This window comes from Staurois parvus, unplaced genomic scaffold, assembly GCF_062004578.1.
Source record: "Staurois parvus isolate SC_StPar_1 unplaced genomic scaffold, SC_StPar_1.0 ptg000716l, whole genome shotgun sequence".
Taxonomy (NCBI): Eukaryota; Metazoa; Chordata; class Amphibia; order Anura; family Ranidae; genus Staurois; species Staurois parvus.
The window spans coordinates 1-72,089 of record NW_028318512.1 but is presented as its reverse complement, the minus strand read 5'-3'; the positions used below and the strand labels follow the sequence as shown (position 1 = coordinate 72,089).

The 72,089-nt window shown below is 41.4% G+C and overlaps 2 protein-coding genes across 2 annotated transcripts in view; one reads left to right on the top strand and one right to left on the bottom strand.

Annotated features, from left to right (window-relative positions):
- Positions 1-2,268, top strand: part of NXPH2 (neurexophilin 2) — a 206,065-nt gene extending 203,797 nt beyond the window's left edge. Inside the window, exon 3 of the mRNA XM_089653622.1 lies at positions 784-2,268. Coding sequence (XP_089509748.1) covers positions 784-1,524 — 741 coding nt within the window. The 3' untranslated portion in view covers positions 1,525-2,268. The remainder of the gene's footprint in view (positions 1-783) is intronic.
- Positions 2,269-55,940: 53,672 nt separating this feature from the next.
- LOC149445596 (speckle-type POZ protein-like) lies at positions 55,941-71,746 on the bottom strand (the record flags this gene model as incomplete). The annotated part of the gene is made up of 4 exons (XM_089653624.1): positions 55,941-57,130; positions 61,638-61,691; positions 67,965-68,107; positions 71,624-71,746. Coding segments are annotated over 4 exons (465 nt in total), but the record flags the coding sequence as incomplete, so codon positions are not given.
- Positions 71,747-72,089: the final 343 nt, after the last annotated feature.

Below are 72,089 nucleotides of genomic sequence, written 5' to 3'. Positions count from 1 at the left end.
GTTGCAAATGCACTAATACGGCTACAATCACCTCAAGCACATTTTACAATTAATTTATGATAGAGTGGAAGCATGCACCACACAGATTTATAGTTTTATAGATTTATCCTTGTGATCTGTCCTGGTGACTATTAACATGAAGAGAGGAAGCGATGGAAAAGTTAAGCATTTTTAGAGCTTTTACCAGAACAAGAGGTGAGGGTAATTCATCAGTGGGGACAAATTCTATTTTATACAGAGTTCCTCCTATTTCTTGTTGAATTTCCAGTACAGGAAGTCTTCCCCAACAGAACATGGCAACAAAAGATAAGCTGACAGGGTATTTAAGCCTTCATTTCACTATACCAAATAAAAAAAAAAAAAAAAGTTTGTGCCAGGGGAGGACTGACAACTCATGGGGCCCGTGTGTCCTCGCCCACACTCAAACCACACCCAAAAAAGCCTATGAAAAGGTACCAGGGGCATCTCATGGGGCCCCCTACTGACCCTGGGCCGTCGGGCAGTGCCTGAGTGCCCGAATGGTCAGTCCGCCCCTGGTTTGTGCTATACCTATGCCTACCCTGTGGTGCATAGGAAAAATTAAGTCAGTTGCCTTCTCTGGCCTGTGAACCTATCGCCAACTTGGAATGTGATTCAATGTGGAAATAAAAACTCAGCCAATGTTTGCATGAACATACATATAACCCTATAGCTTCACTTGTCTTCCTACATACATGCTACAACATGGTGATTCAAGCTGGAATTTCATTTTAATGTTTTTTTTTTTTGTTATTCTATTATTAGATTCTTTGTGACAAAGAAATACTGCAAGCAACAGATGCACTAAAGTGGTCAGAGAAGGACACTTCCGAGAATCTGGCGAACAATGTGGTCCACAGCAGGGTCCACAGCCCTTTACGTCTGTTTGTCAAGCAGTCAGCTCTACAAAGGCAAGGTCAGCTCTCCTATTTTGACACCACAGAGCACTTCTGGAACTGGCTCGCCAACATCACCGACACCCAAGAGTCTCTAGTACGAACTAAACGGCGGCCTATTGTTAAAACCGGAAAGTTTAAAAAAATGTTCGGCTGGGGGGATTTTCATTCCAACATTAAAACTGTCAAGTTGAACCTACTCATCACGGGCAAAATCGTAGACCATGGAAATGGCACCTTCAGTGTTTACTTTCGCCATAACTCCACAGGGCTTGGGAATGTTTCTGTGAGTCTCGTTCCACCCTCCAAAGTGGTGGAGTTTGAACCTTCTGCTCAGTCTACCCTAGAGAACAAAGACACCAAATCCTTCAACTGCCGGATTGAGTATGAGAAAACAGACAGAGCCAAGAAGACTGCTTTGTGCAACTTTGATCCTTCTAAAATCTGTTACCAAGAACAAACCCAGAGCCATGTATCCTGGTTGTGTTCCAAACCCTTTAAAGTTATTTGCATATATATTGCTTTCTTCAGCATTGACTATAAACTTGTGCAAAAAGTTTGTCCTGATTATAATTACCATAGTGAGACACCCTATTTGTCATCTGGTTGAAGAACTTTTGTTGATAAAACTAGAGTACCCTATCAACAATTGTCAGGGAAGACTTTATGTATAAAACAAACTTTGTGCTTCAACAAATATTCTTTCTTTTCCCAGTGGCAACAGAGTCCATGTAACCCGTGTTAGAATTGCATCATACATTTTGGTTTAGTAACGTTGAATTGTTTTGGTAGTTTTGATGTAGGAAACACAATCCAGTGCAGAGTGCAGAGGCTTCTACAAAAACCACAGTGGTCAATCTTTTGGTGGTAGTCAATCTTTTGGAAGATGGCAAATAATGGCTCATCAATGTCTGCAATATATTTAGTTAATGTTGCCATTTTTTCCAAGACCCCACATGTGTTAGTTAAGGGTATTGCAAATCTGGCACCCAAAACAACAGATTGTGGGACCCTGATTGTGGTACCGACCCATCGATTGAGCACTTGTGGTTGACGTTGTGATAGAGTTTACAGAAATATTTGATATGATGATTAAAACACAGACAATGATCACTTGCCTGATGCAAATGGAAATTCCTTTATACTTTGGTGTTCTAATGAAAGTATCTCTTATCTAATATAATCAATGGTTAATGTTTAAAATTAGTCTTACTTATTTATACTAATTGCTTTTAGGGGACATAATAGTTTTGAAAGCTAGACAGTAAAAATGATTTAGGTGAAAAAAACTTATTGAATGATCAGCAGATAGCTTAAACTAAACAAATAAAAGCTGTGGTACACATTGACATTGGATATTGGTCATTTTACATTCTTCTATAACTGGTGTCTCCAAATTTTTAGTATGAGGGCCACATTAAATGTTTTAAAAATATTAAGTTTTACAAATGAATGATTACTTTGTACTTGGAGCTTTTTTGCATTCAATATGGTAGGATTTAGAACAACAGAAAATAACTGAAAGCACTTCAGTAAAAAAAAGCAAAAAAATTGCAAATAAATTTGAGTCTTTTATAAAGGTCGAAAAAAAAAATCATCAGAGTCCCCCTTACATCAGTGTCCTCATAAGAGTCCCCCCTTACATCAGGGTCCCCATCAGTGTACCCCCTTACATCAGAGCTCCCATCTGAGTCCACTGAGACTGTACACATCAGTTGGCGCCAGAAAAAATCTTGTAGCAAGCCATAGTATGGAGACAACTGTTGTTTAAGGATAAAACAAACTAAGTTTTCAATTTCCTCAAATTCCTATGAATTTCAGTGAAATTGTTCAATTTTCATGAAGTGCTTTGGAGTCTTAGGCTGGCCATACACTATACAATTTTCTGTCCAAATTCTGCCCGATTTCCTTCAGACTTACCTTCAACTATGTAGTGCAAGGGCGTGCCTAATTCGATACAATTGAAAGTTTTGTTAGGTTTGAACTCCTATTATATGGTTTTTGGTAAATTTAAACAAAGATTCAAAAATCTCAGGAAAATTGTAAAATGTATGGCCAGCCTAAGGGGAAGACAAAATTGGAACCATACACACCTCTCCTCCAGGGATGCAATGTCTGCAAGCAACCTTGCTTGCGCCATCTTCACCTAGTCATCTTCTGAGTTTTTTCATTCCAATAGATGCAAAAATTGTACACTGAGCTGCACATCTGTAACTCAATATGTACCTTGCAGAAAGATTTAAATTAGTTAGAAATGAGGACTGATGGGAAGTCACTTGGGCACCTGATCTCCAGTTGAGGATCCAGGAAAAGCCTTATTACATCTTATTTTCAAGGTGCTAGTGATGCAAAACACATTCAAATATTTAAACGATACCTTATTGCTACATGTACTGTATCATTCATTATAATCCATCATTTTAAAAGAACTGCACAGTATGACCTGTATCATTTGACTTAACAATTCTGCAAATAGACTCACCGGCAACTCTACTAGGTACACCTTGCTAGTGCCGAGAAAATCTCCCCCACACCATTACACCACCAGCCTGAACCGTTGATACAAGGCAGGATGGATCCATGCTTTCATGTTGTTTATGCCAAATTTTAGCCCTTCTATCTGAATGTCTCAGCTGAAATCAAGACTCATCAGACCAGGCAACGTTTTTCCAATCTTCAGAGCAGGCAAATTTTTTTTGGTGAGTCTGTGCAAATTGTAGCCTCCGTTTTCTGTTCTTAGCTGACAGGAGTGGCACCTGGTGTTGTCTTCTGCTGCTGTAGCTGTCTGCTTCAAGGTTTGACATGTTGTGCATTCAGAGATGGTATTCTGCATACCTTGCTTGCAACAAATGGTTATTTGAGTTACTGTTGCCTATCATCTCAATACAGTCTGCCCATTCTCCTCTGACCTCAACAAGGCATTTTCATCCACACAACTGCCACTCACTGGATATTTTCTCTTTTTTGGAACATTCTCTGTAAACCCTAGAGATGGTTGTGCGTGAACATCCCAGTAGATTAGCAGTTTTTGAAATACTCAGACCAGCCTGTCTGGCACCAACAACCATGTCACGTTCAAAATCACTTAAATCCCCTTTCTTCCCCATCTTGATGCTTGGTTTGAACTTGTCTTCACCAGGTCTAGATGCCTAAATGTATTGAGTTGCTGCTATGTGATTGGCTAATTAACAATTTGTGTTACCAAGCAATTGAACAGGTGTACCTAATGAAGTGGCCGGTGAGTGTATTTTCCATAAATGAAGCTAGTTGTGCACAGACACTGGCAAACAGTTTCTTTAACATGTTTGGTGATAGCTTCATTGGGAAGATGTTCTATGTAATATAGATGTGTTGCACCCACCCAGAGGGGGCCACTAGTGGATATCAGGAGGGGACAATAGGGGCGATACACTGATTTTTAAAAAAAACAATATGGGGGGGCATGGAATGAATTGCCAAGGAGGGCACCTGCACAATCATCAACAACTGCTACAATGGCATGTCCACCAACTCCAACTATATATATATATATATATATATATATATATATATATATATATATATATATATATATAAAATGTGGGGAGTAATTGATATTTTATGATGATGGATTTTATTGAATGATACATATGATACATGTAGCAAGAAAGTATCTTTTATGTATTTTGCATTGCTGGCACCTTTAAAGTCCCATTATCTGTAACAAGGCTTGTTCTGTATTGTTACAAAGATTGCAAGCAGGCAGATAAGAATCTTTTACTGCAGAAGAGACCTAGGGGTTTATATACTAAACTGGAGCGTGCAAAAACTGGTGCAGCTCTGCAGAGAAACCAATCAACTCCCTGATTTTATTGTCATAGCCTAATTGAACAAGTTGAAGTAAGAAGCTGATTGGCTCCCATGCACAGCTGCACCAGATTTTATACTCTCCAGTTTTAGTAAATTAACCCCAAAGTATGTGCTCACATCTAGTCTTTTATAGAAAGTGCTGTCTGTGTGTTTTGCTCTTTGTGTCCTGTTGGGGAAATTTTCCTTTATTTTACTTCTGAGATACTAAAGGAAGTGAAAAATAAATTGGAGTGGAGGATTTTTCCCTCTTAGACAGTTGTCACCAGAACAGATGACCCCACTGAAAGATCCCATTGAAAGATTTCCCCCACGTCAAATCCATCTCTACGCTATCCAAAACTTAATTCACCTCGGGATACTTCATTCCCATGAAAGGTTGGCTTCTGCTGTTGGACATTTTTGTCAGTTTACCATTGTCTGACAAAATTGTTTTCAGAGGCAGTGCTCTTATTTCATGATATTATGAGAACATAGGCTGGCAATGCCAAGCTGCACGGACAATCGGCAGTAGTAGTCAATTAGCCAAAGTTTCCCAGCACTCCAGTGGTGTTGTATCTGTCTGAAGGTTCTTTCTTGATGCCTTGTATTGTCTACACATGTCCTTTGACCATACACCCTTCAGCTGGTCTTGACTCATCTCTAAGATTTGATTTGGCTTGGATAAGTTATGGTACCCTTATCAGGTTTTACAGCTATCCAAGGCTCAGTTAGAAAGCTTTCCCTTCACTGTCTGCTTTCACCAGATAGGAAGTGAGGGAAAATCTTCCAAAAATTACACAGTAGTAAAAACTTCTTAACCGTTTCAATACTGTGCAATTTTACACCTTCCTGCCCAGGCCATTTTTCAGGTTTCAGCGCTCTCACACTTTGAATGACAATTGCGCGGTCATACAACACTGTACCCAAACTAAAATTTTATCATTTTCTTCACACAACTAGAGCTTTCTTTTGGTGGTATTTTATCACCGCTAGGGTTTTTATTTTTTGCTAAATTAACAAAAAAAGACCAAAAATTTTGAAAAAAAAACACATTTTTCTTTGTTTCTGTTATAAAAGTTTACAAATAAATAATTGTTCTTCATAAATTTAGGCCGAGATGTATTCTGCTACATGTCTTTGGTGAAAATAACCCAAATTAGGATGTATTATTTAGTTTGTAGGAAAGTTATAGAGTTCACAAACTATGGTATATATCTGAATATTGATCAATCCTGAACTACTGACGGCCAATCTAATTTCTTGAGGTCCAAGAATGTCAGGACAGTACAGATATCCCCAAATGACCCCTTTTTGCAAAGTAGACAGTCCGACGTACTTCATAAGAGGCATGGCGAGTTTTTTTAAGTTGTATTTTTTTGTCATAATTTTTTGGAAAATGAAAAAATTTAAAAAATAATTTTCACTATTTTTTTTTTTTTACATACTGTCACCAGTGCAGTACAGCGTCATCATACAACTGGCATGGCGGTGAATAGGGACACTGAATGGTGACAGTATGAAAAAAATATATATATATAATTTTATTTATTTTTTTTATTATATTTAATTTTTTATTACATTTTTTTTATTTTTTTAAAGATTTTTTTCATATTTTACTATGACCAAAGTAGTACAATGTTACCATAGTAACATTGTACTACTTTGGGGAAGTGATCAGTATTTTTTTTTTTTTTTACACAATTTGCTTATAGTAAAGAATTACTTTGCTATAAGCAAGCATTTACCTGAATGAAATCGATTCATTCAGCTTTTTTTTTTTTTTTTTTTTTTTTTTTTTTTGTGCTTAGCTGTGATTTGGTCACAGCTAATCACATGACATGTGCATGTGATTAGCTGTGACCATTCACAGCTAGGCACTAGTATACAATGGATGGCATGAATGAAGCCATCCATTGTATACAACTGTCATGTGACCTGCTGTGATTGGTCACAGCAGGTCACATGGTACCAGCAACGGGAGCCGGTACTCGGATCTGTCATCGGCCGTGTCCGAGGTGCACGGCCGGTGACAGATCGCGCTGCTGCGCCACTCTGCATTAGCGCAAACTGCGCATGTGCGGGAGCACGCCAAATGGCGTGCACCCGGAATGCAGGAACACTTTTGAAGCCGCCAAACGGCCATTGGCCGGGCGGCTAATGGTTAAGAAAATGGAATAATAGTGGACTACCACCAAAAGTATGGCGGTGGCAAAGATTTAGAGATTTTGCATACTGGGCTGGCAGCTCCGGCACACCAAAGCATTTCCTCAATCACCTCGGGTTGTGATAGGGATGAGCAAACCTAGAAGGGAAGTGTCACTTCAAGACCAGGTACAACTTTATTCCCTAAGTTAAAACCAGCTTTGGAAGCTTGGATGTTTGGAAACCTACAACACGGTCATAACATTACACTGAAAAAAAAATTTCTGATAAAGAATAAAAAATAAAATAAATAATCAGCTTCTAATTTCAGCTTGTTCTATTACGTTTTGACAATAAAACCTGGAAGCTGATTGGTTTCTATGCAGAGCTGCACTAGATTTTGCACTCTGCAGTTTTAGTAAATCACCTCTTTTACCATTAAGTCTGTATACAGTGGGGTTGATTTATTAAAGGCAAATAGACTGTGCACTCAGCAAGTTGCTCCAGAGCTTAGTAAATGAAGAAGAACTCTGCAGACTTCCACCATTCCACCAATCCTCTGCAAGCAAAAATGCTGTTTTTTATTTTCCTTGCTTGTGATTGGGTATTCTTTACAAAGTGAAGCTTCATCTCATCTATTAAGCTCTGGAACAACTGGACTTGCAGAATGCACAGTCTATTTGTCTTTAGCAAATCAACTCCAATGTTTCATTGTGTCATTTTTTTTTTTAAGTCCGGATGAAATAGTAGAGCTATAGACCCTGAACTCATTGCAATATTACTTAAATTCCAGATTCACTCATCCCAATAATAAAAAAACTGACAAAAGTTCTAGCCTTCCCCTACTTCTGTAAAAAAAAAAAAAAAATATTCTGCCTTATTGGAGATTAAACCTCACTCTGACAGCAGTTCTAACTTTTCCCCATCCTGTTCAGAAATAGAAAAAACGTTTCGGCTGAGGAAGCTAGAGGCATATTTTAAAACAGTGGATCTGACATAGGCCAAACATGTGTAAATCTTCAAGGTGCAAGTGTTTTAATCAGATTACTCACCACCCCTGAATTTTTGGTAAAAGTCACACTCATTGCTTTAGAAATATGCCCCTTAAAGTGGTTGTAAACCCGCACATACTGGCCTCAAGCAATATACAGAGATGAAACAAATTCTCCTACATATGTTGTACCTATTTATCTGTATTCTTCCCATCTATACATCCATCCAAAGTCCAGAATTTATACAGCTTCCAGAAAATAAAGGGCAGAGAGCTGAAATTACACACTGCAAAGCTCAGTGACTAGACTCTGAGATCTAGCAAAATATAAAGTGCAGCGCTAGAAGTTATATGGTCAAAAGTCCCGTATTAGATAAACATATAAAAAACGTATAATAATATATAGCCAATAATGTATAAATTAAAGGTAGCAGTCTGTATAGTAATAGGTGTTCATCTTTAGATCCGTGGTAGTGCTCCAAGTATTATAGAGAGATTGTGCACTCACCAGATGCACAAAGTATATGTGCATTAAGAAAAATCCACAGAAGCCTCCTTTAAGGGTCTGGTCCATCCAGACTGAAAGATGGCCGCCTGGCCTCCACGTGGCTCCGGTGGCGTGACGTAATGGCGTCTTGGCCCCTTCTGACGTGTTTTGTGCGTTTCATGCACACGCACTTCTTCTGAGGTGGGGAAACACCTCAAAACACGAAACACAAAACACGTCAGGAGGGGCCAAGACGCCGTTACATCACGCCGCCAGAGCCACGTGGAGGCCAGGCGGCCATCTTTCAGTCTGGACGGTTAGTCCAATGCACATCGCTGCTATACTCTGCAATACCTTTTGCTGCATTTTAACTCTCCATATCTTCATTTGAACCCTGGAATTTGCAAATTCTTATTATACCACTAATAAATTATATTCTAATTACTACACAATGAGTGTTCTCTATACTCCCCCTGGTGGAGGTATTTATTCATAGAGCCTGCCAGATCCAGCCATCTATAGGATTCCAGAGAAGGGAGATCCTGTATTCAGGCACCTGCAGCTATCCATCCCTTAAAGAGACCTCTGGCCATCTGGATTTCCATGCTATCCTGTGTGTTCCTGATACTAACATCCACCTAGAGGGAGGATTATCTCCGTGTGTTCCTGACCAGATTAACTATCCTGAGAGAGGATTTTCCCCCATGCCATCCCAGACCCTTAAAGGAGGCTTCTGCGGATTTTTCTTAATGCACATATACTTTGTGCATCTGGTGAGTGCACAATCTCTCTATAATACTTGGAGCACTACCACGGATCTAAAGAGGAACACCTATTACTATACAGACTGCTACCTTTAATTTATATATTATTGGCTATATATTATTATACGTTTATTATATGTTTATCTAATACAGGACTTTTGACCATATAACTTCTAGCGCTGCACTTTATATTTTGCTGGTTATTAGAAGGTTTTATTTAGGCTACCTTGAGTGCCATAGCTGCTTTTATAAGAGCGCTCGCTTATTTTACTTCATTTTATTGTAGACTCTGAGATCTGTTTGGAGGGAAGGGATACACCCCCCTTCACACAGCACACAGGAGCAGAGCTGAGACTGTCAATCACAAGCTGTGTGTTGGAGATCCCTCTCTGTAACCTTTTTTCTCTTGATGTCAGGAAAACTTGTCAGAAGTGACATGTGCCAATAGCAGAGGAATGAGGCAGCAGAAAGAAATGACACTTACTCCTCTGGATAGAGACAAGTACGCACTATAGAGAGATGTGCTTTGTTCATATTTCATGTCTGAGGTTTACAACCACTTTAAGCTATATGTAAACCTAATCACTATAATCTCATATAAGCATTAGCATGTTAATATGATTTTAAAAGTATTTTTTAAATATTTTTAAATCTGCAGCTTTTAAAATACTACCTGATGGTCCTGCTATAAAGGTCCATATTTAGGTGCCTCCTCTCATATGGGGACAACACTCTATCCTGTCTGTTAATTGCTTCCCTGTATTGTCAGCCTGTCACCCTCTCCCAATGGAGATCAAAAGTAGTCCTGCCAAAAAGGGTAAATACATAATTAGCTGTTACTGGATAAAGTGCCTCCCCATTAGTAGGTTGCCCCTCTATTCTTATGTTGGTTAAAACTAAAAATATGGGGTTTTCCATCACTTCCAACCCCAGTGACAATGGCCACCTGGACAAACAGAGACTGTAAATTTCCACACACAGACAGCAAAAAAAACCCTTACTGGGGTTGCAGAACCTCCTCAACTGTATGGAAAGTTAAATAAAAATAATCATTTTAGGTGCCATTTAAACAATCTTGGCAGGTGATGGAACATTTACATTTTTTTTTGGTAAGAGACAGTGATTATCCAATGTCTATGAGTACCTGTTTGATAACAAAAAGCTAAGTTCTGATTGGTTGGTATATGCACATCTGCACTTTTAGAGTAACAAATCCAGAATAAATTCATCAGCAGATAAAAGTGAGGAAACATTTCTGAGAAGCACTCCAAGCTCTGCGCCTATATGCCTACAGAGCCGTTTTCTTTTCCTTTTTATTTCTCTGTATGTCCCTGTATTGTTTAGCTGTTTGTTCACTTGTCTTCATCACTGTACAGCTTCAAGAAATATATGCAGAAGAAATTATAATAATTATATAAACTCAGAGACTGTAATGTCTAATTATGAAGGGTGATTAAATTATTATTATTATTATTACATTTATTATTTTCAGAAACAAAAGAAAAAGTAAATAAAGAAAAGTGTAAAAGGGATGCACACAGGGCATTCCTCTCCTGAACGCCTTTTACTCCTGACAGGAAAAAGCAGCTTAACCCCTGCCCACCAGCGCCTCACGGCCCTTTAAGAGCTTCAGTAGCCAGGAGGCGGGACGGGGTTTAGGGATCATGTGACCGCTGTGACGCGTCGGCATGGCGGTCACATGTTCGGGAAAGGTCCCGATCGAAAGAGCAGACCAGGACCTTTCCGTGAGTACCGGACATGTGTGCTGGGAGTGCGCAGGGCGCGTGCTCTCAGCACATATGTTTTTTCTTACCTGCAAAAGTGCGGCTGGGAGGCGTCTAGGCCCAGATGCTGGGAGGCCGCACATTTGTAAAGGGGTTAAACATTGAGCCTAAAGCTGTGTATTGCACATGTGCTTTGGCGCATCAAGCATTTGAGCGTTTATAGATTCCATTGGCCAGAATATTAATCCCTTCGCGCCTAAGGGTAAAACAAATGTTAATGCCTAAGCACAATTTAGCAACTTTGAAATGTGTTAGTAAACTGTACATATCATCATAACTAGCTTGTGCATCCAGGTGGGTTATACTTTGTTTCAGGGCAAATTGGTATTTCATTTGGTTGTAAATGGTAATGGATATCTCCTGATTTTTCTTTTATTATCAAAGGGAAACTGGACCAAAAATCTTTTTTTTTTTTGCTGTATATTTCTTGCTACTACCACAACCTACCAACAAGAACAACCCCCAAATAATTCTACTGCTCCTGAGTATCGCAGCAATACCTTATACATTATATTGCCAAAAGTATTGGGACCCCCCTCCCAATCATTGGATTCAGGTGTTCCAATCACCTCCATGGCCACAGGTGTATAAAATTAAGCACCTAGGCATGCAGACTGCTTCTACAAACATTTGTGAAAGAATGGGTCGCTCTCAGGAGCTCAGTGAATTCAAGCGTGCTACTGTGATAGGTTGCCACCTGTGCAATAAGTCCATCCGTGACATTTCCAGGCTACTAAATATTCCACGGTCAACTGTTAGTGGGATTGTAACAAAGTGGAAGCAACTGGGAACAACAGCAACTCAGCCAAGAAATGGTGGGCCTTGTGAAATTACAGAGCGGGATCAGCGCATGCTAAAGCATACAGTGTGCAGAAGTCGCCAACTGTCTACAGAGTCAATAGCTAAAGACCTCCAAACTTTGTGTGGCCTTCAGATTAGCACAACAACTGTGCATAGAGAGCTTCATAAAATGGGTTTCCATGGCCAATCAGCTGCATCCAAGCCTTACATCACCAAGTGCAATGCAAAGCGTCAGATGCAGTGGTGTAACGTACACAATCACTGCACTCTAGAGCAGTGGAGACATGTTCTCTGGAGTGATGAATCATGCTTCTCTATCTGGCAATCCAATGGACATGTCTGGGTTTGGCGGTTGACAGGAGAATGGTACTTGCCTGACTGCATTGTGCCAAGTGTAAAGTTTGGTGGAGGGGGGAATATGGTTTGGGGTTGTTCTTCAGGGGTTGGGCTTGGCCCCTTAGTCCCAGTGAAGGAAACTCTTAAGGTGTCAGCCTACCAAAACATTTTGGACAATTCCATGCTCCTAACTTTGTGGGAACAGTTTGGGGATGGCCCCTTCCTGTTCCAACATGACTGAGCACCAGTGCACAAAGCAAGGTCCATAAAGACATGGATGAGCGAGTTTGGGGTGGAGGAACTTGACTGGCCCGCACAGAGTCCTGACCTCAACCCAATAGAACACCTTTGGAATGAATTAGAGCGAAGACTGCAAGCCAGGCCTTCTCGTCCGACATCAGTGCCTGACCTCACAAATGCACTTCTAGAAGAATGGTCAAACCTTCCCATAGACACACTCCTAAACCTTGTGGACAGCCATCCCAGAAGAGTTAAAGCGGTTATAGTTGCAAAGGGTGGGCCAACTCAATATTGAACCCTACGGGATGCCATTAAAGTTCATGTGTGTTTAAAGGCAGGCCGACCAATACTTTGGGCAATATAGTGTACAAGGGCCAATTTAGAGAGGAGCCACTTAAACTACCAGCATGTCTTTAGGGTGTTGGAGGAAAACGGAGAACCGAAGCAGGCACAGGGAAAACATACAAACTCCAGACAGGTAGTACCACGGTTGGGATTCAAACTGACAACTCTAGTGCTGCCAGGCGGAAATGCCAACCAGTTAGCCACTGTAAACGTAACTGAATACTGTAGCAGAGCTGTCCATAATTGATAAAATTTTCACTTTTGAGCTTAAAATTGTCACAAAGTAACATCCACTGGATGCAATGAATTCTTCAAGGGTCTGTACAAGCCTTTGGAAAATAAATTGTTTTATTCAACTAAGTCATTCAACTTCTTGGGGTGGTGGTGAGTTTTTTGTGCATGCCTCCTCAGGTCTGCACATCTGCTGTCATTGATACAGATGGGCCTCCTTTGGATTTTTATTGTGATTTATGAAGAATGCAACAGAGGCGGGTAGAGCTCAATATGGGCAGGAATACATAACCCCCAAAAAAGAATAAGAATTATGGCAGAAGTTGCACCACTGAGGAACCCAAAGGGTTGTAATGACCCTTTAAATATAATAAACACCACGCTTTTGATTCTCCATCATTCTAGGCTGCTGACTGACCATTCATCCGCTTTGATTTGAACTGCGGCTGTAATATATTTTAACAAAAAAAGGTCTGTCAGCTCATGATAGCGGTAAATGATGTGTGATAATATGATATGGTGTTAAAGTCAATGAGAAGATGGAATCCATATTAACTGCATGTTTAATGACTGAGTTATGTTCATTTCTGGAGATTTGCGTAGCTCAGCAGATGCCATTTCAGAGCAGATTATGTAGCATGGATAGCCGGCATGTCCTGAACTACAAGAACAATCACTGTGCGTGGCGCCCTCCAGTCCTGGCAGGGGTAACAATCACTATTTAGGTGACAGCAATAAAAACAGTAGTAAGAACGAGTTTTCTACAATAAAACTACAGATGGTGGAAATTACTTCTTGACATCTGAAGACCACAGCACACTTCCTACGGCTCCTCAAATACATTCCAGCTTTTGATTGAATGTCAAAGCTCCAACCTTCAGTTGGGTGTCAGCTGTGCTAACAAATCAGATAGTTTCTTTCACTTTAGTCACTCCTGGCTGCCATTATGACCTTCGCCATGTAGAAATTGATTGCCATGCTGATTTCCTTCTGAAAATGCCACTTTCCTTGTGCATCTGGCTTCAAGTAGTTCTAAAGGCTAAGCATTCCCTGCATTAAGGTAAAAAATGTGCCAGGATTTGTCCCCCCCCCCCCCACAAATACTTACCTCACTTGATCCAGTGCTGTGCCAGTCTGTAGTGGCTCTCTCCTCTCCCCCTGCATTTATAGGAGAGAGGGGCAACAATGGGAGCCATTGGTCCTGCTGCTGGCAATCAAATTCTGTTAGTAGAGATTGGGGGGGGGGTTGGCTGTGTTGTATGGATGCACATAGCCTGGCTTGGGAGTATGCACCCCCCATAGAGATTGGCTTCCTATAATGGCGCATGTAGAGGAGGAGGAGCCAAAAGCGCCAGCAGGGGACCCTATAAGAGGAGGATCAGGGCCATTCTGTTCAATCAGCTTGCACAGAGGGGGTAAGTATAACATGTTTGTTATTTTTATTTTAAAAATAGCCTTTGCAATCTCTTTCAGTTGGATTGAAGCCAGAACTCTTGCATTCTTATTTCGGGCCAGAGCCTGAGAAAGTATTGAAACCAATGGATCATCATGACAAACGGCATCATTTTTTGAAAGGAAAGCACAAAAATGACAATTTCTATGTTCTCTCAGTATAGTATTTTTTAAAAAAACAGCCTGATCCCCGCTGTTTGTTTAAAGTCTTACTAAACCCAGGACCCTGTATTCACTATATCTGGTCTCCCCAGACCCTGTATTCACTATATCTGGTCTCCCCAGACCCTGCATTCACTATATCTGGTCTCCCCAGACCCTGCGTTCACTATATCTGGTCTCCCACAGTACACAGAACATGGAAGTGAAATTACTTTAGTAAATATAAACTGCTAAATACCTTTTCTCATCAACAGTTAGAGCAGTCTTGTGACTTCTATCAGTGTTCAGCAGAGCACTGGTTAAAGCTTGTAGGAGAAGTTTTATTTCTGCTCTAGGAGGATGTGAAACCCCTGACCTCTTTGTGGACAGTGCCGATTGGCCCTGTGCTGATCACATGCACTCTCCCAAGAAAAAAAAAAAAAAAGATTTTAGTGATTGGGTTTACATATTATTTAAAATGGCTATTTTCAGTACAAAAGTGTTAACAATAAGGCCTCTGCAAAGAAAACTCATCTATCCTGCTTCCCGTGCCATTGATTGCTGCTTTATGTAAGTGAAAACATCCCTTGAAGATAGTTCTGAATGTGACACTTTCAGGAATGATGATCTCCTAGTCCAGGGGTCTCCAAACTGCACCCCTTTGCTTGCCTTTATCTGTCCCAATTATACAAGGAATAATTCCTCCTAATGACACCAACAATGGGGCAGAATACCTGCCACTGACACCAAAACTGGGGCACTATTCTTACTATTGACACCAACAAAGGGGCGCTTTTCCTTTCACTGACACTAAAAATGAGGTACTATTTCTCCCACTGACACCAATGATAGGGCACTATCCCTCCCACTGACACCAACAAAGGGGCACTGTTCCTTCCACTGACACCAAAAATGGGGTACTATTACTCCCACTGACAACAAAGGGACACTATTCTTTCCGCTCACACCAAAAATGGGGTACTATTCCTGCCACTGAAACCAGCAATAGGGCACTCTTCCTGCCACTGACACCAACAATAGGGCACTCTTCCTGCCACTGACACCAAAAATAGGGCACTCTTCCTGCCACTGACACCAATAGGGCACTCTTCCTGCCACTGACACCAACAATAGGGCACTCTTCCTGTCACTGATAGCAACAATATGGCACTATTCCTCCAATTGACACCAATAATGGTGCTCTTGTGTTGGTGTCAGTAGGAGGAATAGTACCCCATTTTCCTGCCACTGACACCAAAATTGGGCACTATTCCTCTCACTGACACCAATGATAGGAAATTATTCCTCTCCACTGACATCAACAAAGAGACACTATTCCTTCCACTGACATAAAACATGGAGTACCATTCCTCCTACTGACACCAACAACAGGGCATAATTCCTGCCCCTGACACCAGCAATGGGATACTATTCCTCCCACTAATACCAAAGATTTGGCATGATTTACCTCTATTGACAACAGGATATTTTCTACTCCCACTGGCCACAGTCAGGCCCTCCTAAAGTCTAAAAAGGACACTAAACTGGCCCTTTGTTTAGAAAATTTGAAGATGTTTGTCCATGTCCTATTGCATGCTATGGTTCCTCCTGCCAACTCTTGGATCACTGCAGAAGATCCCGGAATATAAATCATATAAGTCTATGCTAGTATGAAATAACATCTGTAACAATCTACACTGGTCAAATAAATCATTCGAGTCCATAGGCAGTGCTATGTTTAAGGAGAACATACAGTAGATTTGTTTCCTTTATTTTGCATGGTCACACTTTTTCATATTTTTAGTCATGTAAATAGGAAATATAGCACATTAATATCCTGTGTTATCTTTAATGCAAAGTAAAGTTTCTCATATAAAGATACAAACTGCACCAATCTAGTGTAATAAATCACTTATAATAATAATTATCACTAATAGCTTTATTATGGGTGATTTATTGCACTAAATTTTTCATTTTTTATCTTTATTCAGAAAATTGGTGGTAGTTTCCAGGCCGTCTCTAGAAAGCTGCAAGATCTACGTCATGCTTTAAGTGGATCTTTTTTTCCTTGGAACCACATCTGCCACTGTTCGATTTTAATTAAAGTTGAAATTGTTTTTGACCACATGACACTTTACTTTGGAGAGGTTTTTATATGGTCATCTTTTTGTCACTAAAATCTTGTTTATAGAGATTGGTAGCTTAAAGTGTAATTCCACTTTCAAGAAAAAATATCAAATAAAAAAAAAATGTATAGCACATACAATTGCGAGACAAGCCATTTTGTAATTGAATGACATTTAAAAATTATATTTCCTTTTCAATCTGCAGCAGTAGTAATGTTTTGTAAAATGCAATACAATATGGCAACATGCAAGTCTTCTGTACACAGTGGGTGTAGAGAACCTGCCCAGAAATATCATTTCCTGCTTGTGTGATTGGCTCACTGATTTACCTAAAAGTCCGTACTAAGATACAAGTCAGATTTGAACCACTTCCTGTCCGGACACTTTTACCCCCTTCCTGTCCAGGGCAATTTTCAGATTTCAGCACTATCACACTTTGAATGACAATTGCGCAGTCATGCAACACTGTACCCATATGAATTTTTTACCATTTTTTTGAGACAGATAAAGCTTTATTTTGGTGGTATTTATTCACCGCTGGGATTTTTATTTTTTTTTGCTATGTAAATGAAAAAGTCCAAACATTTTGAAAAAAAGTGTTTTTCTTATAACATTTTGCAAATAAATAATCTTTCATCATAAATCTTGGCCAAAATGTATTCCGTTATCTTTTTAGTAACAAAAAAAATAAGCCAAATTAGTTTATAACCAAAAATTCTAAAACTTTTTTTTACATTTTTATATTATGTTTTGTTTTTTTTTAGTGAAGGGGTTAGTTGGAACCACATGGTGCTCTCACCACCATCTGATACTCCAGCAAATGCTGCCACATCACTTCCAATAAACGTCACTTCCGGTCAGGCACACCGTCACACCCGGATGCGTTTCGTCATATCCTGACTTAATCATAGGGATGTAAATTGAGCCAGAATAAGTCAAGAGACAGCTTCTCTTTAAAACCCACCTCCAAGCCTCATATTTACCATCCCCCCCTGCTCTGTCAGAGCCACCATGAAATACTTGGTGCTTCTGAATTTGGGGGAACATGTCGCCTCCTCTTCCATTTTTTAATGCTAATAGAAGGGATGAACCTTTCATTCATCTACCCGTCCACCATTCATAGAGCCATTTTCATTGATGTAATATATATAAAACCAAATCAGTGCAAATAATACCCTAATAATTAAAGAAGTTGCAAGCTGAACACTTATAGATTTCACAATACCACAAACAACATTGAAAAAATGTCATGCATCACACACAACTAGATATCTTATGCAGTCCACATACAGCAAAGACAAATGGAGGCAATGTTCAAACTGTGAGTGAGAAGCTTGACATGCATATACTTCTAGGTGTAAACGGTGTACACTCCCCGCCACCAAACAAATGAGTGGCCGGTCACCTCAAGGGAATGACCTCTGAATTAATAGATAGGTCATATGTCGCATTTCCCCACCAGGGTGTCTATAGACTGGGCGCTCTGCCAATCACTGATGATGTAACCTCATATTAATCCAAATGTGATCAGAAGGAGACAAATAGCGCTTTCTGTTTGCTAACTTTAATCTGTAAAAGGATAAAATCACACTTATAAATCCGACACTGCAATAAGTGCATAAACGAGCTCTCGTATTTATAATATGTGTATCGAAAATAGACGCGGATGACGTCAGAAGCATGGCTCCTCCCCCATATGCATTACGTCACGGGCAGAACTTTGTCAGCGGGAACAGAGCCACGCCATCACCCTCACCATTGATAAAGCTCTACCACTGCCATGGAGACAGCGGAAAAACATAAAAAGATAATGCGCTGCTGCTGTATTACTAGCTATAACGTGGCATCAGAGAGCTAAACTGCCTTAAAAATGCATATGGCTACATATGAAAAATTAAACAAAAAATACATAAATCGAATTTCCAATATAAACAAGAGCCATATCCGATGTCCTCTGTATATAAAACTATGCCTACCAGTATACTGGTGACACCAAAATAAAACATAAAATTTCAAAAGAAGAATTAATTTAAAAATATAAAAATGAAAGATATATTAAAAATATATTTTAAAAATGACCCACGGCTATCTTTTACAAAGAATGCAAAATAATTAAAATTAATCATATTAATGAGAAATATAACAATTTAAAGCGGAGCTCCATGTGAATTAAAAGAAAAAAAAATAAGTCAGCAGCTACAAAACTGTAGCTGCTGACTTTTAAAATACACTTACCTGTCCCTCTCTCCAGCGGTGTCCTCACCATGGCTGGTTTCACCAGCCATCTTCTCTCCCCGGTGCCAGCATTTTCAGTGTGGGCGCCCGGCTGTGACAGCTTGCGGCTTCACAGCCGGGTGCCCACTGCGCATGTGCATGTAGTGCTGCGCTTTGACCTGTCACGTGTCCCAGAAGACTATGGGGAGGGAGGGGGGGTGGGAGGACAACGTCCGCTTCCAATCACCTAAGGCAGGGGTGGGCAACTGTAGCCCTCCAGCTGTTGTAGAACTACCAGTCCCATGAGGCATTGCAAAACTAACAGTTACAAGTAGGGGCGGACTGACCATTTGGAAACTCGGGCACTGCACGAAGGCCCGGGGTCAGTAGGGGGCCCCATGAGATGCCCCTGGTACCTTTTTCATTGGCTTTTTTGAGTTTGGCCAAGGACACAGGGGCTTCATGATCCCCTATTGCCCGGGGGCCCCATGAGTTGTCAGTCCGCCCCTGGTTACAAGCATGACTCCCAAAGGCAGAGGCATGATGGGACTTGTAGTTCACCAACAGCTGGAGGGCCACAGTTGCCCACCCCTGACCTAAGGCAATTGCACCAGAAGTGGGTACCTGTCACATTCGGGTACCCGCTCCACCAAGGTGCCAATCCTTAACGGGGAGCGGGGGAGAAGGCCTTAAAGCGGAACATCTCCTTTTGGGTGGAGCTCCGCTTTAGATCAAATTCAGCATTCAATCCTGTAGGAGTCAGGACTTTAGTCCCATAAATCCAAAAGGATTCTCTACAGCTCAATTGACGAATAAAATTACACCCCCCCCCCCTCCAATGACGACACACTTTTTCAATGGCCCACAACGTTAAAACTTTTCAAACACGGCTATGACACAGTCTAAAATTCTTAGATTTTCATTGATGGAAGTTATAGTACAGCTTCTATGTATGGAGGAAGGGGGCGGAAAGGGCAACTGCCTGTGACAGATCCAGTGGCCGTTGTAAAGTTCAGGGTGTGGCTACAGTGATAGTGCTTCGGGAACACATGCAAAGCCATTTCTCATAAACATGAAAATTAGTTATTACAGGTACTTACTGTATATAGCAGTCAATTTAAGCAGTGCTCCAGCAACAAACGTAACTGGCTTAACCTCAGCAACATGAAGTCCACTTATCTTCGGCACAAATGGAACATAACACAGTATTAGCAGGGTTGGTGCAAGACCATTTTGTGCCCGAGGCAAGACCAGCCACTTGCACCTTCTCCCCCGCCCCCCAAAAAATAAAACTTCAAAATAAAAAAAATCCACACGGAACAATCCTTGCCAACATTAGCTTCGTGTGGAGACTGACTGGGGAGCTGGGAGGTGAAGTTGCGCACAGCATCTCATTGGCTGGATTCCTCTTCTTCATGGCTTGGCTGAAGTTTGCAGGAGAAGGCTTCACCTCCAGCTAACATCATCCAATCCTGTCTGGGAACATCAGGACCTAGAAGTGATGTTTTACACATTGCTTCCGGGTCGTTAACAGGAAGGGAAGATCAGTGAACAGGTGTTCGCTGATCTCCCTCCCTTCTACTGGTGGCACCCGCCATGCAGGTCCCAGGTCCACTGAGGGGAACGTGGAGCCTGGGAAGTATGGCAGGGCACTTGGGGAGCGTGGAAGCGATCTGGAGGCTCCACAGCTATTGGATCATTCACCCCTGACAGTCTGCCTGTCAGATTTACACACTCAGTGAGATGCTTCCTGTTCGTTCTTATTTATACTTGTGTTTGAGGGACATTAAAAATGTGTGGCTGAGCCACACTTTTACCATCCCCCAACCACTCCCCATTATGCTGCAATGGCACTGCTGCAGTAGTAGGGCAGTGGGGGATTTTAATTAACACCCTGCCACTATTGCTATACTACAGTGGCAGTGCCTTTGCAGCATAATGGGGAGTGGTTGGGGGACAGTAAAAGTGTTTGTTATGTACATCTAACAAAAGTGTAAATAAGAATGAACCGGTAGAATCTCACTGTGCTTGTGATCATTATCATGATGCTGATCACACAGTACAGTACAGCTGTGGCTATATCTCTGCCTGTGTCTAAGCAAACAGAATTTGTGGGCTTGCCTGTGCACCTGGCTGCCCGTGGCCACCTCGCTGTTGAATCACCTCCCAAAGCCAGCTACAGCCTTGCCTTCCACCCTCTGTAGCAGAGGAAGGGATAATCAACCCTGCCAGTGAAAGAATCAGTCCACCAGTGAAAGGCTGTGAGCAGCCGCGGCTGGCCGCCAATGATCAGTAAAACACGATGCAGCTTTAGCCATCTACACCTGAAATGAAAAAAAAGAATTCCTCTCTGCTCCTCTCCTCCTGGACCCCTCTGATGAACTGGTGGGGCTCAGGGAAAATATAATTAGTGTTAAAGCAGGGCCGGCTGTGGCTGCACCCTAGTTTCCCTTGTGGTAGCCCCAGTCCTGGATATTAGTCAAAGTGATTTACCCCCTGGTCACATCATGCCCAACTTTGAAATAGTGCGACTTACAGTGAGGTCGCATGATTTAAAAGTCAGGTGAGATACCGATTTGCAAGACATCTCACATAGATGTCTATACAAATCGCACCAAAAGTAGCACATGTACTACTTAAGAAATCAGTGCGGTTCCAACCAAGTCGGAACTGCACCGATATGACCGCTGTAATTGCAGACAAAAGGGTGCAACTAGGCATATGATTTGCAAATTGCATGCCAAGTCGCACCCGATGTGACCAGCGGCATATTTACCACAAGGCAAACAAGGCACTTGTCTAGGGTGGCATTTTTCAGGGGGGCAGCACCTCCCCCCAGAAGAAGGGATGAAAGAAGGGACATGATGGGAACCAGGTGGGGTTCAAGAGAAGCTGCGGGATGGTGTATGTAGAGCTCGGCTCTCGTTCCTGTGGATGTCCGGAGATGTAAAGATGAGTTTCTATCACTGGGGAAGGGGGGGGGGGTAGTGGTAGTGGAAGGCTCTCTCGGGTGGGGGGCAGGGGTGTTGTTGGTCAGTGTCAGGCTCTCTCCGCGGGAGGGGGAAGGGGGGCTGGGTTGGTCGGTGTCTGTGGGGCAAATAGGGCAGCACAAAACCTAAATACACCACTGGATGTGACCGCGGTGTTACCCACAGTTAGGAAAGTCCATACTTGTACAGCACTCAGACAGGTGTCTCCTCTACAAACACCTACTACTCCACACCTGCACTAGGACCTTGCTGCCTTTTTAGTGCTATTTCCTGGAGGCTGCCTAGCCCTCTTGGGACCAGAGTCCCCATAATTAGAAATGGAGGTTCTCTTCCACCCGATTATCTCTCACAACTTCCAGAATCACGAGTCCCAAATAGGAAACTATCAGTGCAGACGACTGTAAGTCAGTCCTCTCCTCTATAATGGACTGCCCCGGAACCTCTCACCCTACATGGGTGAGAAGCCCTGAGTGCACCAACCATTTCCCTTAAAGGGACCACAAACCAAATTAAGGCAAGAAATAGCACACGCTTCTTTCACATCCTGTACACTGAAATTACACCCACAGCACTGGAAGATTACAGTTGCGAGGGTGTCGGGGAAAGGGGGCAGAGGATTTAAAATTTTGAGAAAACAGTCAGCACCACAACACTAAGCTGCACCCCTATGAGTACGAGCTTTTGCTCGAAACGCGTCAGAGAAAGCTACAGTAGGTTGGACGCCTCGCCGCCACGAGGGGCCCCGGCGGCCATCTTTGTTTTGCATCTGGGTCAGTATATTTTCTATTTCATTGGATTGTTTCTGCCATCCTGTGCCTGTATATTAAATAAATACTTTAAGGATATCACACTATGTGGCCCTCTCTGTTTATTTGAGCTCTGGTGAAAACCAGCCAGATCTACAGAGCAGCCGCATCTATCCGAGTGCCAGGCAGCGAAAGTTATGCTGACCAGATCAGTCTGATGACACCAGAGGTCCAGTGACAGTATATACAAATGCGCATAAAGATTGCGTATCTGGTGAGTGCGCAATCTTTACATTACTTATCACCCTGCGGTTCCAATCATTGGACGTCTAAGGATCATCTCGGATCTTAAGAGCACCCCTTCATTGGACTCTTATTTATTTTGCACTCTTTTCACTTTATAGCCACCATCCAGTGGCTTTATTTTATTAGCACTCAGTCACTGTCTATTATATGTATTTGATTCTTGATTTCATTATTGTCTGTTAGTTTATATAGCGCTGCACCTCCCCCTCCTTTGTATATCTAAGAAATAGCACATGCTTCTTTCACATCCTGTACACTGAAATTACACTCACAGCACTGGAAGATTACAGTTGCGAGGGTGTGTGGGAAAGGGGGCAGAGGATTTAAAATTTTGAGAAAACAGTCAGCACCACAACACTTCACATTGGATATAAATACTGTCTCTTGTGCCGAAATTTCTAAAAAAAACCCCATTTAACTAAACTTAGGCATAAATGTTTAAGGCTAGGCTCACACTGTTGCAGGTGGTGCGAAATTCGCAGCTGTTCCCGCACCCGCAACAACCCGCGGCTCTGTAGAGACACGCGGGGCTCCCATTCATTCCTAATGGCATCCCCATGCATCTAAACCCCAAGCACATTTGTGGGTGCAGGAACCGTAGGGAAATCGCATGGTGAAAAAGCACCATGGGATATCCCTGCGACTGCATTTTGAGAACCTTTTTATTTTGTGGGAAACACATGCAAATGAATGGTCTGCCATACCTGCACCAACACAGACTGCAAACCTGCTAGTGTGAACCTAGCCTAATAGTGTCTGAATGGTTAGCAATCCTTACGAACAGCTTTGGGTCCTAGGTTTAAATCCTATCTGGACAACTATCCAAGTGGAGTGTGTATGTTTGCAGTTTTTCCCCATAAAACATAGAGGTAATGTAATTGCTACTTGTGTTTTTTAAGGGATTTAGATTGTGCGTTCCTGAAAAAGATAGGAGCTGATGTGACAAGTATTATGTGCTACATATATCATCTTTATACGAGTAAAAAACCATTTGTTTTTAAACATTTTATACTACCCATAAGCCATTTTTTGAGAGACTACAATGCTCTTTGCATGCTTCATTAAAAATGTATTCATATTTCTAGTCTAAAAAGGCTGATTTTTTTTTTCCACAAAAATGTATGCAAATACTGAGACCATTTATGAAGATAATTGAAAGTATGACTATCATCAATGTTTAATGAGCGTTTAATGCTAACTCAATATTTTGGTACAGTTAATGTGACATCTTGCTTTATGTCCTGCACAGATTTAAGACCCAAGGGTTGTTTAATAGGTCGGACAAGTGCATTATACCACATGTTAACATGGCTGCCGGGCCCTGCTCAGCTCTTCACTATGAATGACTTTTAATAAGCAAGCAACACATGGAACGGCTGCCTAAGAGCAGGGGTATGAAAGGCTAGATCAGTGCTTGTTACATGATAAAACACATTTGTCACCCCCAGAAACAGTTACCCAGCCCATGTAGCATTTGACAAGAAATGGCTCAATAAACGATGCTGCATCTGAAGTAATACAATGCATCACAAAGCAGAGCAAGTCTGAAGGAGCCTCTGAACTTTCCTCTACCCTACTGCCTTTAACATGAACACTTGGCCCACAGTCTTCCATATTGGAAAACCAGGCATTCAGAAATTATCACTACCTAGGGATGAAATGTGTGGGCAATCACTGCATATAAAACATCATGTCATGATGAAAATTAGAGCCAGTTAGGGTGATGGATGTGTTTTGTGAAGTTAAAGTGATCCCCTAAAAAACTGTCCCTGCAAAAGAAGAGTTAAAGTGTATATTGCCCCATCATTTCCCATGTCTGGTATGTTTCTGTGTTGTCATGTACTTATATTAAAAAACATCCTGTTCTCTTTGCATTGCTTCCTTTGTGTGAAATATCTGGTGATCCTGACAGTGCTTTCCTATTTCAAACAGACCACGCCAGGACATGGGAACATGCCCATCCCAATGTGGTCAGTTTACTTCTTTGCATTCTACCTGGGAGCACAGCCTGCCTGTACCTCATTAGTCAGACTTGTGCTGACATGCCCCCTTCCACCGCTCTTCAATGGGAAGATCGGTGTACTACTAGTTCGCTGCCTCCTGCTGACATGCCACCCTGCCCAGCTTCGCAGGGCGTTTCTGTCTCGCATTTTACACTGGACTGCGCCTGCGCTCTTTTCAACCTGCAGCTGCCAACCCCTCATCGTCACAAGGAGTCTTCACCCCTACAGCTCTAAGCCTTTTTATGCAGCTGAGAACAGAGGTCATGTTGTCACTTTAAAAAAGGGAAAAAAAGGTGTTTGCATATATTCAGTCATGGCAAAAAATATTGGCACCCCTGCATTTCTGTCAGATAATGCACCACTTCTCCCAGAAAATTGCTCCAATTACAAATGTTTAGTCGTTCTCATGTTTATTCCTTTTGTTTGCATTGGTATGACACACAAGTGAAAAGTGGAGAAACAAAAAGCCAAATCTGACACATTCCACTCAAAACTCCAAAATTGGACTGGACAAAATTATTGCCACCCTCAATTTAATATTTGGTACCACACCCCTTGGAAAAAATAACTAAAATCAATTGCTTCCTGTAACTATCAATGAGTTTCTTATACCTCTCCACTGGAATTTTGGACCACTCTTCTTTCGCCAAGTGCTCCAGGTCTCTCAGATTGGAAAGGTTCCTTTTCCCAACTGCTGTTTTGAGATCTCTCCACAGGTGCTCTATGGGATTGATATCTGGACTCATTGCTGGCCAGTTCAGTATTCTCCTGGGCTTTGTCTTAAACCATTTCTTGGTGCTTTTTGATGTGTGCTTTGGGTCATTGTCCTGCTGTAAGACCCATGACCTCTGACAGAGAATCAACTTTCTGACACTGGGCCCTACATTGCACCCCATAATTCTTTGGTAGTCTGCAGATTTCATAATACCACACACACGGTCAAGACATCCAGTGACTGAAGCATCAAAGCAACCTCAAAACATCAGTGAACCTCCACCATGTTTGACTGTAGGGACTGTATTATTTTCTTTAAGGAGCTTTTTCTGAAAACTGTAGAATGGTGGGCTGTTTCGTTCTCCCAAAAGGATTTTGGCTTTCTCAGGTATGTTTTGGCAAACTCCATTATGGCTTTTTTTATGTTTCTATGTCAGCAGTGGGGTCCTCCTGGGTCTCCTACCATAGTGTCCCTTTTCTTTTAGATGGCGATGTATAGTGCGAGCTGACAGTTGTACCCTGTGTCTGAAGGTCAGCTTGAATTTGGAAGTTGATCAATGTTCTTTAGCATCCATTCGAACAATCCTTTGTTGCAATCTTTGATCAATTTTTCTCTTTCCTTCACGTTCAGGGAGACTATCTACAGTGCCATGGGCTGTAACCTTCTTGACAATGTTGTGCACAGTGGACATAGGAACATTAAGTACATGGAACAGGAACATCGCTGGAGATGGACTTGTGACCTCAAGTTTGTCCATGCTTTTCCGCAATTTTTGTTCTAAAATCCTCAGACAATTCTTCGCTGCTCTTTCTGTTCTCCATGAGGCACACAGACACACAACAGAAAGGTTGAGTTAATTTTTCACCACTTTAACTGGTTGCCGGTATAAATTTCTATATTGTCAGCACCTGCTAATTGATACAGGTGAGTTTAATTACAAATTACAGGTGAATCGCAAACTTGGAATGCAATTATTTGTTACAATTTTGAGAACGTGCTAATAATTTTTTCCAGTCCATTTTTGGAGTTTTGCGTGGAATGTGGTTCAGATTTGGCTTTTTGTTTCTCCATTGTTTTGTGTCATACCAATACATAAAAAAGAAAACATGAGTATGCCTAAACATTTGTAATTGCAACAATTTTCTGGGTGAAGTGGTGCATTATCTGACAGAAATGCAGCGTGCCAATATTTTTGTCCATGACTATATGTGATGTGACTGGTTACTGCCATCTTTGAAAAAAAAAAAAACATCAGTTAAGTGCAGAAATTGTACTAGTGGTGTGGATAATTCTTGTTTGAATATAAATGCTAATGTGACAATATGGTGGAGGTAGAGAGCTACAAGCAGGCAGGTTGTTGTTCTATCAAGAAGCAGGGTCAACACACAGCCAATCGGAAGCCCCCTTACAAACGGAGCAGCAACAAAGCAGAATGTTTAAATTTACTTTCATTATACAAGGACAGCTTTTTGGGAATCTTTTTTTTGTCACAGGGTTGCTTTTAACAGTGAATTGGGGCACTTACAAAAGCTAACACAGTCGCATACCATGCAAAACAGAAGGTGCTTTGATAGGAATTACAGTGTTTTAAATGTTAACTGTAATTTCATATGTACCCCAATCCCCCCCATTTTTATTTAAATAAATCAAATTATACATAAAGATCAGTACAGTACAATTAAGGCACAGGGTTTTTTTCTCTTCTCTTGTGGCAGTGGGTGATCTTTATCCCTACACTGAATAGCATAATGGTGTTTTAGTGCTGTAACAGTACTCTGAGCCTAGACTGGCATGGTGACCCACATCCAAGGGTTATGTCCATGACAGCCTAGCTAAGTGAAAGTGGCCTTAATAAACAATGCCCATCATTCAGTTAAAAAAACCGACCACAATGTAACGTGTATACATGGTCAAGAGAATCAGTTGTTTGAATAAACATTAAAACTGGAAAGTTGCAAGAAGCAGCTTTGGCCATGGAATGATTTTCGGATCTCAGAAACTGCTGGTCTCCTGGGATTTTCACAAGTGTACAGGGATTGATATAAAAACCACCCAATGAGTGGCAGGAACATGAGGTTACACTCTATTTTAATTAAATTGATTTATGTGTGAATATACACTATATTGCCAAAAGTATTGGGATGCCTGTCTTTACACTCACATGAACTTTAGGCGATCTTTGAAAACTCACTTATTCAGGAAAGTCTACCCTACCTCCACCCAAGAAATGTACTTGAGCCACCTCAATCAGATCATCACCTACAGCTATCACCTTTTGTACCAACCTCCCCCTTCCTTTAGATTGTAAACTCCATGAGCAGGGCCCTTCTATTCCTTCTGTACTGAAATATATTGTAATTGTACTGTCGCCCTTTAAAGCGCTGCGCAAACTGTTGGCACAATATCAATCCTGTATAATAATAATGTCTTAGTCTGTAGGGTTCAATACTGAGTTGGCCCACCCTTTGCAGCTATAGCAGCTTCAACTCTTCTGGGAAGGACGTCCTCAAGGTTTAGCAGTGCGTCTATGGGAATGTCTGACCATTCTTCCAGAAGCACATTTGTGAGGCCAGGCACTGATGTCAGGCAAGAAGGCCTGGCTCGCAGTTTCCACTCTAATTCATCCCAAAGGTGTTCTATCAGGTTGAGGTCAGGACTTTCAGCAGGCCAGTCAAGTTCCTCCACCCCAAACTCGCTCATCCATGTCTTTATGGACCTTGCTTTGTGCACTGGTGCTCAGTCATGTTGGAACAGAAAGGGGTCATCCTCACTGTTCCCACAAAGTAGGAAACATGAAATTGTCCAAAATGTCTTGGTATGCTGACACCTTAAGAGTTCACTTAAGTTCCCTGGAACTAAGGGGCCAAGCCCAACCCCTGAAAAACAACCCCACACCATAATCCCCCCTCCACCAAACTTTAAACTTGGCATAATGCAATCAGGCAAGTACCCTTCTCCTGGCAACCGCCAAACTCAGACATGTCCATCAGATTGCCAGAAAGAGAAGGGTGATTCATCTCTCCAGAGAACATGTCTCCACTGCTCGAGTCCAGTGGCGGCGTGCTTTACATCACTGCATCTGACACTTTGCATTGCACTTGGTGATGTAAGGCTTGGACGCAGCTGCTCGGCCATGGAAACCCATTCCATGAAGCTCTCTACACACTGTTGTTGTGCTAATCTGAAGACCACATGAAGTTTGGAGGTCTTTAGCTATTGACTCTGCAGACAGCTAACGACTTCTGAAACTGTGCGCTTCAGCATGTGCTGACACCACTGTCATTTCACATGGCCTACCACTTGGTGGCTGAGTTTATGTTGTTCGCAGTTGCTTTCACTTTGTTATAATACCAATAACAGTTGCCAGTGGAATATTTAGTTGCAAGGAAATGTTACAGATGGACTTATTGCACAGGTGGCAATCTATCATGGTTTCATGCTTGAATTCACTGAGCTCCGGAGCTCAGCCCATTCTCTCACAAATGTTTGTAGAAGCAGTCTGCATGCCTAAGTGCTTGATTTTATACACCAGTGGCCAGGGAGGTGATTGGAACACCTGAATCCAGTGATTTGGGGAGGAGTATCCCAATACTTTTGGCAATATAGTGTATATACAGAGGTTAGACAATAAAATGGAAACACTACATGATTTGCAAGTGTTAAAGCGACATCATTTGTATTGAAAGTAGAAGTGATGTAACATTCTTTTGCTTCCGCTGTGAGAGGCGACACTTAGCTAACAGGTGTCACTTCACTTTCATCATTCACTGCCTGTGCTGCTAAAAAAAAAAGTCACACTAGACCTTACTGAGCTTCAAAGAGGGAAAATAGTTGGTGCCCACATACCTGGTGCCTCTGTGACTGAAGATGTTGATTTATTTGCCAGGTCACGAGGTATAGTATTAAAGGATATGACCGCATTTACGGTTTCTGGGAAACCGTCATCTGAAAGGCATAAGCGCGGTCGAACTGGAGAGGCTCCTCCCAATGCATTTCATCAGCATGTCATCAGGAGTGGTCTCTCATGACATCACGCTGATGAAACGCATTGTGCAAAGCCTCTTTCGTCCTCACTTCTGGTCCATGCAACACAGGAGTGCCCCACACCCAATTCAGAGCTGTTGCTTGTAAATTCATGCAAACATGTTTTTATTGGGTGTTTTCTTACATTGGCGTGTTTTATAAAAGTAAACAGTATACTATTGGAGACTGCTCTTTTCATACATAACCCTGGAATGGAGGAGAAAGCAGCAAGAGAGAGTCCAATGCCAGAGTAAAGAGAGCACAATTACTAAGAGGAGGAGGAGACGGACACACACACTTACCTAGGTGAATGTCCCCCCCCCCCTGCCTCTAAGACCAAGAACTGAGTTATCAAAGTCCGCTCATCGCTCAGTTCTCAGTCTTCACCGGCTCTCTGCTCTGCCTCTCCAACAATCAATGGAGTGTCGGTCTGTGGAGGGGGTGGGAAAGGCTGGCTCAGATGCATGTGGAGAGGCTGAGTCAGCTGCCAATCCAGGCGTCAGGACTGGCATCATGGTCAGGATCCTTGCAGAGCATGGACCAGCTCTGTAACAATAGCTAATAGTGGGTTTTATCCTATGGCGGCTGAAAACAGGTCAAAGCAGTGAACTTCCTCCATAGAAGTAATAATAGCTTTGGCCATTCTTTACCTTTAGGGTTGTTGTTTGTTTGTTTTTTTTAATCAAAAATAATATTTTCATAAGCATTTGAGCACCTATGGTACCTGCAGAAAGAAGAGATCATTCTTTTAATTCCACATATCCTACATTTTCAGAAAATATATTGTTTGCAGGGGATCATTCAATAGGGTTCAAGTCTGCAATATGTATGGCAAAAATAGTAAAAATGGTAGGCTAAGGAGGAAAATGGGAGCCAGCACCTGGCAGTAAAGGGTTAAACATTTCCATACAGTCCTGCTTCATGATACATAATTAACCAAAATAAGGAACTCTGTGACCTGTGATGATACTTCATTAATTTATATAGTTGGCCTACAAGCTCAGGAAGCTCTCATGTTCAGCACTTGTACTCATACTGGGGTCACTATGGTGCTCCTGTGTCCACTTGAAAAGCGTTAATGAGATCTGCTGAATTAACAAGTTCACAGTTTTCAAGTTATACAAGGTCATTAAAATATGGAACAGGACAAAAGTTGAAAAGGGTCAGGAAGCCTCGTAATCACTGTTTTCAGTATTAACCCCTTTATGAACATTCACAGTAAAATGGATATTTAACTGTGGAGATGAATAAATACAGTCAAACTCAAGCCAAAATGTTTTTTATTCATTGATTTCATCCCTGGTGGGGATATTTTCCTATACTGTTGGTTTGCTCACCAGGACCGCAATCAAACAGGCTTCTATTAGACTGGGGAAGAGTGAGAATCTGTCAGAATATTTTGTATACGTCCTTGGTGACCATACAGGAAAGAATGGCAAATTTCCACACCTGCAATCCAATCTCAGATAGAAATAAAACCTGACAGCAAACTTCACATTCTCCTATCTACTAACAATGGGCTTGTAAATCTACTTAAAGCAGAAGATCCACCCAAAAGTAGAAGCTTTGCTTATCTGCACCCTGACACGCGCGCCCCCCCCCCGCTGCCATATTTGCCACCTTTTTGGGGGGAGCAGGTAGCTGGAATTTACAAGTACCCACTACTACTTCCAGCTCAGTTTTTCGCAGCCCTAGTAATACCGCCCCCCCCTCCTTACCCCCACAGCCCTCTGGGACATTTTACAGGTTCCAGAGGACTGCAGCTCATTCACAAAGTGCAGCACAATTCGTACATGTGCAGTAGGAAACCAGCTGTGAAGGCTCAAGACTTGTCAAGATGGCGGCACAAGCACCCGACAGCCAATTGAAGAACCAGCTCAGAGTGAGGACACCGCTGGATCCCTAGATAGGTAAGTGCGCTAATAATAAAAGGCAGCAGCTACAGTATCTGTAGCTGCCTCCTTTTAATTTGTGGGAGGGATCAGAACTCCTCTACTTGCTCTCCAGAGGATTTACCCCCCCCCCCCCCACCTCCTGACCAGACCATTTTTTGCGATACGGCGCTGCATTACTTGGAACTCTTAAACATTTTGTAGTTGTTGCAATTTTTTATATCATACTGTTTTTGCACAGCGGTTTCTCAAATGCATTTTTGGGAAAATAAAAACACTCTAAATAAAAAAAACAAAACAATATATACCCCAATTTTTTTGTCAGAGGTCTAGGGCTAGAATTATTGCTCTTGCTCTGAAGTTTGCGATGATATCTCAGTGTGGTGTGAACACAGTTTACATAAGTCGGCATGACATACGTATGCCTTCACCACTGTGCTCAAGCACAGGGGGGGCAGGGGCGCTTTACATTTTTTGATTACACTGTCCCTTTAAATTTTTTTTTGATAACTTATTGCTATGGCAAAAAATGTAAACATCCCTTGCAATAAAAATACAGCATGGAAGGTCCTCTTTATATAGATAGATCTGGGTTCTACAAGACCCCAAATCTCTCCTCTACCTTTAAAAGCAAAAGAAAAAAAAAAGTTTGAACTTCTGCTTAAAAAAAAAAAATAAAGGCCTTGTTTACATTGAGCCAGTTGGGCTGCAAGTGATGTCATGTCGTCGCTCTGGTCCTCACAGACATACAAATGAGTGGAAACCATCTTTCCTTCACTCATCTCTGTCACAAGCAGCCACCAGAACCAGCTCGGTTCCCAGACCTACTGGAGCTACCATTTAGCCAGGAAACCACTGGACAGTGGAGGGAGGGCAATCCCTCCCACCGCTTCTAAAAGTGATCAACTGTGAATCCACCACTCGGATCACTTAACAGAAAGAGGGTAAATGAATACTAGGGTTATAGAATCTAGGTGTAGCCATAACCCTGGTATTAACATGTCAAACACATGACATATTTTTGCAGTCAGATGGTCGGAAAGTGGATATATTTGGCTGTGTCCTCTTTGCAGAGGTTCCTCCTCACTTCATGTCCCAATGATCACACACAGAGTTTCAACAAATACATTGAAGAACACCAAAAACTGCAATTAAAAACAGGTTCAGAGATTCCAAGTGATACTATAATGATTTGGATAAGCAGCAACCACAGACTGCAGAGCAGGTCACAGAGGAAAGCGAATATGGCAGAAGTGGTTACCTTTGCATCAGCACTGGAGACCGATGCCACACTAGGTTCACATCTGTGCAGGTGGTGCCACTGAGAATCCGCACCACCCGCACAGATAAACGCAGAACCACGGGCAGGTGCCATTAATTCTAATGGCACGCCGCCCGCACTGGAAAGTACAACCATACTGGGAACAGAGGTCCCCGTGCAGGCTGCGTTTTCCAAAGAAGTGCAGGGACTTCTTCCCTGCGTGTCACGACCATGGGAGTCCAAGTGAATGGGCTCTTGTGCCCTTGCAAAACGTGGCCTCCACAGCCGCATATATGTGAACCGGGGGTAAAAGTGGAAGTTCAGATAAAACCTAAGACTCTACCTACTCACCCCCATTCTAAGCCTATTCTATCTAACCCTGTAAAGAAAAGATCTGTATACTTATGTGTAGGTATGAATGTGAGATTGGAACCTTAGATTGTAAGCTCCTTGAGGACCAAGGACTGATGTAAAAATACCTTGATGGGTGGATGTCAGTCTGGATGAGTGGGCATTCCTAGGCAGGTTGCATTTGCCAGTAGGCCACCCAGAGGTAACACCCACGAGACGCTCATTGTGATTTAAAGAAGTAAAAATACAGGCCAGGGATTGTAAGACTGGAGAAGGTGGCTCTATAGGACTTGCCTGCAGATCTAATGCACATTGTGAGAAACTCACACTGTGCAGTGAAATCAGAATAAATAAATAATTTCAGTCCAGGAAAGGAACCTGTCCAACTGAGAAATACTAAAGTAAATGCTGGATTTCAGCCTTAAAGTCTTTGCACTATCTAGCACCAGCTTACAGAATGGAGCTCAGCTTTAATTAACGTTTAGAAGGTTTCAATTATCTTGTGACAGCCTTACAAAAGCAGCCAGCACTTGGCTCTGCTGGTAAACACATCCTCTAATATCCCCAGCAAATGAAATCTAATTTGTTTTTAAATTAAAGACGTGTGATGATATAGAAACGTACTGCAAAATGAAGATGCACTATACTGCAGTGAAAGCTTTAATTAACATAAAAAAAAAAAAAAAAAAAGGTACAACACTCAGGTTAACACCCACCTAATCTGTTTTTTTTTCTTTTTATACACAAAAAAAAAGGACCGAAAAACTCGTGAGAAGCTGCCGTCATATGATCTCTGACAGCCAATGGGCAGTGTCCACGTCACCAGTAAGCAGTATGAATACTACAGACCAAAAGAAAGGCTTGAGACTCTGCTTGTCATGTAACTGGAGTTTCATGTAAGTCATTGGGGTTCTGGATAGATTTTTATTATTCTAAAATATAAAATCAGATGCAGGGGATTGAAGAGGGAAAGGTCATTTTTCTATTCATCCCTGAAGATCAGCTTTAAGATCTCTGAGAAACTAAAGAGCCTCTCTTGAACATATTCAACAAAGTTAGACAAATGGTATAGTGTCCAATAATCAAGAAAGTTAAAGCTTAACCCTTGGAAATCCGAAAATGATGCCTTGCAGTGGGGCTGAGCCAGCACTGTAAGAGGTAACTGCTCATTGAGTCTAGGGGAGAGGAGAAGCACTTTAACCTACCTGATCCTCCACTCAAGCAGCAGATAGCACTCCTCCACACTCCAGTGGTGGGCTTTCCTTCGGTATTAACATGTCCAGTGCAGTGTCCTGAGGTACAGTATGAAAGGTTATGGCAGAATATTCAGTTTCTAGGAAAATGTCATCTTGTAATCATAAGCGCATTGACATTGTCAACTGACCGAAAAAAAAAAAAAAAAAGGACATTGCACAGGATTATGACCCGGATTTTTGTATGAAGAATGGTATCAGATTCCATTATCCTCCTATCCATGACCTATATTTGTCAATTCCCAGGAGAATTCAGGCCGTCTTGAATACCAAAGGCAGTCCAGTACCATAATAGGTAACAATTTAATTCCTTTACCATACTTGTTTCCATAATTTTGTCCAACCCCTGTGCTTCACCTTTAATTTACTAGTAGGTAAAGGCATTTCTTTAGCCAGATATATCCTACTTGTATTGTAGGCTGCTGTACAGAAAGTGAATGAAAGCAGTTACTTGCACTGGTATAATGAAGAGCTAGGAGTGCCTAGCAGGTGATTCAGCACACAGGTTTCCACACAAAAATAGGCAACACTAAAGAGAAATGTTATATTGTAGTCATAAAAACCATGTTTTAACATTCATTAAAGCGGAGTTCCACTCACTCTGTAAAAAAAAAAATAAAAAAAGTCAGCAGCTACAAAAACTGTAGCTGCTGATTTTTTAAAAAAACAGCCACTCGCCTGTCCCACGATCCTGCAGTGCCCCCGCCGCAGCCCGTTTCACCAGCGGTCCTGTATTCCAGGTGCCGGCATCTTCAATGTGGACACCCATCTGTGAAAGCTTGTGGCTTCACAGCTGGGTGCCTACTGCGCATGCACGAGTAGCACTGCGCTTCCTGAATAGCCCCATTGTCTTCTGGAACCTCTCACGTGTCCCACAAGACTACAGGGAAGGAGGGTAGGAGGACAACTTCCGCTTCCGATCGCCTAGGCAATCGCAGCGCAATTGGGAACGGGTACCTGTCAATTTCGGGTACCCGCCTCTGCGCCCCCCCCAAAGGTGCCAATCCCAATCCTTAATGGGAAGCAGGTGACCAATCTTTAAAGCAGAACTTCCCCTTTTGGGTAAAACTCCGCTTTAATTTGACTTTAATAAAAAGGTAAGAACATTTTGGTAACTGAATATTGTTAAAGTCTTTCTGTAAGCATGATCCAAATTTACCTCCAATCCTCTACCTGCAGCTCATGGTCCAACATTTTATTCTTTTACCTGGTTGCTGAAGAGAGAAACTTCTTCCAGTGGCAACTTTTTGGAGGAGGAACCTGCAGGATGGCCTAGGTCAGTTTTATTGACACAGGCACACCACTGAAACTGTATCTCTCAAGAGACGTTTTTCTACACACAAGGGGGTTGATTTACTAAAGGCAAATAGACTGTGCACTGAGAGTGCAGTTGCTCTAGACCTGAGGGGAACAAAAACAGACAAGGGCGCACTCTCATCGTGCATTACCGTGGAGACACACGTATTTATTAAATAAAATCTACTCACAAACCAACGAGAATAAAAAAACAAACGTTGGTTTGTGAGTATATTTTATTTCATTTAATAAATACGTGGGTCTCCACGGTAATGCACGATGAGAGTGCGCCCTTGTCTGTTTTTGTTCACCAGTATTCCGATTTCCCAGTCTTTGAAGGGCAGCACCTCTTCGTTTTGGCATTCTCAATTCCCTGGTCTGCATGAAGATTTGAGCGCTAGTTTCATTTGTTTGTCTATTAGACCTGAGGGGAACATGCAAGGAAAAATTAAAAAAAAAAAACAGCATTTTTGCTTGCCCGATTGGATGAAAGAAATCAGCAGAGGTTCGCCTCATTTAAGAGCTTCAACTTGGATATAAAGCAACTGCACTTGCAGTGTACAGTATATTTACCTTTAGTTAATCAAGCCCAATGTGTTTGAGGCAGCACTACAATTCATAGTTTCAAACAGAATATCTGAAATAACTGATGGGTTAGATGGGGGGGGGGGGGATATCTCTTCATCTTTCCTTTTTGTACCTGAAGGTGGCTGCATATGACCCAGGGTTAGGGAATAATATAGGATTTAGCCCCCATTCACAGCTGAGTGTTTTTGAGTATACTTAGGAGTTTGTGGGCCCCACAGTCTTTAATGGTAACATCTGAAAACACACAACACCTTTGAAAAACTGCCCAGCCCAGGAAACAAACACCTAAAGCTTGGTACACATGTAAAAAGACTTGTACAAAGCTTGTAGAAACACCCCAATCACTTTAGAATGATCAGAAATAGATACTGCTCAGGTGCAGGCTAAGAAAAAAAATGTTACAATGCATGCCAAAGAACACTTGCATATAGATCCTGAACACAGCAATGTTTTTTGCTGAACTTTTAACCACCTCAATACCGCCATATGTATATATACAGCCTTGTATTGAGGTGGCTATACCAGGATCATTGTTGCAACTGCAATCATAATCCTGGTACCGGAGGAGGTAATTTCTTAGGAGGTAATTCTCTTTCTGGCCATACAGCCGTTCCATCACTTTTACAGCTGCAGGAAACCTCTGAGCAAATATTGTGACAAATTGCAACAACCACCATTTTATTCCCCAGGGCCTCTAGAGAGTTTTATAATAATGTAGGTATTTTTCTAGCAAACAAATGCAGATTTTTACATGTATGTCAGAAACAGCTGAGTTTTGAAGTGGTTCAAGTAAGCAGAGATCTCTAATTAAGAAGAGAATTTTCATATGTTGACATTAGACAAAGGGCCCACCTACAGTCAGGTCCATAAATATTGGGACATCGACACAATTCTAACATTTTTGGCGCTATACACCACCACAATGGATTTGAAATGAAACAAACAAGATGTGCTTTAACTGCAGACTATCAGCTTTAATTTGAGGGTATTTAGATCCAAATCAGGTGAACGGTGTAGGAATTACAACAGTTTGCATATGTGCCTCCCACTTGTTAAGGGACCAAAAGTAATGGGACAGAATAATATTAAATAAATCAAACTTTCACTTTTTAATACTTGGTTGCAAATCCTTTGCAGTCAATTACAGCCTGAAGTCTGGAATGCATAGACATCACCAGACGCTGGGTTTCATCCCTGATGATGCTCTGCCAGGCCTCTACTGCAACTGTCTTCAGCTCCTGCTTGTTCTTGGGTCATTTTCCCTTCAGTTTTGTCTTCAGCAAGTGAAATACATGCTCAATCGGATTCAGGTCAGGAGATTGACTTGGCCATTGCATAACATTCCACTTCTTTCCCTTAAAAAACTCTTTGGTTGCTTTTGCAGTATGCTTTGGGTCATTGTCCATCTGCCCTGTGAAGCGGCGTCCAATGAGTTCTGAAGCATTTGGCTGAATATTAGCAGATAATATTGCCCGAAACACTTCAGAATTCATCCTGCTGCTTTTGTCAGCAGTCACATCATCAATAAATACAAGAGAACCAGTTCCATTGGCATCCATACATGCCCACGCCATGACACTACCACCACCATGCTTCACTGATGAGGTGGTATGCTTAGGATCATGAGCAGTTCCTTTCCTTCTCCATACTCTTCTCTTCCCATCACTCTGGTACAAGTTGATCTTGGTCTCATCTGTCCATAGGATGTTGTTCCAGAACTGTGAAGGCTTTATTAGATGTCATTTGGCAAACTCTAATCTGCCCTTCCTGTTTTTGAGGCTCACTAATGGTTTACATCTTGTGGTGAACCCTCTGTATTCACTCTGGTGAAGTCTTCTCTTGATTGTTGACTTTGACACACATACACCTACCTCCTGGAGCGTGTTCTTGATCTGGCCAACTGTTGTGAAGGGTGTTTTCTTCACCAGGGAAAGAATTCTTTGGTCATCCACCACAGTTGTTTTCCGTGGTCTTCCAGGTCTTTTGGTGTTGTTGAGCTCACCGGTGTGTTCCTTCTTTTTAAGAATGTTCCAAACAGTTGTTTTGGCCACGCCTAATGTTTTTGCTATCTCTCTGATGGGTTTGTTTTGTTTTTTCAGCCTAATGATGGCTTGCTTCACTGATAGTGACAGCTCTTTGGATCTCATCTTGAGAGTTGACAGCAAGAGATTCCAAATGCAAATAGCACACTTGAAATGAACTCTGGACCTTTTATCTGCTCATTGTAATTGGGATAATGAGGGAATAACACACACCTGGCCATGGAACAGCTGAGAAGCCAATTGTCCCATTACTTTTGGTCACTTAACAAGTGGGAGACACATATGCAAACTGTTGTAATTCCTACACCGTTCATCTGATTTGTATGTAAATACCCTCAAATTAAAGCTGACAGTCTGCAGTTAAACCACATCTTGTTTGTTTCATTTCAAATCCATTGTGGTGGTGTATAGAGCCAAAAATGTTAGAATTGTGTCGATGTCCCAATATTTATGGACCTGACTGTATATGAGCGCCGAGAAACATTTTAAAAAACGGATTACAATTTTGAAAACCGTGAGACAATATTCAATGTTAAAGCTGAAGTTAGTCTGCTTATATTTTGCCTTCCCTGGTTCCCCCTTTCCAACCAATCAACGTGCTAATTAAAGTGGCTGCAAACCCTTACCTATATCAACTGAAGTGACCAACCTCAGGTGATACACAGAGATGAAACATAATTCCACATACATTGTACCTGAATTTCCTCAGCATTTCTCACCTCCAACAGGCAACGATCTGATGTCACACACTGCACAGGATACAACAGGAATTCACGTGTAACTACCCAGTCTCATAGGGAGACATGCACAGCTGAGGCTGTCAATCACCTGCCCAGGATTGCTTGGTATCAGCACAAACTGTCAGAAGTGACTCATACAAAGCATAGAGGACAGAGTAGGAACAACACTAAGTGCTTTGGACTGAAGAGAAAGTACCACTATAGAAGTATATGCTTTGTTCACTGTTCATTTCAGGGGTATACAACCATTTTAAATTTGTAAACCAAAGGGGCTCACTAGATTTTAGACAGCGGGATAAAATGGATCCAAGCATATTAAAATGTTAATGTAAATGTGCAGGTGTACTACATATGCCCCCCCGACACATATTATGCATACAAATGTAATATCGGACATAAAATCTGACTGCCTCCCCTCCACATTCCAACTTCCCTCATAAATAACAAGGGGTACCCAGCCATAAAATTACTTTTTCTAGTGGACTTTAGTTTGATCAAAAAAAAAAATCAAACATTATTCCATCATATTTTACCTGAAGTGCCAAGTGGTGTAGTAAGCAAATGTGAAACCTAGGATGGAGAATTGTGACAACACGATCCCAGCAACCTGGGTATTTCAGATTTTGTGGAAAGTCCCTTTAAATGCATTCTGCTGAGTATACATTGTAAATATGGCTTCGGCTTTAGCTTTAATGCCGCACGACTGATGTTAATAAAAATGCTTTCCCATTAAATTACAGCTTTCATTTTGAAACAAAAATAACAGCTTTAACGGGGAAACGAATGAACGACAGTACAAACAGGTCAAAGGACAACAACAACAAATTTACATTTTTCAAACAGTCAACAGAAGACTTCAAATGGTATTTTACAAGTAAATAATATTTTTGCATTTCATAAATGTAGCAGACCTCTATAATTATACATTTACATACAACACAGTGTTTGACATTTTTTATTTTTTTTTTTTTATAATTTTTGCTACAAAATGCGCTTTCAAGTCAAGAATAAAAGACGATGAAAATATAGTTTTTAACCACGTTTCAAGTATTTCTCAGCAATATGAAATAGAATGATGATTGTGAATCTTCATTTTTAGTTCTTTTATTACTGCAGGCTTACTGAAAGGGAAGGGTGCTAAACCACCTTTACAATAAAGGTAAATCACAATTAGAATTAGGTCAGTGGCAAACAGCAAAAGCATTTCCCTTGTCAAATTTTATCTTTAGGCAGCTTTGATGTTACAAAAATCTCTTGGAGGCTAGGTGCACTTTAAGCCATTTACAACCATTCCAGCAGCTTCTATTTGTACTACCCCTCTGTGTCTGTTTTTTTTTTTCTACTCAGTTTGATTTTCCTAAATAGCCCTAATGACAGGTGAGCTCTACCCTGGAAATGTGTCGGCACATAACCATAGTCTTCTTGTCAAAATAAAGTTGTCCTATGATTTTTCGTGAACTAAAGTTTGGACCTCTAAAGATCAGGTCTTGGATTCAGCCTCTTTTCACCGATGTGTATGTTATTCAAACATTTAAAGCTGAACTTAGGCCAGCAAAACTAAAACACCAGGTTTCCCCCGCCAACTGCTCCCAAGCAATCTATAGCTTCTGTAAATAAACTTTTAAGTTTTTTTTAAAACCTTGGGACCAGCGTGACAGTCCTCTTACCTTCACCATTCTGGGAAGGTACTTCAGGTAGTGCCCAAGCCCCAATCCTGATGACATAGATGCTGCTCTTTCCTTGGCAAACAGCCATTCAAACAGTTCACAGCAAGGATTGCAGAGCAAGCATGATGACATCAATGTGAGGGGTATTAAAAAGATTCATTAAATAAAACTGGTGCAGTGGAAGATCATGAGAGTGTGGATTCAACAATATTTAAAAAATAAATAAAAAAATCTCTAAAATTCATAATGAATTATACTACTATTTAAAACACATGATTCTGTGCTCACTTTAAAATCATTTTCTTTGAATCTACTAAGGGACACAAGAAGACTTAAACCTAAGGGTTATATTGTCTCCTACAGGAGGACTGGAGACTGGCAAACAAAAGAAAAGTGTAGGCCAGCCCTGAGAGAACCTGCTAAAACCAGCATGCCTCTAACATAAAACAGTAGCAAGGGCATGATCATAAAGAACATGGGGTGGGTCTCTTAAGCCTCAAACACACCAAGTTTTTTTTTTTGTTCAGCACAGCGGGGTGTTAGTACAGTAATCTCCTCCTGTGTGTGTCTGCCCCCCTGCCAGAACACACTGGTCAGCAGCAGATCGGCAGACCTTTTTCAGTCATGCCCCTTCGACAGAAGCCAGACTGGCTGCCATACACACAGAGAATATTAGCAGATTACTGTTAAATTGGCCAACACCAGCCGATATTCAGCCCCTGTGTACAGGGCTTTAAACATACTCCAAAAAAAGTTATTTTCTGTGAGTACAAGGATCCTAAAGATCTTTCTTGTCTTAAGACTTACTGAAGAAGACCTGAAGGTTTAAGACTTTAGGTCATCCAAAACCAGTACAACTGAGGGTTGGGCAACACATGAGACAAGAATTAACCGACTAGAGATAAGACTCTCAGAGACGCCCTTGTAAATCAGAACTTGAGCTTTAACGGCTATGCTGTTAGAGCCAGAAACAGAAAAGCAGGGTGGTAAATTAGACAGAAGATCTTGATGTTCTGACAGGGCCAACAGTGTAAGTTTCTTCCAGGTTGACATACAATGCTCTCCGCAGCCAATCCAGGGATATTAGAACCACCGGAATGCTCTCCATCTCATTCATGTGAAGCAGTTGAGGAAGAAGCTTCAAGGGGAACGAAAGGCATAATCAGGGTGTATTAATACCAAGGAGCCACTAGTCGTACCTTTCTTCCACCAGCAGATCCCTGGACCTCAATAAAAAGCTGTCCAGTTTGTTGTTGAATCTGGAGGCCAGGAGCTTCACTTCTGGCATCCCCCTCCAGTAACACAGATCTTGGAACATCTATGGGTGCAAAGACCACTCTCCTTGGTCCAGAGAAAATATGCCTGTCAATTGTCAAGGCCAAGGATGTACAAGTCAGGAACAAGTAGCTTTTCTGCTTAATATGGAATTCGCTCTACCTCTTTTGCCACAGTAAGACTTCTAGTTCCTCCCTGATGATAGATGTATGCCTGGCACTGTCTGACTGAATCTGGAGCAGGTGAGGTGATAACAGGTTGATCTAATACAGTGTTTCTCAACTCCAGTCCTCATGGACCCCCAACAGGTCATGTTTTCAGGATTTCCATTATTTTGCACAGGTGATTTGATCAGTTTCACTGCCTTAGTAATTACCACAGCTGTTTCATCTGAGGGAAATCCTGAAAACATGACCTGTTGGGGGTCCATGAGGACTGGAGTTGAGAAACACTGATCTAATACAACCTCCAGGAGCGGGAGACGGGACTCCATCTATGGCTAAGTTCCCTGCACCCACAGAGTGCCAAGGCCAAATCATTGGAAGGAATGACTTCCGCAACATCAGAGCCAGGTTTCCCCAGGAAACTTACCAGCTAGCTAGTTCTATAAAAAAAATAAACAAATTACACTAACAATTTGAGTTACAAAACAAAGGTTTTAACTGCACATTTGCAAAACGGGGACAACCTGGTCCCTAAGGTCAAATGAATCAGTCTATCCAAAAACACAAGTAATTTGTCCCATTAAGACAGAATGTTGTATTGCAGATTCCTTGAATGTAACTAGGCAAACTGAACTTCCTCGAAGGTGGCCACGATCAGGCTCATGCAGAAGCAGAGAGCCTAATGGCTTCTGGACTGAAGCACATGAACTTGAGGCTCCAGAGTCTGAAGTTTTTACCTAGGGATGTACTACACTGGACCAGTAAGTGTCCTGGAGGACCAGACCCAGAAATTCCAGGTGATAGGTCAGTGGCTGTGACAACATTTGAAATTTCATGATCCACATAAACCTCTGCAACATGCGGAAAATCTAGGGACACATTGTCTAGAGCCCTCACCAACTGCTCCCTCAAGAGGAGGTTGTCCACAGCCTAGAATCTGGATATTTCAGAAGCCTAAAAAGGCCACCACTAAAGCTAGAACTCTGGTAAAAAAAACCCTTAAGGCTCTAAGAACAGGCCAAAAAGAAAGGCCACAAACTGAAGGAGGGGAACCACTAAAAAGAGCAGGAAGTACTGGAAAGGTGGGTACATCTAAGCATCCTTTATATTCACCTAGGCCAGAATGTTCCTTTGATATGGAAATGGATGTCAGCATTTAAGGCCCAGAATGCGGCAAATGCCCCTTCATGGTTTGGTAAAGATGCACAGGTTGGAGTAAAATTCAGAGTAAAGTCTAGAGAGCACACAATGAAGATAAAGCAGGTGCTGAGCAGAAACTCAAAAAAAAATCAAGCTTGTAACTGTGGGACACCACCTATTGCACCCAAGTACAGAGAATGTAAGCTTTCCATGTGTCGGCAAAGGCCAGTAGACTTACTCCACTGTTAAATGAGGCTGCACCTTGATGCAGGAGTTGTTGCTTGTTGATGAATTTAGCACACTTGGATATCCAAGTCTTGTAGGTGGAAAGAGAGCCATGCTTGGGGCTGGGGGTCTCAACATGGAAGTCAGGGCTTTAGCGAAGTGAAAAGGAAATTTTTGAGAAGTGATAAAAAGTTGAGGACTTAAAGTCTGCTGCAGAAGGTGGGTAGTTCTTAATGATAGCATCCAACAGTGACCCAAAGAGATATCCTCCATAGGCCATGCATAGTGGCCACTTCTTCTAAGTCAATTCTGCAGTCTACCACTTCAACTACAGAGCTCTGCTCAATTTCACTGACAGGAAACCAATTCAAGACAGCAAGTAGGAGGCTTCCAGCAAGCAACAGCAAAACGGTAAAGCCAAAGACATCTGGTCCATGCAATTATTGATCAGCAGGTCAATGTCAGCATTTGCCATATCACGTTTAAAGGATTTGCATATTTAGTCTTGGCCTGGCATAAGAAAACCAACATCAGATATAACTGCAAGGTGGAATCTGCTAAAGAGAAAAACATCCAGTGGGATGCTTCATACAACCCTCAATTCTACAGCATTGGCCTGATACTGCAGCTGTCCTCCCTAGGCTTTATGCCTGAGAACTAAGCAATCACATGGTCGCCAACTGCTCAGTTCTTAGCTCTGAGCAGAAAGTGGTGCCCGTCAGTCACCGCCCTCTGCTCTGCCCCTTCAGTAGTCACTAGAGCACAGAGCTGGGGAGGGGTGGAAATTGCAGGTTCCAGCTCTTAGCTGCATGCTGAGAAATTGAACCACATGCTCATCTGGGTGGTCCCAACAAAATGGCTGGTATCCTTCCAGAGCCTGGAGCAACTCTGTGATGTCATCCGACAGCAGGCTTTAGCCCATTGTTGGCCGATTCTGGGTCCTAGGAGAGCACATGTGCACTCCTGTGACCCACAAAAGAAGTACAGCCAAAAATGCTTTGGCCATACTTCTTTTAAATGAACGGACATCCTGATTCTAAGCTCCTTGTTAAAGTGAGAAATGGCAGGATACACTGTATGAACAGACCACTAAGTGACAAATTCCTCATTAAAAGGGGAGAGCAACAACAAGCATTTGAGAGGCGAGAAAACTATCAGGGTACTTCAAATAGAAACAACTGAAGAAGAGGGTGCTAGTGGGAAATTTTGGGGTCTCAGGGGCCAAACGCCCCTTAGCCTTCCTGTGTCCCTTAATGGTCAAGAAAGAAAAAAAAATAGTGATGTTTAACATACACATAACTGAATTAAGTTATATTGGTTAGTCCCATGATATTGATCTTGCTGGAGTATGCTTAAAAAAGGCAAATAATCTCATAAAATGAGACTGCCAAGAGATTAGTTGCCTTTTCAAATCAATTTCAGGGGAAAGACAAGGCCACTAAGCATTCATTTTCTTGCAGTAGTGTGCAATTGTGGGATATCAGTCACACCTGCAACTCTTTTCAATAGAAGTTGATGGCTAAATCCTTTAACATGACTAAACTGCAAATAAACAAACACACAAAACAAAAACAAATGCTTGTGTGGCCTAGCCTGAGTGTTAGGGTTAGTCTTTATTTCACTCATTCATCTTGAAGTAGTGGGAGGCCTTGTTATAGTCTTTTACGGATAAAATAAGCTGTTTATTCAAGTGACCCCGCAAAAAAACCCATCACTATATTATTGTCCTGACACCTTAAAAACAAGCTGCCTACATTCTGTATAAATTTTAACTAGCACCCAAATTACCTACCTGTGATTTGCAGAGGTCACTCTCAAGGTCTGAGCACACCATGCCCCAAATTTCCTGCTACTTGGCTACTAAAAGCTTCAGCTAAGGGCAATCATGCTGTCTGGCCTAAGACCTGCTAAGCAGTTTGGATTGGATTTGGAGTCGAATTGAACAGCCAAACTGTATTTTAGTTCTGGATAGTGGCAAAGAGTTAAACCTATGACCAATGCCACGTTTTAGAGGCGAGATTCCAAATGGGGATATATCCACTTTTGTTGTCTCCAGGTGATATGAAATAAAAGATTTTCTCAACTGGAACAGATAGCAATAAAAAAAATTTGACTTTAGATTATACTGTTTCCACAGTCTATCCAAAATGGAGTCCCACTTTAATCTCTACTCTGTGCAAAAATCCAAGAAACTGGTATCAAATGTTACATAAACCAGACTATGCAATCCAAATCCTGAAGTGCATTGGTAAGGTTAGAAAAATATAACGGAAAAGGAAGTAACTGACCCCCTTTCAGTTACATTTTAAGGTATTTTGGAAGGGTTACAGTAAGACCTGCCTTCCACAAATTTACTAAGCCCTGCCTGTGTGTCATTAACACGCACTAAAACCCAAAATAACAAAAAGTTTATATATTGCAGCTTACCAGCCCTTAGATGTGTTGGATGCATTTATTTTCTTTTGTAGGCTTTTTTTCTATTATCTTCCTGATTTGGACTACAAAGACATCCTCCTCTCTTCATCTACATTACATGGGGGCAGGGAAAATGGTAGTTTACAGAAGACAACATGAAAGAAATATAACATTGTTTGTGCTTTCAGTTAAATTCACAAGAAGTTACAATGACACTGCATTTATGGCCACATCAACAGGATTTCTTGTACTTGCTAAAAATGTTGTCAGCCTGAAAAATGAAAATAAAGCAAACTTATCCAAACACTGATCAAGTGCAATGTATTACTTTTCTTGTTCTTGCGCTAAGATATTTTTAACCTTCACCCATTCTGCTCTAAGCTTACAGCATATGCATGCTATCCCCAGGCTTAGTCAAGTGTCCTCCAGGTAATCCCGTTTCCTCCTGTTAGCTTTTCTGATGTGTTACCATGTAAGAAAAACACAACTCTGCATTTGAACATAACTCTATGTGGGAAATGGGGGCAGATTAGAAATGGGTTTATAACTGTAGCTCCTCTTTCCCAGCTACTTGAGTTGATTTCCATAGATTTCGGTATTGTAAACTTAAGCTGAAAAAAAAAAATTAAAAATGAACAGATTCCCACATCCACACTCTTCGAGGTGGATTGGGGAATCCTTCTTGCTATACTATTGTATCCTGACTGCAGGAAAACTCCCCCGCTGTCAGAATACACAGGTCAGCTGCTGTAGCCATTGGCTGCAGGAGCTGATCGAGAGGCTTCTATCCAATAGGGGAATTGGTATATCGACTTCTGTTCAACTGCAGTGGCCACACATGGATTGAAATTTGGCTTGTCCCTGCTGAACCAACCAAATTGCAATCAATCAATCTATAGCCACTTTTGGTAGATTACCCTCCAATTACACAACTACCTAGCTTAATTGAAATCCTAAACCTTTTAACCCCAACCAAAAATCTCTCTCGCTCATAACAAATAAGCAATACAGGTCGAAGATCAAGCATTTCATGGCTATAGATGGTAGACTCCATATCTCCCTGGAGCAAAAGAAACGTGGTTCTGAGGTCTTTTATCAATAATGTAATGGGTGGGGAAAATCAACTCCAGTTTAAAGTGAGCATGTGGCCAAGTTATGGGCATCCAATTTACGCATTCTTAAACAGTAACTGAACTCTAAAAGAAGTTCTCGTTTGTTGAGACCCAACATACAATTTCACTGATTCTTTTTGAGAGATTTGAGGATGGAGTGCTCCAGGGTTGCTGTACCTACTGAGGTCAGTGAATTTACTTTAAGGTTTATTTACTGCTTAAGAACATGTGAGAATTTACATTTCTATAGCCTGTACTCAGTGGTGCCTAAACCCTAAGACTAGGTGTACACTTGTGCAGGTCCATGCATGTGTGCTTAAATAGGTTGCGGTAACTGAAAAACATGGAGGGAAAATTGTGTGTGTGTGTGTATATACACATACACACACACATATATATATATATATATATATATATATATATATATATATATATATATATACATACATACATACATACACACACACACACACACACACACACACATACATATACAGGTGAAACTCGAAAAATTAGAATATGTTGCAAAAGGTCATTTATTTCAGTAGTGCAACTTAAAAAAATGAAATTAATATATGAGATAGACTCATTACATGCAAAGCAAGATAGTTCAAGCCGTGATTTGTCATAATTGAGATGATTATGGCTTACAGCTCATGAAAACCCCAAATCCACAATCTCAGAAAATGAGAATATTACATGCAATCAATAAAACAAGGATTGTACATAGAACAATATTGGACCTATGAAAAGTATAAGCATGCATATGTACGCAGTACTTGGTTTGGGCCCCTTTTGCAGCAATTACTGCCTCAATGCGGCGTGGCATGGAAGCTATCAGCCTGTGGCACTGCTGAGGTGTTATGGAAGACCAGGATGCTTCAATAGTGGCCTTCAGCTCTTCTGCATTGTTTGGTCTCATGTCTCTCATCTTTCTCTTGGCAATGCCCCATAGATTCTCTATGGGGTTCAGGTCAGGCGAGTTTGCTGACCAATCAAGCACAGTAATCCCACGGTCATTGAACCAGGTTTTGGTGCTTTTGGCAGTGTGGGCAGGTGCCAAGTCTTGCTGGAAAATGAAGTCAGCATCCCCATAAAGCTCGTCTGCGGAAGGAAGCATGAAGTGCTCCAAAATCTCCTGGTAGACGGCTGCGTTGACCCTGGACTTAATGAAGCACAGTGGACCAACACCAGCAGATGACATGGCTCCCCAAATCAACACAGACTGTGGAAACTGGACTTCAAGCATCTTGCAGTGTGTGCCTCTCCATTCTTCCTCCATACTCTGGGTCCTTGGTTTCCAAATGAGATGCAAAAGTTGCTCTCATCAGAAAAGAGGACTTAGACCACTGAGCAACAGACCAGGTCTGTTTTTGTTTAGCCCAGGTAAGACGCTTCTGACGTTGTTTGTTGTTCAGGATTGGCTTGACAAGAGGAATACAACATTTGAAGCCCATGTGCAGGATCCATCTGTGTGTGGTGGCTCTTGATGCACTGACTCCAGCCTCAGTCCACTCCTTGTGAAAGTCCCCAACACTTTTGAATGGCCTTTTCCTGACAATCCTCTCCAGGCTGTGGTCATCCCTGCTGCTTGTGCACCTTTTTCTTCCACACTTTTCCCTTCCAGATAACTTTCTATTAATGTGCTTTGATCCAGCACTTTGGGAACATCCAACTTCTTTTGCAATTAACTTTTGAGGCTTTCCCTCCTTATGGAGGGTGTCAATGATGGTTTTCTGCACAACTGTCAGGTCAGCAGTCTTTCCCATGATTGTGATTTCTACTGAACCAGACTGAGAGACCATTTAAAGGCTCAGGAACCCTTTGCAGGTGTTATGGCTTAATTAGCTGATTAGAGTGGAACACTTTGAGCCTAGAATATTGCACCTTTTCACAATATTCTCATTTTCTGAGATTGTGCATTTGGGGTTTTCATGAGCTGTAAGCCATAATCATCACAATTAAAACAAATCACGGCTTGAACTATCTTCCTTTGCATGTAATGAGTCTATCTCATATATTAGTTTCACCTTTTAAGTTGCATTACTGAAATAAATGACCTTTTTATATATATATATTTACTATTATTATTTCAGGTACTTATATAGCGCTGTCAATTTACGCAGTGCTTTACACATATATATTGAACATTCACATCAGTCCCTAACCCTCAAGGGGTGTACAATCTAAGGTCCCTAACTTACATTCATACATACACACATTAGGTCCAATTTAGACAGGATCCAATTAACCTACCAGCATGTCTTTGGAGTGCGGGAGGAAACTGGAGCACCCGGAAAGCCACGCAAGCACAGGGAAAACATGCAAACTCCATGCAGGAGGCACCATGGTCGGGAATTGAACCCATGACCCATTTACTGTAAGGCAGACGTGCTAACCACCAAGCCACTGTGCCGGCCTATATATATATATATAAATAAATAGAGAGAGGAGTGAAACTCTGTCATACAGAACCGCATAGTGCTATTGCACCATGCGATATCAAGCACCAGAAAACATGCCACATTTTCTAGTGCGTGGGGGTGCCATTAAGAATACCATCATCAAACATTTGCTAAAGAGCAGCACGTTTTGCCTTGCTGCACATACAGTATGTGAACCTTGCCTTACAATGAACTTCTTTAATATGTTCCTTTTAGTCTGTTAAATAGATCACTAAATGTTTTGTTATAACTCTTTGATAAGTGCAAAATATAACTGTTGATACTGCCACAAATCCAGTGAGCTTGTAAATTCCTGGGCAAATCTCAGCAATCCTTCCAAATTCATCTCTAAGAACTATAGAACAATTGTAGTTCTATTTAGGAGAGATCAGTCTAGTGCGACAACACTAGTCCTCTACAAACACAGTACAGTAAGACAGGAAGTGTTTTACTGGCAGGATCATTAGCCACATCTAAAAGGAACAGTAAATGGACATATATTAAATGTGTGTTCTTAAGTTTAGATACACTTTAAACATAATACTTCAAAAATTGTCATAACTGGAAGAAACAGTTGCTGTGACTACCTCTTCTACACTCCTTTTTCAAAACATTTCTTTACTACTTTAGTAACCAGCAAGAACAGTTTTGCAGTGTTACATAATAGTGCTCACCTGCTTGCGGCATAAAGTTGTAGCCTGTCACATATGGTCATTCTATCAGACTGAGAACACTTCATGTCATTTGAAATGCTGCTCACAAGCTAAAACATTTCACAAAATGCAGAAATTCAATACCATCCAACAAGGCAGATATGTACATATGCCTCATACAGCACATATTAACATCATATTGCACCAAAGCAAGTATAATTTTATTATCAATAAAAAGCCCCAAGTTTTTTTTTTTCTTAAAGTGCTTAAAGTAGAACTTCGGCCAGGCTATGGACATGCAAGTAATTACACATTCTTAACAAGCAGAAAAACATTAGATCAAGACCTTACTGACTTCTATAGCTGCATCCTCAGAGTTTGCAACTAAAGCTTCTCGGTTTAAAGTGTAATTCCAAATGCTAAACCAATTCCCACCCATATTCTAAGCATATTCTATCTCCCCTGTGAAACAAAAAGGTCTATACTTACCTATTCTGAAGCTGCTCCACTCCAGTTACATAAATCGTGTCTCAGCACCAGCTTCAGTGGAGAGGAGGGACAGCCGACAGTAAGCCTATGGGCAACATCATCTCCCAGGCTCTGCAACCATCCATCGCTGCATCTCCTGAATTGAAATCGGCGTTGGGATTCGATCATGTGACCAGAACGTAGCAGCTTCAGTATAGGCAAGTATAGACATCTTTCATTTCATAGGTTAAACAGAATAGTCTTAGAATGGGGTTGGGAGTAGGTTTAGCCTTCGTTAAAATTTGACTGGAATTACACTTTACCTTTTACTTTCTCTCTCTAGCCCAGATCCCACCAGCCAGCAGAAAATTGGTAATTTGCCAACGTTTTAATGTAAATACAGAGTACAGAGATCCAACATGAACAACTTAATTGCTTCAATTGGGAATTTAAAAGAGAACTGTACCTTTGTTACAAGTTGTACCACTGCTACTTGGTGCACCCCACCTGGTTGAATACTTACCTTTGCACCTCTATGCCAGGCTGTATCACCTTTCTTCACAAAGTGTCCTTGCCAGATCCTCTTCATCCTGCACATGCATATTGAAGCCCTTGTCATTCCAATGAGCATCATTTCCCATAGGAATAAATTAGGGCAGTGGCACACATGCATAGAATGTAGAAGAACAGGCCTTTCAGAAGAAAGGCTGTGCAGCTCTTAACAGGGCTGCACACTGGAAATTGCTGAACAGGGGCAGAGGTAAGTACCAGGCCAGGTGGGCTGCACTCAAGGGGCTGTGGCCTATGCCTTTTAGGACAACTTGTATCAAATCTACAGTTGCCCTGTAAAGATTTAATACTGATTAAGAATATGGAAATATTTGAAAGTCCATAGCCCGGCTACAGAGCTACATTAATGTTGCTTGGCCTTGGGGTAAAATGTGACTTGGTAGTTTTGAGACTACAGTATTCATAAGAATGAATAAAATGAAACACTGGTATAAAGCTCCATTTGTAAACAAAGAAAAGAAAGAAACACAATTTCTTTATTGTGTTTCTTTTAAAGAATTCATTAAAATAACTTGTACACAAATAATCGTGCTATAAATAAAATAAGTGACCATTGGGGAGAAAAGAAACAACTACGCTGGCCTACTTATTGCACTTTTGGGTCAGGGTCTTGTGCGTGATCACCTTCTAGGCCATCCGCAGTACCTGGGCACAGATGTTCCCTCAGATCTCAAGTGCTCTCTTACATCTTAGGTCAAGCCTTCAATTGTGAATGTACTTGGGTACCAAAGGCCTAACATAAGCATGAAAGGGGGGGAGGGGGGGGGGGGAGAAAAAAAAAATGTATGGCACAATAACAACAATTAAAGCAGAACTAAACTTGAATTGTTAAAAAAAAGTGCTGAGAGGATGTGCATGATTCTTTAGATACTTATATGTGCCTGCCAGCACTTTTCACTGTTATTGTACACTGAGCTGCGCATGTGCGGTTTCAGCGCGATTTTGTTCCTGGTACAAAGCACTCCAGTTAGCTCATCTGCGCCAGGTTAATCAGGACGGCTGAAGACTCCGAACCATAAAAATGACCGAGTGAGGATGGAAGCACCAGCCATGGAGAGAATCATTGACAATGCCTTGTTAAAGTCTACTTTAATGTGCAAATATGCTATGGATACTTGCACAATATGGCAAAAAGTTCCTGGGGCTCCAAAATATTTCTATTTTGTCTGAGGGTTTAGTTCAGCTTTAAAAATTGTTCTTATAGCGCGCCAAGGCAATACCAATATTTTTGCTGGCTGTAATGTGCTAGAGGACCCAAGTGACTCCACAGATGTTGCGCCACTATAATCCCAGTGTGCACTGCCCCCCCAGGACCTCTGTTGTTCGGATGACTGTGTTGTACACAGCAACCATAAAATTTATAGGTTTCTAGCACAGATTGCAGAATCACAGGAGAACCTACTTGCTATGGTAACACAGATTAGGTTTTTCTGAGGCCTACTCAGAGGGGGGTTATTAAAAATGGAGTCAAAGTGAAGCAGTTATTCATGACAACCAGAATACATTTTTTTGTACAGGAAGTCTTTCACCTTTGGTAGGTCCAAAAGCAGTGCAACTGAAGGATGCGCAACAAATGCTATCGGACCAAAGAAAAAAAAACAGAGAACTGGGGACTGCCTGCTTCTAAGTATCACCTGAAGAACCTTAAGCCCAAAGCTGGCATTAGACTAGTCCAAAACATCCACCTGTTAGAACATAAAGGACGTGTGAACAAAACACCAGATGGCAGCCTTGCAAACCTGGGAAACAGTTGCTTGATTCCAAAGAGTCCAAGAAGCACTCACAGATCTAGTAGGGTGCACCTGACTGGAAAGGGTGGAACCCAAAAATTGAGACTTTAGATTAGATAGTGATCTGTCTGAGCCGCCTACAGCTGATGTACCTCTACAGGGACCTGCAGAGCCAACCCAATCACTCAATGTTCCACGATGTTGATTGGGGGATGAGATTCCAGAGGCCAAGTCCCCTGAACCAATAGGGTACCTAAGACTCCTCACCAGCCTGACACATTGTTATCCCTCATGGAGGAGCTTCCAAAAGACTTCCTTGATTTCAGAGTTGGATTTTACAAGCCACCAGGCCAGGGTAAACCTTGTCCTCGGTGCCAAATAAATCAGCCTGTTCAGAAACTCGACGGACATGTCCATGACAGAGCATTACATTGTGAAGGTCTGAATAGAAACTGGCCAAATGGAATTGCCTTGAAAGAGACCACCATTAGGCCCAAGACTATCATGCAAAAAGTGGAAAGTCAGACAAGTCCTGGACTAAGGAGTTTGAATCCAAGATAAGTCTGAATTTTCTCCTGTGTCCCCAGAACCAAATTCAGATACTTCAAAGAGCTGGCTCCAGCAACGATCTCTAAAGGTTCAGGATCTAGTCGAACCACTAACATTAATAAACTATCCAAAACACATTGTCTGAAAAAAATGCATGCAGACTGTTCCCAGGAAGTTGACTAAGTATACCACAATGGGGATGCCAGGAACAGGTTGGAGTACAATCCTTAAGACCATTCTGCCACAGGAACTGGGGCAATAACACCTTAGTTCAGAAGATCCACAAGGGCTTGAGCAGACTGCTAGTCTGTGCGATGACACAGGAAGGTTGGAGTTGAGAAACTGAGGAATGGGCAGAGTGTGAAACTCCTTGTTGCTCTAGGATACCACCTCCTGCATCCAAGTGTCTGAGATGCAAGCTGTTCAAGTGTCCGCAAAGGTTAACAAACATCACCCCACTCTGGAAAGTGGAGACGTATCTCTGTACCAAGGAAGGCCCATCTGAGGATTTGGAAGACTACGAGACCCAGACAAGCTTGGGGGGGGGGGGGTCTTGACACGGAGGGCACAAGAGTAAAGAAAAAAAAAAAAAAAAGAAAAAGGGAGGTTTAAAAACGGACAAAGGCGGCAACTTGGCAGTTTGTTCCTTAAGCTTCTGCTGAGGAAGATGGATGCTCTTGCCACCAGCAGCATCCTTGAATATGGTATCCAATGCAGATCCCTCGAAGGCCACCCTGATCAGACACTTCTTGAACAGTGTCCGCAGTCCAGAACTTTAACCGCACGTGTACCGACAGGAGACCATTGCCTGAGATAAGCCAGGAAGCCTCCGACAGGCTGTCACTGTGCACTGCATCAAATCGAAAACAGTCTCTTAATTTGGGAGTAATAGCAGTATCGGATTGCGACTCCTCAGGGGGCAGGCTCACCAGCCAAAGACTGGAGAGACTCAGAATCAAACAATCTCAGTGGCTGATGGATCAGAAGCCACCAAGGCCACAAGTAAATGAGATACATTATATGTGGAAGAAGGCAAGGGAGAGCGCTTGTGGCTTCTGTAGTCAACAAATTACTGAGTGATTTGGGCAATAAAGTCTTCCATGACTGTAGTCAAAGTTTCGTTTACAGGGCAAAGCTAATAAGAATTCTGATACAACTCACTCCCGGAGCAGAGGGAAACAGGATTCCTGGTTGCAGATGTTGGCATTGGCAACCTCAATAGGCAAGATGCAAGCAGCCCTGGAGCCATTAGTAGAATGCAAGGTGAGGCACCCATTACAGCTGTGACCATGTGGCAATAAGTCAAGGGAAGGCTCAGGGTAGGAGACAAGACCTTGGGTACTCACAAAACCCAGAGGATGTTAGCAGGTGAGAGTAGGAGGTGACCAAAGTCACTGTAGGCAGGCAACAGGAATGGATCAAAATTCCTTGTAGCTTTTTTGCAAGCAGGAGCAGCAGCAGCAGGGGGATGCTGCCTCCTTGACTTTGTATGGAGTGAAAGAGCAAAGAACACATAGGGAAAATTGGGAATTTCGACTGGCTTACTCATAAAGTAAGTCTTCAGAGAGCCAAAGGCTCTGGACATAGAAAGCGCTCTAAGGTTAGCTTATACCAAAAAAAAAAAAAAAAAAGAGTCCCTTTGTAGAACCAAGTGCCCAAAGGTCACTTCCAGGCCATCTCTGAAACTTACAGCCAGGTCTGGATGCGGCACTCCAAAAGCCAGGTTGAGGATGGCCACGCTAGATGAAGAGACTAGCATTAGCAACATTGTAGAGAATAGTCTTGACTGAACAAGAAAAATCTTGAATAAAATAAAATATGAAGCAACAAATGTTAGTTATCCACACAGCAGTCATCCTGGTAGTAAAATGGGTTATTTTGGGCTGGCCTACAGTATCCAATCCTTTTGTAGGCAGCAGTATAACCCAAAGATGAAATTCTTCCTGTGTCCCTCAATGGGTGAGAAAAAAAAATGTGGTTCATTTTCCCAATTTTTTTTTGGCTCCAATTTTAAATTAAACCTGTCACTACAACTAAAGCCCAATTCTAAAAAATGTTTTATTGCCTTGCAGTTCTTAAAATAAAATAAAAAAAGCAGCTTAAACTGCAGTAATAAGCTTCTACCAGACATTCTCCCCCTAAGACTCACTGTTCCATGGTCCATTGTTGGTCTTCTTCTGGGGTGACTGATGCCCAGCATCAAATCATACCATTTCCTATGGACCACTGTGAAGGACAAGGGGATTAGTTATCACATTGCCCTGCATGGAACAGTGCTGACTGATGTCCATGGTGCACACTGCCTCATTGAGGAACAAACATCCCCAGTCAAGAAGATAGGAAAAAGAGGACCCTATGGGGTAGATTTACTAAAATGGGTGCACTCTGGTGAAGCTGTGCATGGTAGCCAATCAGCTTCTAACTTCAGCTTGTTCAATTATGCTTTGGCAATAAAACCTGGAAGTTGACTGGTTTCTATGCAGAGTTGCACCAGATTTTGCACTCGTTTCAGTAGATAACCACATACGCATCTTCTGACCGGACAAAAGACATTCAAATAAGCTGTTTAAAAGCTATCCAAAAATTGAGGTGGGAATTATTTTCAATCTTGACAGAATTGCTTCTGCATTCTTTGAGGATCTCCCAAACACGGATCTAAGCTATGAATAAAACACAACTTCTGGACAGAGCTGCAACCATCTTCCCACCTACAGAAGGGTGTGTATCACAGCTCTCTGATTAGGCTGGAAGTAAAAATCAAAAAGACTAGCATGTGCCCCAAAGAGCTCAGGCATACAGAAGCCTTTATGTCAAAAAAGAAAAGTATGTGCAGACAGCCTGAAGTGTGTTAGGCTAATGGCAAAGAGTAGAGGAGATGTGGTGACAAGTTCACTTCAACCAGCTTTGTGTCCAATTAAATAATTGTCTCAGACATTCTGTATTGAACCACAGCTCTATTCAGATTCTTTCCAACCTTAAGTCACATTTTCAGCTCTCCCTTTTTCTTAGTGCAGTAAGGGATTGTGATACAAAGCAACACACTGATGGCTAAAGGCAACGCAACATGCTGGTTTTTGTAGTCTCACAACATCTGGAGAGCCAAAAGGTTTCCAACTATGACACAGAACATGGACAAAGCCAAACAACTATTTTTCCACAGAAAAAAAAAAAAAAAAAAACACCACAAAAGGTTTATCCTTCTGAAAAACAGAATTCAGTTACTACCGCATTATGGAGTTAGTGCAATCCTGCATAGCCTGGTCACATGACAAGGCACAGTTTGTTTATAAAAAGAAAGAAAAAAAACACGTAAACTGCTGTACATCACAATTTAGATGGGATTTGCTGAGGGTAATTTAAGGCCATTCAGTGAGTTGGAGCAACCAATCCAATTTAAAGCTGTGGATTAAATCACATCATCCATCCGCAATGCTAGTGATGTCCTCAGTCCCCGCCGGCACGCACAGTTGAAGTGAGAGAGAACGGATGCCTCAGCTTGTGTGGTACAACAGTTTGGAACACTGAGTGTCTTATCCTTTATTGGTGGAAATGTGCAGTTTGTGAGCACGTTTCAGGACTGTTTTAGCCTCTTTCTGGGAATTCCAAAGGGCGGACATTGTGCGGATGCCAGTGCTCGGAAGGCTTCAGCCACTAAATGTGGGTGGGACTGGATCATGGATTTCCAGCCTGCAGTCTCCATTATGTCGGTTGCTTGACTGAAAATGGAATACATTGAAAGAGCTTAGTGTTGGAAAGAACTTAGCTGCACTGAATGCACAAAAATTTTTCTATTCCCAGGATTTCATGCTTTCCTAGTCACACATGAATGATGTAATTTAGTATACCCCCCCCCCCCCATGTGACACTGGATAATGCTAATGCTAAAATGCACTGCAGGGGGCAGCATGGGGTTTAATGTGTATATATAGGAGGCATTCTTCAACTGTACAAACTAGTACTCAAAAAGCAATGATGGTTTCAGGTTTTCTGAAATATAAAAAGTCCTCTGACTCCTCTGTAGACCCCCTGAACCCTCTTCCCCTATACTTCTGTAGTTGCATTTAGCCCCAATTGGTTACAATAGGTAAAAAAAAAAAAAAATTAAAAATAAAAGAAGCAATTTGTAAATGTTGAGGCTTGGTGCTTTGCACTGAAAGCCTGCTGCTCTAGACCACGACTTCTCAACTAGAGTTCCTCCAGAGGTTCCTAAGGGTTTCTCGAGCTATGGGTTTCCTCTCAAATAAGTTCCCACTGACACCGGTGATTTTTTTTATCTGTATGGGGGCAATTCTTCCCAATGACCACAAGCGTAAGGAGCATTCTTGCCACTTTTACAGCGGGCAAAATAAGTATTGAACACGTCACCATTTTTCTCAGTAAATAAATTTCTAAAAATGCTATTGGTAGGACATTTTGCCCACATGTCGGTAACAACCCGTGCAATCCATACATACAAAGAAACTAAAGCAAATAAGTTCAGAAATTAAGTTATGTGTAATAAAATGGAATGACACAGGGAAAAAAGTATTGAACACACTAATTGAAATGTAATACCTCTCACAAAATCCTTTGTTGGTAATGACAGCTTCAAGACGACTCCTGTATGGAGAAACTAGTTGCATGCATTGCTCAGGTGTGATTTTGGCCCATTCTTCTACACAGTCTTCAAATCTTGAAGGTTCCATGGGCCTCTTCTATGAACTCTGATCTTTAATTATTTCCATAGATTTTCTATTAGATTCAAATCAGGTGACTGGCTGGGCCATGCTAGCAGCTTTATTTTCTTTGACACCAATTGAGAGTTTCCTTGGCTTGGTGTTTGGGATCATTCTTTTGCTGAAACGTCCACCCTTGTTTCATCTTCGTCATCCTGGTAGATGGCAGCAGATTTTTATCAAGAATGTCTTGATATATTTTTCCAGTCATTTTTCTTTCAATGACATGAAGTTTTCCAGTACCGTATGCTGAAAAACAGCCCCACACTAGGATGTTACCACCTTCGAACTTCACTCTTGGTATGGGGTGTTGTGCAGTGCCATTTGACTTCCAAACGTGTGTATTATGGCATCCAAAGAGTTGAATTTTGGTTTTATCTATATGCTCCCAGTATTTTACAGGCTTGTCAAAATGTTGTACAGTAAACTTTAAACGAGCTTCAACATGCTTTTTATTCAGTAATGGAGTCTTGCATGGTGAATGTGCATCCAGGCCATGGCGGCTGAGCACATTACTTATTGTTTTCTTTGAAACAATTGTACCTGCTAATTCCAGGTCTTTCTGAAGCTCTCCACATGTGGTTCTTGGCTCTTGGATAACTCTTCTGATAATGGTTTACACTCCTCTGTCAAAAATCTTGGAAGGAGCACCTGCTTGTGGCCGGTTTATTGTGAAATTATGTTCTTTCCACTTCCGGATTATGGCCCCAATTGTGCTCATTGGAGCATTCAGAAGTTTAGAAATCCTTCTGTAATGCCATCAGTTTGTTTTGCAACAAGGTTGTGAAGATCTTGAGAGAGCCCTTTGCTTTTACCCATCATGAGATTTCTTGTGTGACACCTTGGTAATGAGACACCCTTTTATAGGCCATCAGTTGAGACAGAACCAGCTGTATTAATTTGCACTGACACGGGGCAGGATTGCTTTCTAATTACTGATAGATTTCAGCTGATGTCTTGGCTTTCCATGCCTTTTTGCACCGCTCTTTCTTCATGTGTTCAATACTTTTTCCCTGTGTCATTCCATTTTATTACACATAACTTAATTTCTGAACCGATTTGTTTTGGTTTCTTTATATGTATGGGTTGCATGGGTTGTTACTGACACGTGGTGAAATTTCAGGTAAATGGCACCTTTAGAAATATATTTACTGAGAAAAATAGTGACGTGTTCAATACTTATTTTATCCGCTGTATGTACTTTATGTCCAATGTTTCTTTGGGTCTTTCTGTTCAATTAATTTTTTAATAAAATGGTGTGAATTTCAAATAAACAACTAAGGTCAACTTTTTGCAAAGAAATCAACAAGAGCACCCTCCAGAAAAGATTTACTTCTATATCATTAATGAACTATGTATTATGTTGTTGCAGTTTTGTATATCTGCACAATGAGCAACGTCTATATTATTGATATGGTCTATTACTTTACCACATAATGTGCTTGATTACTACAGTGTATATGGGATGTAAGAGTGCTTCACTTTTCCTCTCTTTTCAATGCAACTGAAAACAGCTGATTATGTCACACTTGACTAATTTTTTTTAATTTTTTTATTTGGCAGGGTGTTAACACAGGGGTCTCCAAACTGTAGCCAGATGCAGCCCTTTGCTTGCCTTTATCTGGTCCTTTGGGGACTATACCTCTCACCAACAATAGGGCAAAATTCCTACCAGTGATACCAACAATGGGGCACTATTCCTCTCTCCCTAATATGAGGCAAGGTTTACTCTCACTGATGCCAGGACAATTTATACCACCCACTGGCCACAATCTGGCTCCCCTAAAGTCTGTAAACTTTGTTTAGAAAGCTTGGAGACCTCTGATATAATACATAATACAAAGATTACGACTGATTTCACACTGATCAGAAAAAATGCATGTCCATTAAATGCTATGGAACTCTTTCCACCAGTCAGTTGAATTTTCTGTGCATGTTTGATGCTGGTTTAAAACCACACCAAAAACACACCTCCCCATTGAAATAGCATAAAAAACACATATGATTGCGTTTTCAGTGCATATGAGTCACGAGTCACATGTCCAAGTTTCACAGATGCATGCTGGATAATATGCATCCAGAAAATGCACCAGAAAAGCGGAAAAAAAGCATGTTTTTTTACAGCATTTTTGCAACGAAGCAGTATGAAAGCAGCCTTCGAGGGAGCAATTTATGATCTCCGTATGAAATTTTATCATAAAACCACAGAACGATTATAAAGGAAATATGCTCAATTTAAAACCCAACATGAGGCTCAGGCACACTTATTTAGAGATCCATCTCGCCGTTCATAATTAAACCACTGATAAATGTTAGCAAACAATGCCTTACTTTTGTTATAAAAGTTTTTCAGATCAATGATGTCACTAACTGATCTTGGTAAACACCTGGGAAGGACATAAGCTGCTCCTGCATTTAACATCTGCCCTGGCCCTGATTCTATGGCCAATATCAGATGGGTTAGGTAGGGTGTGTGTGTGTGTGTGTGTGTTGAGGTGCAAATCAACTGTTGCGGGAGTGTTGTAACCGAGTCTTGTACCGATTGTACCCACCCACAGAAAGAGACCTGATGCATCACTTTCTCAAGACTACAACTGGGAGAAAATGTGACTGGGATCCACTGAGAAAGGTCCCTTCACCTAACAGAAGAAAAAAAAGCACACAATTTACTAGCCCTTACTAGCTGAAGTTCTCCATGTGCCTCTCTGTTCCTGCACCACCATCTTGAAACTCCTTTTTTGGCAGACAGATTGATCTCTTGATCTCTCTCAGGCACAGGCATACCGCTGGTCTCCAGCAAGAATTTAGGACCTGAGAGAGCCCCATGGCGCAGACATGCCATAAGGCGATCTGACAGGTCCTAAATACCGTGAAATTTAATCTCTAACATAAAACATTGCCTTCTGGGATGAGTAACCTGAACATCCTAAGTGGGTGGCTGATACTATACTACCCTGCCTAATGCTTAAAATCTTTTTACGGTTGTGTATGAGGGAGCAGATAAGTACTTCATTTTGTGGGTGAAGGTCCAGTTTACAGATCACCTTCAGAGAACTTGACCATTATCCCCTTGAATGAGTACACCACGATTTCCTAATCAAGAGGCAAAATGCTTCAGCACAGGGTGTCTGGAGGAGTCAGGGCTACAATGCACAATAAACTGAACCTATTCACACAGGCATGAAATGTGTTATAGCAACTGTTTGTGTGGAGTGTGGGGGCAGCTAACACTTTTACGCTTCCATTACCAGCGGTTGTTTGTTCAATTATGACCAGAGCGACTCCAGGCAGAAGTCTTTAAAATGAATGTGTCACTCTGCCATGTATGTACATATCCACCCTCAGTGTTTAATGCTGAGTACACTGCTGCATCTACAGGTTATTTCTAATGTTTATTAAACTAAGCTCTCAGATGAACACAGGCAGAGCTGCTCTGTTTACTTTTTCAGAAGGAAGCAGATTTCTGTACCGGATGGAGCCACCATGGAATGAAATTATAAGCACTTACCTGCCATTCCAGTTTTTGCCGTCCTTGCAACCTAGTTGCCTGAGAAGACTACATCTGTAAATAAAGAGCATTTAGAAGAACCATCAACAGGATAATCCACAATAAATATGTAGATAAATCTGAAAACCATCTTCATAAGTGCACAATGAATCCCAGTAATATATATAGTGACAGAAACACTTACTGTAAGAGAGTGAAGGTGGAAAATGACATTTGGAGAGCCAGATCTAGGAGAGAAAGTGCCTGATGGCTCAGGACAGGTAGCCCAATGGAGAAGCCTGAATACTGCAGTGTTTTGCCACAAACAGAAAGGTGAAATGTGAACTCTTCTGGATTTCAAAGCCACAAGCAGCATGTGTTTTTTGGGAGTGGACATGTATTCTTAAAAGTGAATTAAAGCTTCGTGTTTTGTTTTTTAATCACAAACATGTTATTCTTACCAGTTCCATGTCATGGTTTTGCACAGAGCAACCCCCATCCTCAACCCTCCAACACTCCTGGCTCCTCCCCCTTGACCATTGCCCCCAAAAGCAAGCCACTTGCTATAGGGACACTGGTGCGTACTCACTCCCATGCCCCACTCTGTGTTCATAAGACACATAGAGCCATGCCTTGGCTTTGCCCTCTCCTTATTGGCTCACTGGCTGTGACTGACAGCAATGGAAGTAAAAGGCACCCACGTCTGTGTCTCAGCTAATGAGGAGTGAGAGACCCAGGACAGCCAAGGCTCTCGTGAACATCACTGGATCAAGGGGGCTCAGGTGAAAATTAGGGGGGACTGTGGGGGGAGCAGTAAACAGAAGGCTTTTTAGCTTCATTCATAGAATGTATGAATGTAAAAAAAACCTTTAGCTTTTACAACCACTTTAATGGAGTGCCACATCCTCTACTGTTTTCAGTTGCATTGAAAACATGTTAAAGACCAACTTTGGGTAAAAAAGTATGCCTTGCAGTGGGGGCTGTACTCACACTGCAAGGGTTATTGCTGGTTTATGCCTAGGAAAGCAATAAAGGGAAATATTCTTACCCAACCCTCCATTCCTCTCTACAGTTAGACCAAGCCCCTCAGCATCCGCTCCCCCCGTACTGATATCAAGATCAGAGAAGGGTAGATAGCCAATGAGCAGGCAGAGACCCAGGACAGTCGAGGCTGTCATTCACAATCGCTGGATCTCGATGAGGCTCAGGTAAGTATTGAGGTGGCTGGGGGCACTGCAGCACACAGAATACATGAAGGTAAAAAACCTTCAGCCTTTACAACCACTTTATGCCCTGTAGAGTGCATATTGTTAAGCAAACAACGCTGTAAAGGTGAAATATGGCCTATTTGTGGAGTTTATAACTTACCTGCTGTCATCCTCATCAAGATCCTTTCTAAAGGTACCCATAGACCTTAAATGAGGTGCCCATTCCAGCTGTTTTCAGTCATGCCTTTGGGTGCCTGCAGATGTTCCATATGAGGAAACAGTTGATTGGATAGGTAAGAAGGGTCCCAATAATGTATCCCCTTAACAAAATATAGAAACTTCCTTCTCTAAAGTGTTACTAAGCCCACAACAGTAAAATCAGTCTGTATATACAGTAAAGCATGCTTGTTATACCCAAAGTGGAACCTAAGGGGTTAATCCCCTGCATTGTGCAAAAAGGCTGTGTGATTCTGTCTTCTTTGATCCGCCCCTTCTTGTTCTGTCCTCAATACATCTGCAGATAGTACAGAGCCCTAGGAGGCACTCTGCACATGCTCAGTTGGGTGTGTATTGCTAGAGGGTTTTGGGAGTTTTATTGGGAGGGTGCATGTGATCAGCACAGGGACTATCAGCACTGTCCAGAGGGTCAGGGGTCATGCAGCCTCATAGGACAGTCAGGAGTATGAAAACGCCTCCTACAAGCTATAACCAGTGCTCGGCTGGACACTGATAGAAATCACAAGACTGCTATATACTGCGGATGAGAAAAGGTATTCAGCAGTTTATATTTTTTGAAATCCATTTCCATGTTCTGTGTACTGTGGGGGACCAGATAGAGTGAATGCAGGGTCCTGGGTTTAGTAACGCTTAAAGAGATTAAAGGGGAGATCGGATGAATCTGCAGGTAAGGTAGAAAATTCTTTTAATCTATTATGTATCAATATTGTGTACCTATATTGTTACAGGTAGGCTGGAGGTCATTTAGCACCACATCCCATATAATAAATAACAATATGCACAAACACTAAGAGGATTTTTAAGGTGCTCAAAAAGTTCCAAACATTGCACTAAAATTATACAAAACGTTATTACATATTGTCACATGAAAAATTTTAAAATATTGGAATTTTAAAGGGGTTATATAAGTTTGGTGAGGTCCTTCCATGTGTCCCTTGGGGCAAATAGCTGGGGATATAAAATCCTGGATCGTTTGAGGCAAGTGAGTCTGCCCATGAGTTTATGAATTTCCTCCAGCTCTTTTGCAGTAGGTGTAGGGCATATATTTGCCTGATTAAAAGTTATATAAATTTATTTTTTTCCCTTTCCTCTGCTTCGTTTGTTGCATTGAGGGGTTGATGTGTTTGTCAGCAGGGAGGTTCGTGTTGGCAGGGTGCAGCTTTCTTAGCCTCTTTTGGCCTACTTTGGACTCCTCTGGGGATATGAGAGTGGAAGCTTGTCTCTTTTGCTCTTTTTAAATGAAGACACACCTAGAAAGAACAGCCCTGGTAGTTTAACCCTATAAAAACCTATATCAAGCAGGTGTTGGAAATTATGAATGTCTAGGATGCATTGGTGGTTTTTGTATTTTTTTTTTGCATTTTTGTTAAATTTGTTTACTGTTATATCTTATTTTCTCCTAGTGGCAACTATATGCAATTATCTGTAAATCCCCTGAAGAAGCCATAAATTTGGCGAAACATGTGGAGTGGGAATTGTGGCATTGTGAATCTAAGCCACATGGAGCACTCTGTTGTTTTTAAGCTTCTTTAACTACCAATGTGATGTAATTTTTTTTAATGACAATATGTAATAAAGTTTTGTATAATTTTAATACGTTTGGAACTTTTTGAGCACCTTAAAAATCCCCTCAGTGTTTGTGCATATTGTTGGTTATTTATTATATATCAACATTGATCTGCTACCCGCTTTTATCAATTTGCTGTTTCACAATGTAAACAAAATCATACATTTACATAGAACCAAATTTTTTACAACAGATAATACCCCAGAGCAAAAACAATCTGCACTACTTCTGGAAATCAGGCAACTGATGTGAACACTCAAAATGTCTACTATCTAATGCTATGCTTAGTTGATATTACGTATTGTATCCAAGGCATTAAAAGTGTAGTTCAAGGTAAAGCGGTCACTAACGACAAAACACAAGGCTGTACAGCGTACCGATAGAGACCTTTTCACATTATAAATGTGCCCAAGTAGTCGCCATGGATGAGCTACAGGTCAGATCTCTGACATTATCCAGTACATCTGACATTAAAAAGCATGCTTTAGCAATCCCTACAGCTCTGTGTATACAGTACTTGTGGGGGCAAACTTTGAGCCCAAATTTAGGGTATGGTCACTATCCCGGGTTTACTTAACATTTATAGCTTTTGTCCATCAGACCAGTGTCAGATTTACACCAATCAGCCATAACATTACATACAACAATAATATGATACCTCTGTGGGACTTTACATGCAAAATATACAGAACTCTCTGCTGATACTGGCAAGGTTAAAGCATCTAGACCGCACTTTCAGTATATGGTGGCCGCAATGGACATGCCTTGATCCACAGGGTATGTCCCGCTTGAAGGACGAACGGCAGCCTGGATTATGCATGGTTTTAAATCTACAGCTGGTGTTTTGCTTTTTTTTTTTTTTTAAATTCAACATATGGTATATCGTCTTTTTCCCTGAGGGAATTCTCTCCAAAACGCGTGGTCAGACTTTCTCCTGGTCGAACAACCATATTGAACAAGCCACATAAAAGGGTAGATTTTATTGGCGTACTATAAACAATGGGGTATCCCAGACTATATATTGCGTTTTGTTGGACATGCATATTAAACCAGCTATAAAAATTTTTTAATTTTTACAGTTTTAAATTATTTTGTAATAAAGATTGGCATACATATCTTGCCTTTTAAGTATACGTTCTGTATATTTGCCTGCAAAGTCCCACGGGGGATTATATGATCATTTTAATTTATATCAATGGATGTTGGCAATTCAACGGAGAGTACCACTCAATTTTAGTATTATCAGCCATAACATTATGATCTGTTACATGTAACGAGATTAACATTGATTGTCTTGTTACAATGGCATCTGAAAGTGAATGGGATATATTAGGCAGCAAGCGAACATCTTAACCCTGAAGCTGATGTGTTCAAAGCAAGAAAAGCAGCCAAGGCTCACTATTGCGCATAGGGAATGAAGGCTGGCCTGTGCAGTCCAATCCAATAGAAGAGCTACTGTAACTCAAACTGCTGAAAAAGGTAATGCTGGTTCCAAAGGTAAGGTGTCAGAACTCACAGTGCATTGCAGTTTGTTGTGTATGGGGCTGTGTAGTTGAAGACTGTTCAGGGGGGCCCAAGCGGAGCCTTGTCCACTGCTAAAAGCACCAGCAGGGAGTGCCTGAGCATCAGAACTGGGCCACAGAGCAATGGAACAAGGTGGCCTGGTCTGATGAATCATGTTTCCTTTTATATATCATGTGGATAAGTCAGGTGTGTTGTTTACCTGGGGAAGAGATGGCACCAGGATGTACTATGGTAAGAAGGCAAGCTGGTGGAGGCAGTAATCTGCTACTGACAGCTTGGTGCCACATACCACAGCATACCTTCAGAGGTCTAGTGGAATCCATGCCTCAACGGGTCAGGGTTGTTTTGGTGGCAAAAGAGCCTACTCAACATTAGATGGTCATAATGTTATAGCTGACTGGTATGTATCCACTTACACACACACACGCTGCGCTTTGCAAGTGGTTTACTGGGGTTATGGCTGAAACTACCAGCCATAACCCCGGTATGTTATGTTTCAGCCAGCATTTCTCTTTCTGATAAAAGCATTCTGAGCAGCTAAATAGCCGCTGGATAGCTTTTAGAAACAGCAGAAAGGGACGAACACCAACCTTCCCCCCCGGGATCCGATCCAGCAGATGCGGCTGCTATTCACAGAGGTGGAGGACTCCAGATCATATTTCCTAACCTCTATGATCTAGGCGGACCAGAGTGACGTTGTGGGCCAAATGTAAATTTTTTTTTTTTTTTTTTACAAGGTCAATCTTTTTCTCTTTGAAAGGTAGAGGAGACATTTGGGGTCTTATAAAAAGAGGACCTGTCATCCCTTAATTCTATTACAAGGGATGTTTACATTCCTTGTAATAGGAAGAAAGTGATAAAAAAAAATTAAAAAAAAAAAAAAAAGGACAGTGTAAAAATATAAAAAAAAAATAAAGGGGAAAAAAAGGAAGTGCCCCCATCCCTCCATGCTCATGCACAGAAGCGAACGCATACATAAGTCGCACACATATGTAAAGGGTGTTTGCACCAAACATGAGGTATTGCTGTGAATGTTAGTGCAAGAGCAATATTTTTCAAAAGAATTGCGTTATATATTGTGTTTTGCTTTTTCTTTTAACCATTAAAGTGTATTTCTTCAAAAGATTTGTGTTTGAAAACCACTGCGCAAATACTGTGTCACATAAAACATATATATATAAATAAAATATGGGCAATAATTTTCTAGAAAAAAATAGTGAATTTTTACTTAAACAAAAAGTGCCAGAAAAGGATTTGTCTTCAAGTGGGTGTACACACATACATATATACTCTTACAGGGGACTAATAAATGCAAGGGGATACATTATATATGTGGGAAGCATCAACCTAGGGTAACATTCAGAGACTCTAGCAGCAAACTCTGCTAAGCAATTTTCCCACTGAAACTAGTAATGCAGCACAAACCCAAGGCAATCATCCACCTTTTCTGCGAAAAACCAATTACCGTTTATGGTATTCCCACTGCTGTTAACATTCATAGACACAAGACAGAATTTCAGAAATGTAGAGTTGTTAGCTCTACACCAGCATGGACACAAGATGACTCTCACCAAGTTACAAAAAAATGAATTACTGTAGGGGTCTGGTTTGAGCAATTAGCCAATTTACATCATGTCAGATCTCCCCAGCTTGAGGAACAAAAACAACATTTTGAATAAGTTTACATCTTGAGACCTCTGCCGTTGGACCCTTTAAAAGAAATCTTTTGCTTAAATCAGGTTTTTGACTGAAGCGGTGTATCAGAAACACCCAATCCGCATCTTGCGTTGAGTGCAGCAGAATTGTACTTGCCTGTTAATAAAGTCTATTGCTTGTGCTTTCAGCTGCTCGGCACTGTGCAAATCTGCCAAGATAAGGACATCAGCAACATTTTCCACTGAAAGGTTACTGCATAAAGCCTCTTCACACAGGACTTTTAATCGCTCTAATGCATACTGTCAAAAGAAAAACAATATCAATGGCAAAGTGCTACAAATAAATAGTAAATTAAAAAAAAAAAAAAATGGTATACGAAATGAAGGACAGTGATGTGGCAAAAAAGAGCAATAAAAAGAGCAATAGCCCACACCAATCAGTAGTGTTTATTTCATCCATTTAGAGCCATCAGAGGAAAAACGTTTTGACTGATTATTTTTGTGTTTATTTCCACAAAAAAATGGGTATGGTATATAGTCCAGATGAAGCATACCTAAGAATTTGCCCTCATTCAGAAAGGCATATTTAACTATAAATCTGTGCGAGGGCTCCGTTTGCTTGCATGGGGGAGCACAGCTGTCCTGTGCATTCACATGGAGGCAAATCTATTCATGTCAATTGAGACACAAAAGCTGTTCCTAATTGGTATCCATGCAGGTGCAATTTCGGGGGACGCACTCACACGGATATCAAATTGGGAGAAGCGGCTGCAGAGACACATGAATGGGACTGCCTGCATTCAGATGCAGGGACACCTGTGCATCCCCATACTAGCGGAGGGCAGATGCCGCAGGGACCAGTCTTACGCTTGGGGGGGGGGGGGGGGGGGATGCCAAAACCCTAGAGAAAAAAAAGAGCAGTTAACCCATGCAGTGCAGGCACAGCCCCACTGCATGGGGAAAAAAATTCCTGGAGTTCCTCTTTAAGTACGCCCATGTGAACAATGCCTACAAGTTATACAATAACGCGATATGTCACATACATAACTGAGCTCCATCAAAGTGAAGGGTAGGAGGGACAGGGGTTTGGTCAGAACAGGGTTTGATGGCTGGCATGGGAAAAAGAGGAGGGGGGTAGTGAGAATTGGTGAAGTGGGAAGAAAGGGGGATGAGTTGGGGGGGAGAACTAGGTGGGAGCATAACCTGCGCACATTTTCTGTGCTTAAAAGTGTATGTAAACCCAGTTGAGCTACTTATTGCATAGAAACACTAAAGCGGTAATAAACCCAAAAGCAAACATTTATTATATTGCAGGTTATCAACACTTGGGTGCGGTGGCTGCACTAGTTTTATCTTTTTGAGTTTTATTTCCTTTATTTTCACCTGGTGAAAGAAACTGAAAAAAAAAGAAACTGTTGCTGTAACTGCTTAAAACGTGTTACCTGGAGATTGGCTTCAACTTGTTGGTGCAGCTAAATCTGCTAGTGCATCCAACACTCCCCTCCCCCAGTTTAACCACTTCAATACCGGGCACTTTTACCCCCTTCCTGCCCAGGAGAATTTTCAGCTTTCAGTGTTGTCACACTTTGAATGACAATTGTGCGGTCATGCAACAATTTTTTACCTTTTTCACAAAAATAGAGTTTTCTTTTGGTGGTATTTATTCACCACTGAGTTTTTAATTGTTTTGCTAAAAAAAAAAAAAAAAAAAAAACCCAAAACTTTAGAAAAAAAAAAAGGTTTTTCTTCGTTTCGGTTATAAACTTTTGTAAATAAATAACCTTTCTTAATACATTTAGGTCAAAATGTATTCTTCAACAATTCTTTGGTGAAAATACCCCAAATTAGTGCATATTATTTAGTCTGTAGGAATGTTATAGAGTCCACAAACCAAGGTATTTGACAAATCGATCAATGTACTGACAGCCAAGCTCATTTCTTGAGGCAAGGAAACACCAGGATAGTACAAATATCTTCAAAATGACCCATTTTTGGAAAATAGACAGCCCATGGTATTTAGTAAGAGGCATGGTGAGTTTTTTGAAGTTGTAATTTTTTGTTACAATTTTTTGGAAAACAAAAAAAAAAAAAAAAAAACACTTTTTTTTTTTTTTTTTTTTTACATATTGCCAGTTCAGTGCAGCGTTATAACTGGTGTGTCGGCAAGCAGGGATACTCAATGGTAACAGTATGTAAAAAAAAAAAAAATTTAATTATTTTTTCTCAACACACTGTGACCAGAGCAATACTTAGTTACCATAGTAATATTGAACTACTCTGGATCAGGATATTTTTTTTTTTACATATTATGATGGCTAATACCAATGTATTTGATTGATATTTGCAACCATTATTACTGAATGAAACTGATTAATTCAGTCTACTGTTGTGATTAGTTGTTATTGTGCAAAAGCTCATCACATGATACAGATGGACTGTGATTGGCCCTGTCTGTACCATGTGACTGCTTTGACCAATCACAGCTAACAACACAATTGTATGCAATGGATGGCATGAAAGAAAGCCATCCATTGTATACAATTGTCATGTGATCTACTGTGATTAGTCAGAGTGGTCACATGACACTGGTAACAGGCCGATGTAGTGATCTGTCATCGGCTGTGTCCAGTGGACACAGTCGGTGACAGATCGCGCCACTGCTCTGCACATTCTGACAGGACGTCATATGACGCCCACTCAGGAGGAGGAGTGTCCCACTCGGCCTATAGCAGATTGTGTTAACAATGATGCTTTCCAAAGGTGTGTCCGAGTGCCCTCACTCTGAAGGAATAGCAAATATTGAAAGTGTGTTACCGGCCAAATCACCAGGTGAAAACAGAGAAAAGGATTGGTAAGCTGCAATATATTACATTTTTGGTTTTGGGTTTAATACCGCTTTAAATAACATGATAACTGATCATATCATCATATTTTACGAAGATCAAACACCTCTTTGTGCCTCTTATCTTGCGGTCACATGATCTAGCCCATGTACCTCTGCCTCTCACTGTTCAATAGTGGGGCAAAGATTAGTTTCAGTGCATGACAAAGCTCTAAGCTCAACCATTAATATGAAAGCACACATACCAACACCTCCATACTACCCCACTGGGCGCTGCTGACATTAGCTGTGCAATCTTCTGATCAGTTGCTTGATAACAAATCAGACCTGCCTCTGGAACAGAGTGCATAGCTAATGTCAAACATGCACATTTAAAGGAATGCCAGGAATTGGTTCTTTCATGAGGAATGTCACGTGGGGCATGGCTTCCTATCAAAATAAAACTGGACTAAGCACAGTGATAGTACAACCCTGAAAACAGAAAATCATGTTTGTACTTAGCAACATTCCAGCTGAAGAAAGGAGTACTCATCACTGCTGGCCACTGTTTCAGACAGCCACAGCACCTGCAACTGTCTGAATACCCGCACAGTGACTTCATCTCATAGGATGCTGTCATACTTCAGCTGACAATTTTATCACCTCCAGTGGCCCAGACAGTATCAGTTATCAGCTCTGAACTCCGTAGGAAAGTCGGCTTTTATCGCAGTCTTCCATCCTGACCACTCTGCTTTGATATGGAAATATTACAACAACACATTAATAGCCCTGAGAGGTAAAACTAAAATAATAATCATAATAACAAGCACCATGTAACAGTTTAACCTTGCTACTTCCTCTTCAATATGAGATTGCGGTGTTGGGAAGAAGACTTACTTGTAAATGACACTATATAAAGCCTGTCACAGGCAGTTCAACCAGTTTAGTAAAAGGTGCGAAAAAACGCAAACACTTTTAATTGGCGAAGGACTTACTTTATCTGCTGCTGCCAACAAGTTATCAGCCATCTTGTCTAGATTGGGGGCTTTTCCTGTATAGATAAATCTCAGTATTTCTTCAAATACTTCAGGTTCCACATCGTGAATGTCTATTCTATTCTGTACAAGAAAAAAAAAGTCAAGAGCAAATACATGAAAAAAAAAGGAAAGCAGTGCAAGCTTAGTGAACAACCAGAACGCAAAAAGAAAAAAAAAAACCTAGTCAAAGACTGTATTGAACATACAGTTTAAACCTGCTAAATATGTTCCAGGGGCATGAAAACAAAGTATGTACAAAACAAAAAACAAAACAAAAAAAAAAACAGCCCGAATAGAAAAGCCTGTCCCGTCACCATACTGTAGAGAAAGAACCTTGCTCTCTGTGAAAGCTGTAGTCTCCCTGCAGAGATCCGACAGAAGGCACCGCCTGACCCATACCACCAAGCTAGAGCTAGAACTCTTC